Consider the following 72,089-nt stretch of genomic DNA (forward strand, 5'->3'; position numbering starts at 1 on the left):
AATGTCTGTGTCATATTGCAGTTGTATGCTACATAGCCATTTATATTTTTTGTTCTTGCCTGGTGTTTCTATATACCCAGGCTGTTCTTCATGGTTACATATAGGCAGGTTGATGGCCACAAAATCATGAGAAAAAGCTTTGCAAAAGGTTCCTTAAGAGCATGCTTTTGAACGTCATCCAAATATTAATTCTGTGCTTCTCACCATTTCATGAACAGAATTACTGAAGTGTAATACCAGTATAGACTGGAGAGAATGAGGCTATGAAACTTCAGGAGTAAGATGAACCTGAAGAATAGTTCAAAATCTCTAAGATTACTCTTTGTTATGAATTAGAAAATACTGGGAAAGTAAGCATTCTTTACTAATATTACAGAAAAAAATTCCAGATACATAAGCAGGATTATTTTAGAATCTTTCTTCCTACACACCCTGTCCCTCCTGCCTTATTATTTCCTATGAGATAACAACAGTTCTTAAGGCAAGAGCTAATACTTTCAAAGAAACCCATTGATATTCAGGAAAATGTTTCAGGAAATGCACTTGCATACATTGCAGACATTTTTCTCAGCTCAATGACTTAATATTTCTTTGTTTTTCTTGTGATTAAGAAAATTCCACATTAAGTCTTGGTGCTTCTTAGTTTAAAAACTTTCTTTTTTCAGTCTTTTTATATCATAATTAAAACTACTTTATAGAATGGGAACATAAAAATTTTTTTTTATTTTGCTGTCATTTTTGCAGTTCACGTTCAACCCTTAGAGGGTAATTTTTGAGGGCATTTTTAAAGTAAATGTATATTGCTAATGTCATTTTTTTGTAGTAGTAGTAGAAAAATCTCCTTGACATTTTTACTGCAAATGAGTAACCTACAGGCAAATATCATAGTCTTAATTTCCTGGTGTCAGGGCCCACCCCATCACTTCACTACCCTTCCCTCCCTCCCCTCCCTTCTCTGCCACAGTCACAGCCCATCGCAGGTGAGGGCAGGAGAGGGTTGGGGGAATGGTGCCTACTCCTACACCTTCTCCTCGCAGACAAACCCCTCAGGCACAAGCAGACAGCCCTGCACTCAAACAATGTTTAAAACACCTGGGTACAGCTGCAAGAACCCTTCAGTATTTTCTAGTTGACATTACTTCATAGTATTCCATACCTGTAGTGCTTTCCTTCTACGTTTTTCCACAGCAGTGGATGGAATTCTTACCATACTACCTGATGGGCACCTCCTAGGACAATGTAAAACTTACAAGCAGACAGACCATGATTATGAAAGAAAGTGAAACAAATGTGTTAGACAAAACATGATTGACAAACCAGCTTTGTTACTAGAAGGAAGCAGCAAATGGCTCATAGAGGTAGGTTCCTGTTTACAAAAAAAAAATATACACGGTGAGTTTGACAAAGAATAGGGCATTGTAACTGGTGAAAATATGATGTCATTAAGAAGTTAATGATATTAAGAAAAGTTTTATCATGATGGTTCATTAAAGGAAAAGCACAGAGTCATGTCTCTAAGTTACCCCTTCCCTTAGCTACCTCAGAGTTCAAGAAAGAAAATACAGTTACTCTCTTAACCTTTTGGAACTAAATGTTTCCTGCAAAGATTCACTAGATATTTGAATGAGGGAAACTCTGTCTGGGGAAAGAAATGTTTTACCAGAGTTTTCAGGGTGGTGATTGTAGAAAGAAATGTTCACTATATTGAGAAATTTGAAATCACTAGAAAAGAACTTATAAATATTATCAACACCTCAATGTGATAAGCACACAAGGAAGCATTGTTAGCCAGTCTGCTGGGAATGGAGTAGGACTGACAAGAAGGTGATTCGGGAGTTCACCATGTATGTAGTAGTCTCTTGCTATTTATTTCTTCTTTTGATCAATTCAATGCAACTCAATGGCTTCTTACTACTCTTTCTCTTCACTGCAGTCTCACAAAGAAAGACTAATCAGTCATACTGATTAATTTGCCTCTCATAATCTATGCTTATTTCATATCTAGTTGTGTTATAGGTGTTTGCAAGAATAACCTGTACATTAAAAAAACAGGATACAAGATTTAATGGGACCATTTTTTATTTTATATACCAAACATTAATTATTCTGTAATAATCTAATAGTAATATGTCATACATATTACTTTAAATGTCATACAGATCACTGAATGACCTGTTACAAAACTACCTGTGGTTCAGAGAAGAAAATTCTTTATGCTGCAAACCTGAAAATGAGTACCATTAGGGCTAGACTTTACTAGGATTATTAAAAGGTAACTGCAGTCCCACACAACTTATCACATAGGCCAAGAAATGGAAGATAAAGAGCAACTAGGAGTTTACATCTTGTGATGCTTCATGCCAGTGGCATACAGCACCTGATTTTGAATATCATTCTTTCAGTTCCTGAGAAAACTTGATAGATTCACTTCAGAGTAGATTTTAGGTTTGATTTCTGGCTGTATTGGTTATTGTCTTCCATAAGAAAGAATTTTCTTTAAACTCTTCAAAAGTTTCTCCCTGTGTATGTATATATGTATATTAGAACACAAAAGTTCACTCTGAATTTTAACTATAGTCCATTTGCTTTCATATACCCTCTGTCTCAAAATAAATACTTCAGATTGTGGAATGTCCCAAATTTATTCAAGGTTTGTCTTTTTTGAAGGATTGTTCCAAGTAAAATATAAGTTTAAGACCTGAGGCATGTAATTAAAAGTAACTTTCCAATCTCATCTGTAAGTATTTTCTACTTTAACACCCATCTTCAAATTCTGAAAGAGCTTAAATTCTGCTTGCAGTGATGCCTGCTGATTAATTACATATTGAAAATAAAAATACTTGCTTTTTCTTAATTCTCAATTTTCATTTTCACATAATGACACTTTGATCTTGTGTAATCAAACAGGGGGGGAAAGAAACTCTTCATTACCTTATTCCGCATTTCAATGATATGCTCATGTACTGTCCTTCTTTTTCTAAGATAAGAAATTGTCATCTTCTTTCACAGATTGATGATTTTTCCTGATATCCTGCTCAGTCTCATTTTCTTCTCTAAACTTCAGCAATTTTTATGGTAGATCAATCAGTAATATATATGACATTATAGAATAATATAATCTAGAGAAGATTTACCACTGATTTACTTAGTTTTTTATGCATGCTGCTTGATTTATTGCCTTCAAATATATTTGAAGAAATCTTCATTGAGTTGTGTACTGCGATACTAAGGTCAGTTTGTGAGTTTCTAAAGCTAATTTAGATCCTGAGATGACAGGACTACCCATAGCTTAGAAATTAATTTTGATAACAATGATTTTATCAATTAATTCCTCAGTCTATTTCTCCTAAATTCTTTTCTCTGGAATTATAACATCTATTTTATGTAATATTATTGCTTACAGATATAGATTTCTAACTGTTTCTTTCTAGTAAGAAAGAAAGACTAATACGTCAAGCAGGTCTAGCCTTTACTTCATATTGGAGTAGAGTGCCTTTTTTTGACTTATCACTTTATTTAAATGTTTTGTTCTTAATTTTGGTGCTGCTACACTACTGTTTTATTATGCTTTCTTTTCATTTTTTCAGTCATTTTATTGCACCCGCACAGTTAGTAGAATATTCATCCAGGGAAAGATATTCAGATTTTGATCACAGAATCACAGAATCACGAGGTTGGAAGTGAACTCTTGGATCATCGAGTCCAATCATTCCTAATTGCTGCTAAACCATGTCCCTGCGCACCTTGTCTACCCGAATTTTAAATACTTCCAGGGATGGGGACTCAACCACCTCCCTGGGCAGGCTGTCCACACCGTTTCTGATACAAACCAAGATGCCATTGGCCTTCTTGGCCACCTGGGCACACTGCTGGCTCACGTTCAGCTGGCTGTCAATCAACATCCCCAGGTCCTTCTCCTCCAGGCAGCTTTCTAGCCACTCTTACCCTAGTCTATAGCACTGTATAGGGTTGTTATGCTCCAAGTGCAGGACTTGGCATTTGGCTTGTTAAACCTCATGACATTGGTCTCAGCCCAGTGGGCCAGCCTGTTCAGATCCCTTTGCAGAGTCTTCTTACCCTCTGACAGATTGACACTTCCTCCCAGCTTAGTGTCTTCTGCAAACTTGCAAAGGGTGCACTCAATGCCTTCATCCAGGTGATTGATAAAGATGATAAAAATAAATGACAGAACAAGAGGGAATAGCCTCAAGCTGTGCCAGGGGGAGGTTCAGGCTTGATATCAGGAAAAAAATTTTCACTGGAAGAGGCTGCCCAGGGAGGTGGGTGAGTCACCTTCCCTGGAAGTGTTCAAAAGATGGGTGGATGAGGTGCTGAGGGGGAAGGTTTAGTGATTGATAGGAATGGTTGGACTCAATGATCCAGTGGGTCCTTTCCAACCTGGTGATTCTATGATTCTATGAGTCTATGTTGAACAAGGCTGGACCCAGCACTGAGCCCTGGGGAACACCATTTATGTCTGGCCTCCAGCTGGAGTTAACTCCAGTTACCACAACTCTTTGGGCTCGGTCATCCAGCTAGTTTCCCACCTAGGAGTCGGTGCACCTGTCCAGGCCAGAGGCGGCCAGTTTCCTCAGCAGAAGCTGTGAGAAACTGTGTCAAAGGCTTTACTGAAGTCCAAGAAGACTACATCTGCAGCCTTTCCCTCATCCAGTAAGTGAGCCACCTTGTCATAGAAGGTGATCAGGTTAGTTTGGCAAGACCTGCCTTTCATGAACCCATGTTGACTCGGCCTGATCACCCGGTTATCTTACCAGTTATCACTGTATAAGATCATAAGCATATAAGATCACCTCTTCCATGACCTTCTCTGGCACTGAGGTCAGACTGACAGGCCTGTAGTTTCCTGCTCTCCCTCTGATGCTTCTTATAAATGGGTATAACATCATCCAGCCTCCAGTCAAGTGGAACTTTCCCAGTCAGCCAAGACTGCTGGAAGATGATAGAAAGAGGTTTGGCAATCACGTCCGCCAGCTCCCTCAGTACCCTGGGGTGGATCCTATCTGGCCCCATGGACTTGTGAGCATCTAATTGGCCCAGCAAGTCTCTAACCACCTCCTTTTGGATCACGGGAGCTTTGTTCTGCTCCTCTAGCTCATGAGGATGTACATATAGGGAACAACTATCCTTACTATTAAAGACTGAAGCAAAGAAGGCATTAAGTACCTCAGCCTTGTCTTCATCCTTTGTCACAATTGTTCCCTTTGCATCCCATAAAGCATGAGTAACATTACTTGATGACTTAATCGAGGTCAAACCTTCTCATGAGATGTTTTAACTTCCATCCCCGAGTTCCTTTTTTTTTTTTTTTGCAGTTGAGCAATACTTTTAGTAAAAGGGTATAATGAAAGATTGTGAACAAACATAAAATGGAGTACACTCACAGTGGTAGCAGGATTATTGAAGTCATCTCTATCTTGTTGTTAAAAGACCATACTCATGAGATGCCATTGCCTAGTACATGCAACAGAAGAAGAAAATCATTAAAAGGCTGTGAGCTTGAAACCAAGAAACAGAAAATGTGAGATGTGAAAGAATAAGAAAACTGAAAATTATTTTTCATTTTGTAGGAGATTAATAGCTTTGTGCATCAAAATATGTCATAAAAAAAATCTTCTGGATTTAAAAGAAACAACAACAAACCCCAAAATGAAGCCAAAAGAAAAAAACTAGAAATAAAGACTTCATTATATTTTAATGGCAATTATTTTGTAATTATGTTTTATTTTGTAAATTAGAAAACAATTTCAGATAGAGAAAACAGAGATCTCTCAGGGCTGTTCTCAATTAATTCTCTGCGTAGCAGGTAATTGTGTTTGGTATTACACTGACCCAGGTGCAGGACCTTGCACTTCATCTCGTTGAACTTCATGAGGTTAGCATAGGCCCACCACTCATGTCTGTCAAGGTCCCTCTGGGTGACAACCTTTCCCTCTAGCATGTCAAACTCACTACAGTTTGATGACATTGTCAAACTTGCTGAGGGTGCACTCAATCCCACTGCCCATATCTGTGACAAAGGTATTAAGCAACACCAGTCCCAGTACTGACCCCTAAGGAATGTCAGCTGTTACTAGCTTGGACACTGAGCCATTGACTGCACAATGGTGCCATTGTCCAGCCAATTATTATCCACTGAGTGTTCTGTCTGTCAAATTCATATCTCTCCAACTGAGAGACAAGAATGTTTTGTTTTGCGTATTTCCACATAGATGATATCAATTACTCTTCCCTTTCACCAGTGCTGTACCCTGTCATAGAAGGCCACCAAAATTGTCAGGCCCAATTCGTCCTTAGTGAAACCATTGTCACCAATCACCTCCTTATTTTCCCTGTTCCTCATCAGAGTTTCCAGGAAGATATGCTCCATGATCTTTCCAGCCACAGAAGTGAGACTAACAGGCCTATAGCACCCTGGTATTCTTTATTCCTTTTTAACGATGAGAATTTTGCTTCCTCTTTTTTTTTTTGTCATTGGGAACTTCACTGGACTGCCATGACTTCCTCATGGATAGGGGCTTAGCAACTTCATCCATCTGTTACACTAGAGCCCATGGATGCATCTCATCAGGTCCCATGGGAGACTACAGGACCATGGGAAGAATATAGAGATTGCTGCCTGGTTGTGCAGGGATGGGGTCAGGAAGGCCAAGGCGCAGCTGGAGCTGAACTTGACAAGGGAAGCAAAGAATAACGAGAGATATTCTATAGCTATATCAACCAGAAAAGGAAGGTTAAAGAAATCGTACCCCCACTGATGAACGAAAAGGGTGACCTCATATCAACAGATGAGGAGAAGGCTGAAGTACTCAACAACATTTTTGCTTCAGTCTTCACTGAATACCACTCTCCTCAAGCCTCCTGGGTCATGGGACAACAGGATAGGGACTAAGGGGTTAAAGCCCCTTCCACTGTAGGGGAAAACCAGGTTCGTGACCACCTGAGGAATCTAAACTTACATAAGTCCTGATAAGACCTGATAAGATGCATTCCAGAGTCCTGAGGGAATTGGCTGATATGGTTGCCAACCAACTCTCCATGATATTTTAAAAGTCATGGCGACCAGGGGAAGTCCCTGATGACTAGAAGAAGGAAAACATTATGCCTATTTTCAGAAAGGATAGAGAGGATGACCCTGGGAACTACTAACCTGTCAGCCTCATCTCTGTGCCTGGGAAGATCATGGAACAAATCCTCCAACAAGCTATGCACATGGAGGACAGGAAGGTGATTCAAGACTGTCAGCATGGCTTCACAAAGGGCAAGTCCTGCCTGAACAACTTTGTGGCTTTCTATGATGGGGTAATCACATCAGTGAACACAGGAAAAGCAATGGATGTAATCTATCTGGATCTTGAGGTCCCTTCCAACTCAATCCATTCTATGATTCTATGACTCGTGCATCTTCAGGTTCCTTAGATGGTCTTGAACCTGATCGTTTCCTGCTGTGGGTGGTTCTTCATCCTCCCAGTCTCTGCCTGTGCCTTCTGTGACTTCAGTGATGTGGCTTGAGCACTTATCAGTGAAGAATGAGGCAAACCACTTCTTAGGTACCTCAGCCTTCTCCATTTCCTGGGCAACCAGGTTTCCCTTTTCCTTTTGGAGAGAACCCTCATTCCCCCTGTTCTTACTTTTATCACTAACATACCTATAGAATCTTCTCTTGATATCCTCAGCCAGATTTAATTATAGGTTTTAACTTTCCTAACCTGATCTTGTCTACGCAGACAGTTTCTCTGTATTCCTCCCAAGGTACCTATCCTTGCTTCAACCCTATGCAGATTTTCTTTTTGAATTTGAATTTGTCCAAGAGTTCCTTGTTCATCCATGCAGGTCTCCTGGTGTTTTTACCTGGCTTCCTCTTTGTTGGGATCCATCACTCCTAAGCTTGGAGGAGGTGATCCTTGCATATTATCCAGCTTTTTTGGCCTCCCTGCCCTCCAGGCATTTATCTCATGGCACCCTACTGAGCAGATCCTTTAAGAGGCTAAAGTCTGCTCTCCTGAAGTACAGGGAAGTGAGCTTGCTGCATGCCCTCCTCACTGTCCTAAGGATCTTGAATTCCAGCCGTTTCATGGTCACTGCAGCTAAGGCTTCCCTTAAGCTTTGCATACCCCACCACCCCTTCCTTAATGAGAACATGGTCCAGCATAGCAATGTTCAGCAATAAAAGCTCAGGAAAAGGAGAAGGAAGAAGGGCCATTCGTGGTTATGGAATTTGTCTTCCCAAGCAACTATTATGCATGCTGAGGCCCTGCTTCCCAGGACATGGCTGCATGTCTGCCTACCAAGTAGTGAAGCAGTGAATGAATTTGTTTTTTGACTTTTCCACAAGCAGCTTTTATTTTCCCTATTAAGCTGTCATTATCTTAGTTTATGAGTCTTCTGTCCTTCCTTCTGTTTTCTCCCCATCCCATGGGAGAGGTGAATGAGTGAGAGGCTGAGAGTTTGACCATTGGCTGGAACCAAGCCACAGTTATCTATTCTTACTGACAGATGGGCATTACTGAGCAACTGCAGCAAAGGTGAAAGATGAATACCAATTTATACTAATGTATGACTTCTGATCTCCTCTATTTTTATATCTCTCAAGTCTACAAAAAGTATACAAGTATTTTGCTTCCTGGGTATCTGTCTCCCTTAGCCATCTAAAATACACTGAGTAAGAGTATTTATAACCTGACTCCTCTCAGTTTGGGGAGTGGATTAGGAAGCTGTAATTAGACCTGAGTAGGAAGTGGAAAAAAAAATATCACAGATGCTTATGAGACAGCTGTGGATGGTATTTTAACCACCACATACTGATAGTTAGAACACTTTGTGAAAGACATAAAACTCTGATAATCTTCAGGAAGGTGAATCAGATTTTCAAGTCCTTTAGTAAATTCTAAGCATTAGTTATTTATATAATAATAACCCCAGACATCATTTAATGGTAAGTAATCTCCATCCATGAAAAATCTGATGACACAAGGCTGTCTGTGGATGAAGAATGCTTAATGTACAGAGTCCTAAAAAGATTAAGGCAGAGAAATACCTTATTTTCAGATTGCCTTTGAGCAGACCTTCCTGTTTAGAAAACTAAGATATATTTAAAATAGCTTGGAATGACAGTGTCACACACTTAAAGCCTTTTAAAATTAAACTCTCCCCCTCCTCAAGAGTTACCTGCCAACTAAACAAAGATTTTCAGTCTGTTGCTTTGTATCAGTTACCCAAATCCATTACTCTTCATTTTGGCATTAGCATCTTTTATTAGATGTATTACTTTCTCTGTAAACCATTAGCATTAAAACTTCCTGTAAATTAGGTCTTTAATTAACTCTAATGCTGATGTTTTAACAGCATCGTTTTGGTGAGTATTTCTGGTGAGGTTTTGATCCAGAATCTAATTTATCCTTCATGGATTTTCTTTTTTTTTTAAATTTCTTTGGTTCCTATTGATGTAATACAGCACTTGTACAGGTACAAAAGTAGGGAGAAAGGCCTATTCAGTCACTTTCAAAAAACCTGAGATCCAAATGAATTTTATTGAGTAAAATGCCTGACAATCTGTTAACTGAAGCAACAGCAATTATCAGCACAACTTAAAGCACATTTTTATGTGAGGTAGAATAAATGAATAATTATTGCTTATCTTTTTCCTTCATATAGATTTGTAGAGCTCCTCTAGTTCACATGGAAACTGTTCTATTCATGTAAAATAAACATACGTCTGTAGACACCCAGGAGGAATTCAGAAAGATTCTACTGCATCCTCTCACATCTTGTTTGAGGACTCTACATACTGTAAATAACTGTTTATTAATTCAGAATTTGATATTAAGAAAATCTACCTTAGCTTTATTGTATAGGTAGATGTCACGTGCGGGCAGCACGAATGGAGGCCTGGAAAACACTAATTTCTGAAAATCTCGTTCTCATTGTGATTTCTTGATCAGAAATGTTAACAGATTCCAAGATACTAACTCAGGCTTGATAGTTTGTCCTCAAGCCCTCTTAGCAAGCAGCAGTGGCAGGTTGACTAAACTGCTCATATTCTGCATTTCTGAACATATTCTTAATGCATTCTTCTGCAAATGATCTCACTGACACCTGGATGATCTTTTCCAGCTCTAACCTCTTTCCTGGAGTCTCACTGGAGTTTTATTTACTGTACAATAATCCTCACAAACACTGTCTATCTGTCTGCTCTTCATAGTATACTTATAAGGGACATATGAGAACCCAGTTGTGAAAGAATCTAACAAACTGAATGGATTTGTGAAACAAAGAGAGAACTGTGGAGTGAATTGACACATGGAAAGAATCAAATTAGGCTCCACCAGCTGCCATCTATGAAAACAATCTTGAACCACAGGTTGTAAAATCAGTAAAGAAAAGCAGAGCAAATAACAGCCATTGTGAGAGCAAAAGCTACTTGCTTTTGAATGAAGAAGTAAAGCACCTTTTCTGTCATTTGTGAAAAAAAAAAGTCTATTTAACAAAGCATACTTCATACCAGATTGGCTTTACACACAGAAAAATCAAGGTCACTTTTCAATTATTGGAAATGTGTTATGTTAGCATAACCTGGAGGAATCCTGTAATGAGGAACTTTCCCCATCTTTTTTCTGCAAAGTAAATACTTCTAGATTCATATCTGGTGAATTTTCACTTGGAATATTATATCAAAATCTTGCACCTTTTTACTGGGTAGATACTATCAAATTGAAAGGAACTCAAAGAAATGTAGTAAAAAATAAGAGAGCAGGGTGAATTGGTTTATACTTAAGGGGATATTATCTTTAACTTAAACAAGGAAATTTGGAGCCTTATGCATTTAGTTCCATCTTATTTTCTCCTCTCATGTCCTGCTGAGGAGAAAAGTGATAGAGTGGCCTGGTGGGTGCCTGGAATCCAGCCAAGGACGACAAGCCAACACAGTCTTTTTGGAGCCCAGTGTGGAGCATGAGACAATGGCGGTTTTGTATTGTGGGTTATAGTTATAGTGGTTATTAAGTGGCAACCTCCAGGGTAAAGTCACAAAGTTTGTTGGCTGCACTACTTATCTCTTTATTTTGTTGGCCTTGGGAGCATGTTTATGCAAACAATGTCTGTGTGATTCGACCTGCCTCTGATGGCTGTGTTGTACTGTGGAAGGGATGAGGGGATACATCTCCCTTTTTCTTCCAGGCATTGATGAAAGATTTGGAGAGGTCAGGAGTGGAAGTTTCAGGTACAATTTGGATCTCTTTGGTCATTGAACATAAACTTATTAGACAGTCAGGAATACCTATTCATATCCCTACTTAGGGAATTGTTTAGGGTTACTTTTGATCTATAACAAAGCACATGTTGAAATCTCAGATATTATTGCAAAACATAAAAATCACAAAGTTGGTCAAATAAGGAAAAATGTACTCACATAAAAATAGCAATACTTAAAAATAGAGGATACTTTTAAAAAAATATAAGTTCTAAAACATTATTTACACTTTTTTTTTTTCCTGTTGGCCAGTTAATTATGTATTATGGACAATTTTCAACAGAAAATGAGCACTGTTTTATAAAGAAATTTTTAATCAGTAGCATGTACAATCTAATGGTGTTTGTGAATGTCCTATGTGGCCCTTTTGATTCTAAATCACTAGAATAGAAACAGCCTGGCTCAGAGATTTGGAATGAGATTCAGGGAAAACACGTTTTCTTTTTCTGTCACTGAATAGATTAGCCTTAGTCAAATCAATTCTCTTCCCAGTGCTGCTATTTCTGTGTTAAATGCAGAAAAGGCAACAAGCTCATTGGTGTGATTTGAGCCACTAATGAAAGCCTGTAGCTATTATTCGGTGTTGTTGTCATAAGGAAGGTTTGCTGTAAGTGTGAGTTCTGTCCCTTTGGAATAACTTGGTTTGAATGTGGCCTAAAATACATGTTCTGAAAACAGATCATAAGAATTCACATTTTATTAAAATCAGCTTTCAGAAGAGAGGAATAAAATTATTATATATGATTATTACTATATATGTTCTTTTGAAGTACATGAATTGTAATGTGCATTTTACTGCGAGTAAAGAGAGAGCAGCAGATTGAGAAATTATTATTAATGGTTAAACTGTGTGTGCACCATGTAAATTTTTTTAAAGAAATCACTGGGTAAAGAAGGTTCTATTTCCTATTTAGGACATAAATAAGCACAAGCAGTTGCTTAAACATAAAGATGAATAAAGATAGGGCATATATATATACACTCTTCGAGCAGACTTGAGCTAAGATTTTGGCACAGCTTTATAGGAGAAAACTCAAAGGTTTTCATAGACTTCTTTCTCTGAATAACCTAGATAAAGCCATGGAAAAGTCTATTGGTTTCCATTGGTTACAGAGGGAGGTTATATTGCTAGATCAGAATAGATGCCTCGCTTCTAGGTAGCAAAAATTAGATAAACTACTTCATGTTCTCAAAGCGTATAAGAAATCTGGAGTTTCACCTGCTAGTACTCAAAGTGCAACTTGATGGGAAGAGAAAACAAGGAATGAGAAACTGTTTATACTTACCTGAGAAAGGTTTTACAGAAAGTCTGTAAACCTTCATCTGCATTACAAAACCGTAACTATTTTACAAACTGAAAGACTAGGATTGGTTGCATAGCAGTAAAATTATAGAACCTGAAGTGTGAGATAAATTGCCTGTTATCTAAACCTTTTTATCAGATTAAGCTGTGTTCTTATCTTTATGGAATGGCATTTCATTGTGCCATAGTTGGAGAATTAGCATCACATTTAAAGGCGTTGAGTGATTTTTCTTCAGTGAGAAATATGTCATCCTTACATTAAAATTTTGCCTGCTTGGTTCTAAAACAGTATTGAAAAGAAGTAGAAACCATCATTATACTGTCGTCACCACAGAACCTAACATTTTACTCCTGAGGATAAAGACCACAATTAAAAAGCCCCGTAGATGAGTGGATATGACCATGAGGTTCATTGAGCTTCTCCACATGGCTGCTATTTCATTACATAACTGAGAGTGGTATATTATCTTGGGCATTATTAAATCTGCTGGCTGTCCTTTGTTGTCTGATCTTATATATATAATTTCTATTAAAAAAGACAGACAAAGAGCATAAAAGCAAGTATTTTTGTGCAGAAATAGGAAAATGAGTGAAAGTTACTGAATATACAGGTTCAGAGGCATAGTCAGTGTTTTGGAGGTATAGGAACTCTTCTAAGGAAAAGGTAAGTGACTAAAGTACAGTACTAAGAAAAATGAGAAAACAAAATATGCATCATAATGATTTCAGAACTAAGTAAAACTTGAAAGCTTAACATCTGTGAATGACAGAACCCTGTATAAAATATTCCTGATTACTGAATGGCTATGATTTATCAGTATTATGCAGTCATGAGAACAGAAAGCATCTCTGCAGCCTGTGTTGCCCACCTCCAGCTTTGATGTCTGTGGGGACATTCCTAGTAAATATGGCGGTGATATTATCTTCTATTGAAAGTATCTTCTTGTTTTTCTCTTGTTACATAAATAAAAATATTTAAGTGTCGTTATGAATGGAGATCTGGTTTTCGGTCCTGGTTTATTCGAAAAAGTATTCAACATAGGACCTCTAACAAAGTAGGAGAGGAAAATTGCATTTAAAAAAATTACAGTCATTTCCACAGTGGGCAGTGGAAGGGGAGGAGAACACAAAACTTGTTCTTTTCTGGCAGATTTTCCTCTTTTCTAAAATTTCATTAATATATGGGATCATGAAATAAGTGAGGGTAAAGATAATAATTTGATGGGTGCCACTGATCTTTGTAAAGTTTTGTCTGAATATTCAGCATCAATCTAATTTCAGGGAAACTCAGTCTGCTCAAGTATAAAGAAATTTTCTGGAACAGTATTAGTAGTCCATGAGAAGGTTCTGAACACAAATAAAAATTATTTTGTCCATATAATATTTAGTACAGCTATTTGGCAAAGTATTAATTACGATGCATAACATGACAACATCAATAAATGACCTTCATAATACCACCTTGAGAATCAGAATTAATAATGTATATTATTTTAAGATAAGTAAACTGAAGCACTTATATATTTCTTAGGCACTATATCAGAGAAATCATGTTAGATCTCTTAGTATTCAGATTTAATCACTAAATTATTCTCCTACTGTTGTCTCAGAATGGCCTTACAGAGGGAGCACTGTAATCCTTTGTGGACTTTAAAAAGTCCTAGCAATGTTTTTATACTTTCATGTACAGATTCAATATAAGTGGGGACTTCCTAATGTCAAACATCTCTTCTTTACTTTGATATCTCTTGATAGTTATCTCCATGACTCTGAGGCACACATTTTGTCTGCAGTGAGTTAGAATAAGAAATTTGTTTAAGACATTGGACATCAAAATAGATTCAGATGTCTTTGGAAACCACTTTTTTTTTCCAGAATAGCAAACTGAATTAAAGGATAAGATATGGGAAAACGGATTCGGAATAGAGCTCTTTGAAAAAATATTTTGCTTTTGTACCTTGAAATATTTTTATTTAAAAATGTACTTAGTCAAGTTTCATTTCTTTCTTGATATTTTACAAATACATCTAGTCTGAATACATGTTTACGTACATTTTTGGTTCAATTTTTTACCATTTTTTTTTTCACTGAGGAGCTCCATTTTGCTTTTCAATCAACTCTGAGTTAGAGGAAGTACACACATTTGAGTTGAAATCATATATTTGGTCCTCATTGCAGTAACATTAGTGACTTTAGTGATTTTACAGTGGATTCAACATGCTCAGATTTCCTTAGTTCACATTTTCATATCTTAAAATAAAATGTACAAATTTAAACAAATTCTATATAGTTTATCCCATAGTTATTCCACCACAAAAAGCTTAATAAATTAAATTAGTTTCTCTGGCAAGTTTCAGAAGTAAATTTTTATAAATAGACAACAGCGAAAATTCAATGTTTTATACAGAAAGAACAGGTGGAGTAGTAGCTAAATAAGGGAAAATAATTATGTTTCAGTTTACCTTAATATTTGAAAACAACTTTTTATCTATTCATATTTAAATATTTGAAAGCACTTAAGTCTCTTGAAATATTAGATGTTTAAAATATGCAGAATTCAATAGTATTTTATTGTACTGTTGATAACATTTCAGGTCCAAAAGCTTTTCATTACCTAGAGTCGAGAACAATAAAATACTAAAAGAAGTACTAAATTGGAGAATACAAAGAATATAAAGAGCTGAACAACCAGACAAAAGAAAGAACACCCAGATTTAAAGCTAAAATTCCAGCTCTTTCCTGTTTTATTCAACTGACTTAGCATTGCCAAATCTCTCTTTGTGGGAATTCTTTTGAAGTATCTTAGAATTGCATTTTAAACCATTACAATAAATTTCTTTAAGACATGTAAAATCTTTCTTAGTGTCTTTAAACCTCACTCATGTAAATAACAAGATTTGAAGATCCCTGAAGGATCTGAAATGTTGCAGTACCTTCATCAGAGAAAGACTATAGAAGGTATAATAATGACTTAAATTTAACTAGTGTTTTCCATACAGAAAGATCCTTAAGTAACAGAACAGCATAGCAAGACAGCACAGTCTTACAGAACAGAAACTAATGATTGAATTTGTTCAGTTCTTATGAAGGCTTCTGAACTCATCTGTCTCATAGCTTCAATACAGATTCTCTAGTTTTTGAAATTCTACATGTGCCTGTGGGCATTTCTGTACTGCTAAATGCAGGATAGACATCATTCAAGAAGTTATGAAAGAACTGTAATTCTTGCCAGGTAATATAGAATCAAGTAAAATTATAATACAGGTACTTGGATGATTCTTTAGGCAGTACTAATTAGTACCACACTGAGAGAGCTGTGTAACTCTTAGTTTAGGCATTAACCTGTTTGACTCCAAGAAGTTTTTATCATGCTGCTTGGCTTATTCTAAAATTGTTAATGTTTCCAAATAAGTTTTAAAAATAGATTAACTGTGATTTGACATTTGAAGCAGGTGTAACTCCATTGGAAACAGCTGTTCCAGCATCTTTTATCTCATTCTATATTGTTTTGTAAAGTAATTTACACTTCACTGTAGACAGGCAGAAGACTATAAGGAAAGGCTAATTACCTCTTTTAAATCAATGTGCAAATTCCGTTTGTACAGAGTAACTACAAAAACAAATACACTGTAATAACATTCTTAGAAATTTCTGGAAAAATAACAGAGAATGGAAAAAGGCTTCACATTACCTAGCATTACCTGTCTAAAGAAAAACATCTCATTTAAGCTGTTTTGATTGTTTGTTTTCCTTTATAAGTTCTCGAGAGACATAAACACCTAAGCTGTGACATGGGTTACTATTTGTCCATACTTCTATGATTTGGGAGTTTAGTAAACTGCTTTATGCAAATTGCGTAATTTTTAGATAGCTAAAGTTAATGTGTAATGAGTTCCAGTTGTTACATGTTTTGGCTGATATTTTAATGATAACTGGCTGGTAACTGCAGTTAGATGTTTTAGATTTGGTGTAGCTAAGTATTTTGATGCAGCACTTTCAATATATGATGAAAGTTTATAAATAATTTGGGGAAAATCTTAAAATAAGTTGCCTTAAAATAAAGGAAACAGAGAAAGAGACTCCAAATTTATGCTAGGTACAGGAGAAAAAAGTGAACATCTTGCCTGAATGTTATACCTAGATGAAAATTCTCCATTGTTAGTCAGGAAAACAGAGTCTTAAAAACTAGAATAAGAACTTTCTAATTTATCTGGAACACTGTAAATGCTACTTTAATGGCTAAAAATTTTGAAATATAGATTTTTTTTTTCTCATTGATTGAACTAATTGGCTTGTGTCTGTTTTAAGTTTTACATGAAAATGTGAATGATTTATGATATTTTCAGTAATTTTTCATTCTTTAAGATTACTCAGTAGAGGTAGAAAATTTGTTTGATGTATTCATGAAACACTTTCAGGGATATGTGTTTTATGTCCAAGGGAAAAAACAACCCTAACTGAAGATGAACTTCCTGAGCACCTTAGACTTCTTAAGAGCCCTAGTCATATCATTTGGATTTATGCTTATTCTTGAAGTTCATTTGTGGGCTTTAAGGGTGCTTTAACTATAATTGTTAGTTACAGTAAGTTTTGTTAAATGGTAGACATTTTGTTTTATAATCACTAACTAAAAGTCTACTTTTTTTTCTATACCTTCACCTACATAAATCTTCATAAAACCATAGAATAGCACCATAAAATAGCTCCATAGAATAGCACCATAGTATAGCACCATAGAATAGTTTGGGTTGGAAGGGACCTTAAAGATCATCTAGTTCCAAACACCCTGCCAAGGGCAGGGACATCCCACTAGACCAGGCTGTCCAAGGCCCCATCCAACCTGGCCCTGAACACCTCTAGGGATGGGGCATCCACAATTCCCTTGGCAACCTGTTCCAGTGTCTCACCAATCTCATGGTAAAGAAATTCTTCCTAATGTCTAGTCTAAATCTGCCCCTCTCCAGTTTATACCCGTTCCCCCTCATCCTATCACCAGAAGCCTTTATGAATAGTCCCTCTACAGCTTTCTTGTAGGCCCCCTTTCAGGTACTGGAAGGTTGCTATAAGATCTCCTCAGAGTCTTCTTTTCTCCAGGCTGAAAAGTCCCAACTCTCTCAGCCTATCCTCACATGGGAGGTGCTCCAGCCCTCAAATCATCTTAGTAACCCTTCTCTGGACCTGTTTAAACAGCTCCAGATCCTTCTTATGTTGAGGATTCCAGAACTGGACACAATACTCCAGATGAGGTCTCACAAGAGAGGAATAGAGGGGCAGAATCACCTTCCTTGACCTGCTGGCCACACTTCTTTTGATGCATCCCAGTACATGGTTGTCCTTCTGGGCTGTGAGCGTGCATTGCCAGCTCATGTCAAGCTTCTCATCAACCAGCACCTCCAAGTCCCTCTCTGCAGGGCCGCTCTCTATCATGTCATCCCCCATCATGTAGCGAAATTGAAACACGCGCTGTAAGGTAACAGGAGAGACAGAGAGAAAAAGACAGAGAGAAGGTAAAAGGAAAGAAATCACCACATTGATGTGCAGCAGTAGTTCCTTGGGAACCCACGGTCACAGCAGCAGCTTCTTCCAAGCCACATGGTCCAGGCTGGCCCTATCGAAGTGATGGTCGAGAGAGAGCATAAAAGCATGGGAGTGAGAACCACCCTGTGGTTCCTTGTGAGTTCCTTCATAAGGCCCATTCAACCCCCATCAGTATGTGTTGCGGTATTCTTGCAGCATGTCTTCTGGTAGGGTCTGGCATGGGCAGTCCAGCAGGTGGAGGAAGGAAGAGGGAGAGGGGTGTGGGGGTGAGGCAGCATCCACCACTGCATCACCTCCCCCTGAAGCAGCCAGCTACAGACCTTGAGCTCAGCCAGTCGAGGGAGAACAGTGATTACTCCTGCATCTCTCCTCCACTGAACCCTGCCCCACAGACAATGCCCTCAGGTGATATCCCAAGATCCATCCTTGGGGAGGTCTGCTACTGCACCACCTCCACTATTCACTGTTGGCCACAAAACAAACACACAAATGGGCAGCCTTCAGACAAAATGTTTATGGCAAAGTTGGGTATTACATTCCACCCCATGACTTAAACATTTGTCACAGATCTCAAATCCAAAACTCAGGTCCATGCTGTCTATAGTGGTGACCCTTATAAGAAGGGAAGAGGATGAGGAGAATAAGGCTGAGGAAGAGAGAAGAAAGGGGTAGTCATGTCCCGGATCCATGAGCTATCAACTTGCCCAGTTGAAAGACAAGGAGTATTTCCCAGATCCACAAGCTGTCGACTAACACCCAGGCCTCTTTTGACTTCTCCAGTTGAAAGACAAGAGGAGTTCGGGATCAGGATATAGGGGATAGAGGAAGAAAGATAGGGAGGAAAAGACAACCAGGATGGCATGCGTGATTACCCAAGAGTTAGGACTAATCTAAAAATAGCTGAGTGAACCAGTATGAGTATAAATCTAATAATCAAAAAAATAACATTTCCACAAATAGGGTTGAAACTACAGTTCTTATCCTTGGTTTTCTATCCCTTAGATTACTAGCAATGATAAATAAACAACTCCAGTCTTAATGCATACCCCAAAAGCAATAATAATTTTGGAGCACTCAAAGGGGTGCCACTTATTTAACCAAAAATTTTAAGGTTCAATTTTGTAACTAGAATCCCACTGGCTCAGATAAATTTAGGGGACTTAAAACCAGTGTACTAGGAAACCTGAGGCACATATAGAGCCTCATAGTAATCTAGTTTCTCCGAAGGATGGAATTTTGGATCCCAAGGACAGAACTCACAAAACCGTGTGATGATGACAGCCTTAAGAGTATCCTTCACCACCACTTTCTTGCTCCCAGATGAGATTGATGGGCCTAGACCTTTCTTCCTGAGGAGCAGTAACAGCATTAACAGAGAATATTGAGAGAAATATGCGACTTCCTTATGAAAGGAAATTTTCAACTTAGGGAAACACAAAATCTGTAATACAAGTTTAGTGAAAGTAGCTGCATTAACCATATTAAAGCCAAAGACAAAATCAACAGTTATGGGAAAAGTTCTCAGCCCATATTCAGCGGTGGAAGTTTTAGCAAGGCACGTCAGTACATGTCCTTGGTCCATGTGGCTCCATGGTGAATCATAGAGTTTTTTCCTTATTAAAAAAAATAAAAAGGAAAAGAAAACTTTGTCCGAGACAGGACCGATTTTAAAAAGAAGAAACAATCCTTCATGTATTTATTTTATAGTCCTTTCCACGGGCATTGGTTGCTACTCACGCATACAGATTAAGTGGATTTTTTAGAGTAAGATGTGCCTCTCAAAATTTGGGAAGCTCACCAGGACAGGCTGTCCTGGGCAGTATCTAGATTTGCTGAGGGGAAAAGTAACCAACAAATCCCCCTGTTAGTTTACTGTGAGCCATCTAAAATAATCCCACTGGCTGCTTTATGGCTCGGTTAAAGGTAGCTTCACTAGTTTTTTCAGCCTGGGGAGGGGGGCGGGGGGGGGGGGGGGGGGAGGTAATCTTACTACAGGAGCTGAAGTAGCCGATTCTGTTCCCTTTGTTAAAGGGGCTGCAGGTATTTTCTTTTCTTGAGTTGGGGGACAGCTTTTGTCCAGGGGCTGTTGCTTTTTTGCCAGCCAGCGCAGGTCAGACAAGGGCAGGCCAGGCATTAAATATCTGGAAACCCCCTTTCTTCACTGACTCAACTTTGTGAAGCCTTAAGGAGTCAGGCACATCTCTTACGAAGAACCATTTTCTCTGAGTTTGCTAACATTACCACTGGGGAACACATCAACTGCAAGGAAACTGCCTTTTGTAAGCTTCCAGTGAGATGGCCAATCCCAGGAGTAGGGATTGTAATCGCATCATCCTGCTTCGAAAATCTATTTCCTCCAGCAAAGACTGTTTGAGTCACAAAGCATGGTGTTCCCTCATGCTCCTGCAACTGCGAGAGCTCCTGCAATTCAACCAGCTCCACTAGGGCACATGCATTTGCTTTCCTTACAGCACAGGTTTTAGGCTTCTCCCCCTTATCAATAATAATTAGGGTCTGGAGTTTGAAATCAGAATCTGCATCAAGAGAAGGATCAGGTTCTGCCACCCCCTCATTAATAATAATCAGGGGTTGGAGTTCGGGATCAGAATTGGGAGTAGGACCTGATTTCACCACCCCCTGCCCTGAAAAACAGTAACCCTCATGCTCCAACTTGGAAAAATACAGTTTCACAGCACCCCCACTGCCAGGTAGCACTGGCAATCCAATCACTTTTGTTTCACCCACAGCACCCAGCCACCCAGCAATGCACTCCCTCTGGTTTTGCATCCAGTGTCAAAACAATTCCTGGTCCATAGAGTCCCTCAACTTCTTGCTCAGAATATCTAATTCTATCCTCTCCCTCGTGTGTAACCTCTGTCTCCATCAGGGGTCAGGGCTTTGGGGCAGGATGAGACAGCGAATCAGGTTTCACTACCACCTCAGCTTCTTTTCTCATGCAAAAGTATCCTCTAAGTTACTTCTCAAAATCTCCTTTGATCATTTCATATCAATCAGTGCCACAAATAGGCAGCCTTCAGACAAAATGTTTAAGGCAAAAAAAGAGGCAAAGTCAAGCCTTACGGAAGCATGCAGATCTTCCACTAATACTCTTTATAATCGTTTTTGTTCTTGTAATCTGTAAGTTCCTATCTGGTTACTCAGTTAACTTTTGGGCTTCTGGCAGCAAAAAAGGCCTTTTGCAGCCCTACCTGGATGCAAGTCCTACTTCTTCAAATATGAATTGATTTAATTTTAAAGATCATATAGTTTAAATTCAAATATGTAATTTAGATCCATCTGTTACTCTAGAGGGGACAAAATAATTATAAATAATGTGATGATAGACTAATATTCTACTTAAATTTAATTCTTGCCTAGACATAATAAAAACATTCAATTAGTAGTAATCCTTACCTTTCCAATAATCCAAGTGAATGGACACTTTGGCAGTGAAGACAGCACAAATCTCGATAAGGAAAACAGGCAGAGGGTAAAAAGACATTCTACATCTCCTCTTGTAATTAGTAAATAATGTAGTTAAACTACTCTAGAACTAAATACAGTTTCCCTAAGGAAATTATACCAGAAATGTGGGAGACTGTGCTTGAAAGACTAACATTCCAAGAAATCTTCTTATATTAGTCTTAGTCCTTTCCTAACTCCTGTGATATTTATCTGAAGCAAGCATGTTTCAGTTTGTCTTTCTTAGTTTCTTGTTGAGCTTAAAGAGGAAGAATGCTAAGGAATTTTTCCTGCCTTAGAGTAAAAAAGATCCTCTTCTGCTGGACATCTTCTAAGTGAGGGAGAAGTACACTCCTAATGCAGAGTTTATAAAAAACGTACTCTTTATAGAGTACTTACCACTATATTTCAAAACTCATGGTTTTCTTGAATTTTGGTGTTCAGTTTTGATTTGCTGTCAGTAGTACCACTGCTTTTGAGTGGCTCAGTTTCTTAACCAGATCAGGATTCAAGAATCTGTCATCAGTTGCATATTTTAGTCACTAGCGTATTCCATTTTCTCCATTATTAGGTGACAGAGTGACAAAAATAAAAGGAGTTTGCTACAAAACACCTAGAAGCCAGACTTGATACGACTGTAACGGGAAAAGGTTCTTTTAACAGGATATTAGATTACATAGAGAATGTGATAAAGAATAATCCTGATTTTTTTATAGTGATCTTAAATACATAAGCAGTTAAAACCTTAATGGGAGTATTTGAGCAGTCTGGCCCTCAAATCTCACAAAAAGACTGTGTGAACAGTTCAGAAAATGCAAGTGACTTAAAAAAATTACTTCCTATGAAGAAAGAGCAAAAATATTAGAATATATTAAAATTTTTTTGTTAATGAAACAATTTTCTAAAGTAAGAAGGTAACACTGCCATTAAATTAATTTTGTTCAGAACTTAACATTACTGAGAAAAAACTTAATATTACAGAGAAAAACTGAAAAGTACATCTCCAGAATGCTTTATTTTATTGTACAAAGCAGAATCTACCCAAGAATGGAGGGTCCATGCAGACTCTGTTTAATTAACCAGTAGGCCTTGCTTACTCTTTGTGGAAGTTCCTTGTCCCGTGTTTGTATTATAGATGAATGAAATAAGTCTGGCATACCTTTTGTTGCAAAAGTTTTTTTTTGGAAGAAAAGCATCTTAAAAGGCAAAGTCAGAGGAGGTTTGCAGTATTTCTCTGAGATTGCAGAAGGTCTCCTTTTTCAATATTGAAATGAACGCATGGTCAAAGAGTAGTGATCAGAAGTTCAAAGTGTGCCTAGCAATCAGTTATGAAAGAAATTCCACAAAGGTCAATGCTGTTTCATATCTTCATTATTAAAGTGTATGTCAAAACACAGTGGAATTTCAGCGAGTTCACAGGTGGCACCCTAATTCAGAGAGAATGGTCAATATGTTGTGGAGGGCTGCTAATCTAAGGGAGCTCAAGAGACTGGAGAAATGCATTGAAAAAAATCTCATGAGATTTGACAAATTCAAAGAACTCCATGCAGTAGTAGAAGGTAGGGGCAAACTGACAGGAAGACAAATTTCCATAATGGACCCAAGTGTCCTGGTTGACAAGAAGCTGAATATGAGTCAGCAATGTGTAGGGATGAAAGTTAACCGTGTATGCGGTCATAGTAGCAAGAGATCAGCTAGCAGGTTGAGGTAAGTTATTATTCTTCTCTATTCAACACTTGTGAGACCACATCTGGAATATAGTGTCCACTTTTGGATCCTATAGTACATGATGGGAACCAACAGAGGGGAATGAGTCTTGCAGATATCCACCAGGATGATCAGGGGCCCGGAATATATGACTTATGAGGAAAGGCTGAGATAGCTGGGTGGCTTCAGGATGAAGTAGAGAACATTAAACAAGGATCAGTTACTTTTTGAGGACATTTCCAAGCTAAATTATTCCATAACTCTATGAAACAAATGAACAAGCAGAGCAACACTTCTTAGATTAGGTAAAATGCAGGAACAGCAAATGGATTTATGTCTCCTTAGCCCTAGCTGTACTGACAGGGCCATGTATACAAAATAAGAGCCTGTATTTCCAAGCAAAACAAGCAGATATACAATCTGCCATCTAGGTGAGGAGAAAGAAAAGGGATGAACTCTGCCAGATACAAGAAACCACAGAGACCTGGAGACTGCAAATAGTAAGGAGTACGTTGATATCCAGAAATCATGAAGGGTATCAGAGTAGTTTTTCATGTCATGGGTGCTTTTTTTTTACTGTACGCAAGCTTGTGAATGAAAACTCCCACAGGCAACTGATTTGGCCACCTGTAGGTGGCTAATCTTCAGATTAATCAGTGGTTAGATGTAGTGAAAAATCAGTAAGAAAAATGTACAAATATGGAAGATTTCTTCTTTACAATATCTGTCAAAAATATTTTGAAGGAAACTTCTCTATCAGCCTTAGTTGGAAGTATAATTAGGCAGCTTTGCAGAAAAAGCCTTTGATAGTTAGCAAAAATCAAAACATCTTGAAAGCATCTGTAAAATACCAGCTAATTTGCCTTTCAGTTATAACTATACTGAGAGGCATCATTGAGATCATTTGTGTTTTATCTGCAAAAAATCAAATCCCTAGAGTATTTTGTAAGCTTGTCTTCCCACCCCACCTATCTGCTATTATATACAGTGGCTCACAAGTAACAATCTGATTGCACTTTTGTATATTTCTTAGTATGAAAATATTCTTTACTTGTTTATTTTTGTTCCCATTGAGTACCCATCACTTCTGTAAGCAGTCAGGTCAGTAATGAACCAACTCTTACTTCTTTTTGAAATACCATTATGTTTGGGTTTTTTTCCCCTTTTGTTTAATTTACTGCAGGATTTTGATTAATGGAGTAAAAGTTGCTTTAAATTATGGTTCATACGGGTTTGTGCTGATAGCACTATAGGACATAACAAGAAATGCAGATACTAATAAGCTGATTGTTAGAGCTGGTAAGAATTCTGACCTTTATGAATTTATTTTCCATTGGAATTCTGTAGACATCTATGAGGGTCCAGTGCACTGAGGGCTAAATAAAAATGCTGGGGGGAGGGGAGACGGGAGGGGAAGAAAACAAAAAAAAATATAAAGAAAAACATGTATTTGTAAACTCAGGGTCAGTAGGGTGATGGTATTGCACCAGAAAGAAAACAGACAGGAATATGGAGCCATTCTTTTGGAGTAGATTTAACTTGCAAAGGCCACTATAAGATAAGAATAACACTCCCTATTACTCTCCATAATGATCCTAATACCTTAGAGAAAATGGATCCCTAAACAATTCTTGAAGTTATATAAAAATTGAAGAACCCTCCTGGAAATAAGACGCAGTGATTCCATAAACCATTTCAGCCCTTGGTGTGGCCAGGAGATGCAACTATTACACATCTGTATGTTTGTATATACAATTATATAGAACAAAGATGAATTAAAATTGCATACAAATAGAATTTTGTCTAGGACATGGTTGTTCATAAATGCTTCTATTTTATTTTAATTTCTATACATTTTATTCAGCTTTCTTTTCCTTTCCTTCTCTGTTTAATTCTAGAGCAAGTATGGTAGCTGCCTAGTTTATGAGCAGTGGTAGTGGCACCTGCAGGATGTAACACTGCAGAGAATGAATATTTGAGTCAGACAGTCTTATGATGTTTCTTCTGCTTTGCTGTGATTGCATTCAAAACTGATACTTGAGTTAGTAAAATACCGTCATTTTAGTTTCTTTAACACCTGTTAAAAGCAGAACAACATATGCCCTTGTGTATGCCTTGTTTTCTTCTGTATAGCTAATGATACATATGGGATGCATATATTCATAACTCAGCATAAGAAAGATGTAGTTCATGTTTACAAGCCCAAATCTAAGTATTGTTTTCTGAAGTGGAGGTACTTGTTACATTTATCTCTTTACATTTTGTGTTCTAGCACAAAACACAGAAAAGTCATTTAATGCCACATGGAAGGCTTTGTTTTTTTATTTTTACCTGAAATTTATATAGCTCAGGTATATATTGAATAAATAACCTGGGTTCTTCAGCAATAGTGAACTGATGACTAGGAAAAAATGGCAATGAAGGCACAATGGAAATTCCCTTTTATATGGCGTAGGGTGCTAGAATGCCACAGTAACATGAGGATTTCAGGGAAGAAAATTCAAGGGAATAAATTTATTTACAAAATCAAAACATAGGTATGAATAAAATTAGACACAATTCTTATTTCAGTGTTGATGTATTTTCCTGTTGAAGAAAAGAACAGAAGGGAAAAACATAGAAGCGGTGACTGACAAACTAAGGACTTAAGATTAAAGCTGAATTAGTTAACTACAGGAATTGTGCCTATCTCCCATTATAAATCCTCGAGACTACTAGTTATCTTTAAGCCAACATTTGAATTTGGATGATATTTACTTCATGATATTCAGATTCCATTTGAAATCACAACGTTAGCTAGAAGTGTAAACACAGTGAGAAAAGTTCTCAAGAAGTCTGCACTTACTAGAAATGCTCCATCAAAGTCATGCAGAAGACCAAACCCATTGAAGCTCCATGAAGCTTTCTGTTTCTGAGAAGTGTGTTGAACTGTCTTAGACTGGAAAAGCTGTATGGATTCTCAAAAGTGCATCTGAAGTTTTGGAAGGTGGAAGGAGCACAGCCGATACCATAGATACATATGCAGATTTGGCATCTTAAATATCAAAAGAAGTGATCTTGTGCCCAGAAGGTTCTCTTCCAGGCACTTGTAGGCAGTCAGTTACGGCCATCTCATACTGTCTATTCAGCTGTTTGGATTGTCCCACCTATTTGCAATTTATATGGTCAATGTCATATAGAGTGATAAAACCAGTGATATCTGATAATTTTTAATTGATTTCTTCAAGTATCTGTGTCCTCAATGTTTTTCAAATGTTATTAAAAATTATATTTTTTTTTAAAATGTGAAGCAGTTTTGCCTTCTCACTGTTACTCATTGCAGTCGTGGTCAGGTTTACTGTTATGAATAAAGACTAACATGGCACTAGTAACAAATAATACATAGAATCATAGAATCATAGAATAACCAGGTAGGAAGAGACCCGCCGTATCATGGAGTCCAACCATTCCTATCAAACCCTAAACCATGCCCCTTAGCACCTTGTCCACCCGTGCCTTAAACACCTCCAGGGAAGGTGACTCAACCAACAACCTGGGCAGCCATCAAACAGGGAAAATAAAAGTTTCAACAATGCTATAACTAGTCAGGTATAACTAGAATATTTCCAACAACCCTTCCCCACCTGGCATTTAAAATGTAAACATTTATCATAATACCCACAGTCATGCTTCATTTAAATGGGTAGTCCTACTCCTCCAAAAACTGGAATGAAGTCAGTTCCTCTGAAGGTGAACATAATGTCAAAAGTATTTTCAAAACTAATAATCCATTTATAAGGCAGGCATTTTTATTATCTAGATATTTGTAACAGGTGAATCTTTTACCTGTTCTTCTTTGAAGTGTTAATGAAGCTTTAGAAGAACCATGCATTGAACTGGCCTTAACCAAAATAAATGCAGAACAAATAAATGAGCTTATTTGGGGAAGTGTTCTTGTATTCCAAAATACAACATATCCAATATGACCTTTCTGAAAATTAAAACTGAACAACCCTAGCAGGGATCACTAACCTCACTTCATAAGTATTTCTCATTATATTTTTATTTTTACTTTTTTAAGTGGTAGAAAGGTTAATTCCAGATCCACTGGAATTTTTTTTCCAGTTCTTGCTTTTGTGTCTTTTAATGGAACTTACATTCCCTGATATACTTCTATTATTCTAATCAGGCTATTTGATTTTTTAAGCACTTTAAATATTTCACCAGGGGATAATGCTAGGTTCCTGTGACATATTATTTTTGTCACAAATATATTATTTATTTGCAACAGATTACACGTAAACTATACTAATTACATGTTTTGTTCCATTTGGGTTTTTTTTGCTGAGGAGTTACAGTCTAGTGGGAATCGCTATAAGACTAACAGAAGAAAGAGTTCTTGATCTTACCTATGTGACTGGGTCAATCTCTTCTTATGACACTGAATTTGCATGTGCTTTAGGTGATACTAATATATATTGGAGAGAGCGGTCATGAATGGAGTGCTGCATGTCACTCATAAGAGAGAACCAGCAATATGTTTGAAAGTAAATGAAACAGTGGTTTAAGAAGATTTAATGGCAAAGGTACACTTGATTATTAACTGCACAGAGGGCAGGGTCAGACAGGACTGTTAGGGTGACCCTTCCTAAGGTTCAGAAAGGACCCACTTTTTTCCTAAACTCTTTCTCAGATGGGAGTCTAGGTGCAGCTACATCCAGCCTTAGGCCCCAACTTGGTCAACTGTTTATATCTAAAGAATTATAAAGTTTAAGTGCACATATTCCCAATTGAATTCCTGAACATCTGACACTGCAAGGATTCTATCAGCCTCGAGAAGTTACCTTCAGAGGTGTCCCTGCAAACATATTACAGCTCTCTGCCCTGCAAGAGAGTTCACAAAGGGCTCTTGGGCTGATCACTTTTTATGGAGTAACAAGACTGACTCTTAGTTATACTTGCATACTGGCTGCAGATACCAGTTTCTTCCAAATGTGGCTGGCGTTGGATACCAAGCAGCACTGTGGCATGGCCAGGATGCATCACCATTGATTACTCCTCAGTTATTGTGTTGGTTTTTATCTTCCCTGAATTCACCTGGAGCTGGATACAGACATCAGACCAGACGCATCCATCATGACAGCCATTGGTGGTTGTTGCCTGAGCAGAGTTATAGGAAAAGACCAGGTCTGGGAGGTGGGAGGGAAGTACACTGTCAAAATAGTTCTACTACAAAACACTGAGAATTGGAACTGAGTAGACCTCTCTCCTATTGCCATGAATCAGAACTCACAATCACCGTCAATTCCTCTTTTCAAGGATAATAATTCTAGAATATTTTCTTTAGGTTTGAGGATGGAAACATGTGCCCTGTTATCATGATGTTTCACTTACATACTTTTTTTTTCTATGTTTGTGCTGTATCTGTGAAAATTATTTGTTTAGAGCATCTTATTTTCCATGTCCTTTACCCTGTACATCACTGAAAATTTTGATTTTGTTTATTCTCTTCTCCTCAAAAACAAAAAAGCAGCCCAGATAGCATTGAGAGCTTACCTTCAGGTGATCTTTGAGAACTGACATTTTTAGCACTGGCCTATAGTCCCAGTGAGTAAACCTTTGTCATACTTAACTTTTATAGTGTCACAAGATTTTAGTGTTTCAAACCTATAACAATTAAACTCCACTCAGAGTTAAAGCATTTATTCTTTTCCTTTATTTTTCACTAGTCCTTAGAAGTTGCTGCTCTTCTGTCCCTTCAAGGGGAATATTGAACTCCATTTTCTATTATTTTTTTCTTGACTCCAGGAAGGCTATCAGATTTGTTTTCACCACTAGAACCTATATTGTCTCTGAAGCCTGGATTCATACTTTAGGTGTAGTTGGGGTGGTCTCCATTCTGTTTCTTTCCACTGTGTTAAGAAAGGTATGCAGGTGAGAAACCAGTATGCAGTTGGAAAGCTGTTCAACAAAAAACAACCACAAAAAAAAATCCTGTTTTTAATTCATGCTGGTTTTAATATTCTGTGATTTAACTTTCAGATTGGTATGAAATCTGGACTCCAGACTCCCTCTTCTAAAAGACTCATTGAATATTTACGGAGATTTGACATTAACTATTGATGGTTCAGATGATCTCTAATGTTAATCTGATACTGGTAATACAAAACTGTATCTAGCCCACAGTAACTCAGTCTCTTATTGCCCACATTCCTGGTCACTTGGGAAGCTGAAGTAAATAGCAAGTTATAAAACAATCATACTTTCCTCAAGTTACTTACCTTCAGTCTATCAAAATATACATTCAACTGAATGAAGTTCTAGATAACTTTTCTCTAAGGAAGATAGTTTTAACTGTAATGAACCAGTTCTGTCCTAATTAACTTTAGAATGCAGAACTTTTAGAATAATTTAAATGTTAATATATTCTGAGACTCACACTCAATATTTTGAAATAATTTTCAACTGTCTGTTTTGAAGAAAGCCCAATATAAAGAGAGTAATTACTACTGAATGATTTATTAATTTGCAAAATGATTTCATGAGGAGTAAGGCTCTTTGGAGTTGCAAAAGCTCAATTTCAAAAGATTCTTTGAGATACAGAAATGAAGCAGAACAGCACTACAAAGGCAAATATAAAACTGTATCAACTAACTTCACAAAATTTGGCATATTTGGCATCATGCAGACAACAATAACCTGTGGTACATAATTAGTGAACTGCCCATACAAGTGAACTGCTGGAAGGTAATGGAAAATACCTCCTTTTTTTTTATCATTTTGGATATTTGTCTGCTATATCATAAAATAAATTATAATCTCAATAGCCACTATTCAAATGCACTGTATTCTCTGCTGGCAGCATTTTCTACAGAAAGATTCAACTGTTACTACAAAATGGACATGATTGTTATGCTTAACATTCTCTCAGGAACAGGGATATTTTGCTTATCTTAGTGTCTGCCTGTAAATGAAACCAATAGATTGAGACAGATATGAAAATGCTGTACAGTTAGAAATATACATACTAACTGGATAATTTGTTACATATGCATCTCCTTCAGCTGCAAAAAGACAACTGCAAAAAGACTGTCTAAGGCTTTGGTACGGGCAGAGTTGTCTGACATTTTATTGCCCTAGAGAATCTACTAGCCAACAACCTGTTTATTTTGTCTACACTTAGAGTAAAGGTGTGTAAATTGCACATGAATTGGTTCAGAGTTGAAACTGATTAGAAGTTTTTAGCTATCAGTAAAGGAAGATTTTGAAGTAGTCTTCCAACAAGGAAGCTAACTTAGATATGGATCTTGATTAGTTTGTGAAAAGGAAAACATGGTATGTGATTTCGAATTTTGAGAAAGATTTTGATTTAAACATTGCTATTAAAGTTTATATGTAAGGAGAGCACTGAATTTGTTTGAAAACCTTTGCATCATTAACAGGTTGTATCCATCTCTATGATTCAACAGGGCTTAAAACTGTAATATACAAAATTCTCCACTTAAAAGTAGCTAACTGCTGTAAAAATACAGGTTATGCTTATCAGAGCTGAAACAAATACGTTTGTGAATAGAAGAAGAATATTTTCATGTACTGTTTGGAGAAGTTTGGATCTGTGTTTGGATCTTTATTCAATGGTTTTACCCAAGTTCTGGAGATTAAAAATTTTTAGATCAGTTGAGATCTTTTCTCCTTTCCTCTGCTGACTGGATTTGATCATGTTTGTTTAAAGTTGCCTCATGGAGGCAATAATTTATGTCCTATTGTATAATGTGCAGATTATACAGCTGTACCCATCATGCTCTTCAAAATTGTATGGTGCTTTTTTTCTGCTATGTATTCAACTCAAAAGTGCCGGCTGAAGAACTGACTAATGGCCTTATTAACTGACAGGAAAGGAAGATCTGAGCTTCAACACACAAAGGAAAACCTTACAATGAATCACAGTGGTCAATAAATACTCTCAGTAATTAAAATGCCATTATTTTTTAGGATTAAGCAGAACCATTGTCTGTTCTGCCAGAAGTTTAAGTATTAACTTCCAAAAAAACCTCATGAAACTACTTTAATATAAAATGGAAATCTTATCCTGCAAAATCCCTGCATTTTAATGAGATTCAGATCAAAATCTGGATTTATTTGTTATATTACTGTAAAAAAAAAAATAAGTCGTTTTGTACATGTGAAAGTTCTACAGCTTTTTCAAAAAAAATTATTGATGACCAATATCATACTTCCCACACAATTGCAGAAATGACTGTAGTCTAATTCTAAACTGATATACTTACCATATGTGCCTACACAAGGATCCACCAGATTTACGGTGAAGAATGAAGATATTTTCACAGATAGATTATTACAATAATGACCCATTCCTAAAGCTATTTGGACAATAGTCAGGTGTACTATCTCATACAATAAGCATAATCAGCCACCACATGAAATATAATTACACCTATGAGCAATGCACCTTATTTTAAAAAAGATATCTCAGGCAGGATTGATCAAATGAATCTTGAAAATGCCTGTTCAAAAGGAACCAAGAAAGACTACATTAGATTCTGAAATTAGCATTGCAGGTGAAGTTATTTTGCATTAATCCCATTCTCCATGTTTAATTTATAAATTAATTTTATTAGTTATTTTCAGCTCTTACATCTAATTATTTTTGATCAAAATACATTGTTCTTGTCTTCTGCCTGAATTAGTGGGGTTTGTTCTGCATTCCTGTAAAAAAATTCACATATTATCTTTCCTATAGCAGAATCTAGAGGGCTGTTATTTTCCCATATTACCTATCCTTTTTTAAAGTTTGGAAGAAGTGTTGAATTTCAGTGTTTATTAAAAATGGGTCAGAGATTTATTCAGCTTGGTATTGGTTTTTTAGACTCTTTTCAAAGTCTTCATTACACACCTTTCAGTAGGATGCCAGTATCTGGCCTTCCAGATGTAATTAAAAGAAAACCTTAAAAGAAATAGAAGTGCTTTAGTCTGGGTATATGTTTGATACTTGGAGACCTTCATGAGTATTTGTTTAGATCAGAACAGTTCATTTGATCTCTTATGAATTGCCAGTCCTGGTGTTTAATTGTCCCTAATTCCTAGAAAATTTTGCATTGTAGTAGTATATTATCAGGTCTACTTGCTATCCAATACATTGATAAATTTGTTATAAGGAAGTAAAAATGACTTATTAAAAGTCAGTTAACTTCAGATTTTGAACAATTAGAAATTCTATCTGATAAAGAAAAAAAATTAAAACCACGATATGTTCCAATCTGATAAGAAAGTTTTCAGAATTCAAGGCCTGGCATTTGTGTCTAATCTTTATTAAGAATAGAAGCTATTGCAGATTTTGGCTATGGCTCTGAGATTTCACAGAATACAACTATATGACATTTGCCTTCCTCTTACTTTATTGTGAGCTTTTCTGTGTTCTGTTCTCCTTCCTTTTTCAGAAATGTAGAAAAGGCTTCCCTCAAGAATGAAAACAGCTTTAACAATGCTAATTTCATGGAAACTAAATAATTGGATTTCTATCTTCAGGATATTTTCCTTCTCGAAAGCATTTCAATGAATGCTGTGAAATCTTAATTTTTCAGTAAACCTGAAAGACTTTTATGAAGACAAAACTTGACGTTTGAAAAGCATTTTGGCAATCACTTCAAAAATAAATGATCTTTTAATTCTGAAAAGTCTGGTAATGGTTTAGTTTCTCAAAGCACAAGTAATAACTGTAAAATAAGGAAGGAACATTGTGCTCTGAAACATGAGAAAATTCTTAGGTAAGTCCCATTTCCTTCTTACAAATGAGAAAAAGTTTGTAAAACCAAAAAATAAAGTAATCCCTGTAAACAAAGAGTTTATAGGAAAAAAACATTAGAGCTTGGATGGTACAAAGGAGAGCTAGCTGCAACTGAACTAATAATAAGAGGTAAGAAAATGTCGTCTTTGAAAACTCCTTAGCATATCATTAGACAATTTATCATATAAAGAATTTCTTTTAATAATTAATTCTTCCTCAAAATTCTAAAATCTTAGCCAAGAGCTTGGAAGTCTTAATTATCAGTGTTATTAATAACACATATAAGTTATCTATTCCAGTTTGGAATTTTTATCTATTTCGTTGTTGTTTGTGCTTTTAGGAGGATTTTAAAATGTCTTTCTATTCAAATTTCTTCCCTTATTTGTTTTCTGACACTTCTAACTTCCTAAGAGTTCTCCTTACAACAACAGCAGGTGGTGCCTACACAAAACAAGGAAAAATAATATAAACAATATTGCATTTTATTTATAATGCATTCTTTTTGCAAAATATTTTAAGTTGCTTTACAGTGAGAAGAAGGCATCTCCTAAAGTAAGACACAGGAACTTCTCACCATCAAAAGATGAAGAAGAAAAAAAAAAGGATTAATAGCTAAAACGAAAAAGTGACAATAACAGTGACTTTGATAGTACTGATGATACTAGAATTAATGAATAGGGAAATGTAAAGGTGAAGTGAATGTCACAATGAAAAAAGACAATGACATGGGAAAAGGAAATGGAAATTCGAAAAAAAATAGTAAAGGAATTATGAGATGGAGCCAGGAAATAATTAATGGGTTTAGAAAGATGAGTGAAATGAAGTGTTTCACTAAAGAGAATTATCCACTTCTCCACTTGCCCCAAAATAAAAACACCAACAAAAACAATTAGAAAAATGTTATTGAATACATATCACAGGGGAATGTAGAGATGTATGAAGGAGAAATCACTTAAATGATTCAAGCCATTCAATTGCTGAGTCAGTGCTCTAACATAAGAAAACAATAAGGTTTTGTAAAGGATCACAAGAAGATAGTTAAAGGGAAGCCGTAAGGTTTACTTAAACAAAAGATCAACTCTTTCAAACCAGTTCAGAGACAATCAGGTAAAGAAGATAGGAAATAGAAATAATATAGATATAATATAATAGATATAATATAATAGGACATAGCATATTGGACCAAAAGTAGGGTAGAAAAAGTGACCTTGGGAACTACTAACCTGTCAGCCTCACCTCTGTACCTGGGAAGATCATGGAACAAATCCTCCTAGAAGATATGCTAAAACATATGGAGGACAGGGAGGTAATTCAAGACAGCCAGCATGGCTTCACCAAGGGCAAGTCCTGCCTGACCAACTTCGTGGCTTTCTATGATGGGGTAACCACATCGGTGGACACAAGAAAAGCAATGGATGTAATCCATCTGGACTTCTGTAGAGCCTTTGACATGGCTCCCACAACATCCTTCTCTCTAAATTGGAGAGCTATGGATACACTGTATTTGCTTAGACCCCACAATCACCATAATTTTGCCCTATTTGATTTCTATCAGGTATGAGTTAATGTGAGGAAGAGTAACCTTAAAGCAAGAAAAACTATTTCCACATGACTGCCATATCAAAGGAAATAAGGAAAGACTAAAGGAAGGATGGAAGTAAGGAAGAAAAAAGGAAGGAAGAGAGGGATGTTGGGAATATAATATTTTTTGTAAAAAAAATTAATAAAACATTACTCAATGTAAATGTTGAAGTAAAACTTTCATTATAGGTCTTTTAAGTATTTAAGTCCTTTTATGTTTTTAAATAATTGAATTTTTATTTCTACCATATCCATTCTGTTAAATGCTAGTATGTAGATCCTTGATTGGAGTTCTTCTTTCTGCTAAATGTAAATATATTTCTCCCAGTTCAGGTCTTTGGTTTGCCTTCAGTATACCCAGCAATAGTTTTTCTTCAGTATAGTTTTGGGTGGGGTTTTTTGAGATTTTTTTCATTCTTGTTTTTTCATTCTTACTAGGTTTTGCTATCTAACTTACCAGATATTGCTGGGTTATTCCATGTCCCATTGAAAATTTACTTTCATACTGTAAGACTTTGATAGTCTTTGAATTGGCTATCAAATGTCAATTTGCACTCTCAGAGAAAAGGTTGCTATTATTATTGTTATTTAATTTCTCAGAGGTGGTGAGAAATCAAAAAAATATTAGAAGCATGTGTGAAATATTTTCAATATTTTTTTAGTACTTATAAGCCCAGGAAGTAGTAAGAAAAATTAGGCCAAAATGAAGGGAAAGTCTGTTTTCCAGTGGTAATGTATTTTTAAAGTTAGACAAAAATAATTTGACGGAAATTCTTCGTAGGATTCATTATGGTTTATTTTGACCTTGATGTCAATTTGGACTTCATATTCCACTAGTATTCTATATTTCCTTTTGTATATGTTTCAAGGGATATTCCCAATGTTTTGAAATTATTGTGAATAATCCATTTATTAGTATTTATTTGTGTGTTTATTACATTTTTCAGGCCATTTAATGAACGGTATTTTGCAGTTCATTTCTCTAGCAGTTTCGGAATAAATTACAACATCATTAAAGCTGGAATGGCAGAATGCACAATTAATGACTTGCAAAAGTATGCTAGTAAAACCATACTGGAAACGTTGTGAAAATAATAAAATTGCAATGTATTTAGAACTGGAGTTATTATTCTTGGAGAAAACCTATGTCAGTCTTAGTGGTTGTGATGAGTTAATGCAGTTGATGTACCATTTAAGGGCAGCACCAAACTTTCTACAGTGAAGGATTTCTTATTACAGGAATGTATCCAAATCTGGGGTGAAAAATGGCAAATCTGTAACCACCCAAAAACATTTCGCAGCCTTTCATCTAGAAGACTAAATTACCACATACTGTATACTAACCCAGGTGCATTGTTAAGACAATGCATTGCATAACAAATTTTTAAACCCGTGGAATAACTGGCAGAAAAGAAGAAAAGTGTCTTTATGTTCATTCAGCATGTTATTGACAAAGAACTACTTGAAAATGAATCTGAACAAAAGAAAGAACGAGAGGAAGAGGAAGAGGAAGAGGAAGAAAAATAATAAACAGGAAAGAGGGCAGCCAGGAAGCTCAATCTGGACATTTTCAAGAAAATGTTTAATGCTTGAATAAATTAATTCATTTACTATTATTATTATTTATTTCTGTACTAAAAAAAAAAATAAACCACATCAGAAACTGAACTTTTCCATAGTAGATCTATGGAGGTCACAAGATAAATTAGAGTGTTTCAATATAGAATCATAGAATCACCAGGTTGGAAGAGACCCACCGGATCATCATGTCCAACCATTCCTATCAAACACTAAACCATGCCCCTTAGCACCTCATCCACCCATGCCTTAAACACCTCCAGGGAAGGTGACTCAACCACCTCCCTGGGCAGCCTGTTCCAGTGCCCAATGACCCTTTCTGTGAAAATTTTTTCCTAATGTCCATCCTAAATCTCCCCTGGCGGACATTGAGGCCATTCCCTCTTGTCCTATCCCCTGTCACTTGGGAGAAGAGGCCAGCTCCCTCCGCTCTACAACCTCCTTTCAGGTAGTTATAGAGAGCAATGAGGTCTCCCCTCAGCCTCCTCTTCTCCAGGCTAAACAACCCCAGCTCTCTCAGCCATTCCTCATAAGGCCTGTTCTCCAGCCCCTTCACCAGCTTCGTTGCTCTTCTCTGGACTCGCTCATCCTTCTTGTGGTGAGGGGCCCAGAACTGAACACAGGATTCAAGGAGCAATCTCACCAGTGCCGAGTACAGAGGGAGGATAACCTCCCTGGACCTGCTGGTCACGCCGTTTCTGATACAAGCCAAGATGCCATTGGCCTTCTTGGCCACCTGGGCACGCTGCTGGCGCATGTTCAGTCGGTTGTCAACCAACACCCCCAGGTCCCTCTCCTCCAGGCAGCTTTCTAGACAGGCTTCTACTAGTCTGTAGCACTGCATAGGGTTGTTGTGCCCCAAGTGCAGGACCCGGCATTTGGCCTTGTTAAACCTCATGCTATTGGACTCAGCCCAGCAGTCCAGCCTGTTCAGATCCCTTTGCAGAGCCTCCCGACCCTCCAGCAGATCAACACTTCCACCCAGCTTAGTGTCGTCCGCAAACTTGCTAAGGGTGCACTCGATGCCTTCATCCAGGTCATTGATAAAGACATTGAACAGGACTGGACCCAGCACTGAGCCCTGGGGAACCCCACTTGTCACTGGCCTCCAGCTGGATTTCACACCATTTCCCACCACTCTCTGGGCCCGGCCATCCAACCAGTTTTCCACCCAGGGGAGTGTGCGCCTGTCCAGGCCAGGGGCTGACAGTTTCTCAAGCAGAATGCTGTTTCATTCCAGCTGTACGTTATTTTGAGATGAAAGATGGGCAATGGCAAAGAGCGTTTTACCTTCATTCAAGAATAAGCATAGATTGTTTATGTAACTATTAGCAACACACATTTATAAATGATGACAAATCATTCCCCCAATCCCCCACTGTTAGTTGGGAATGGTGACCTCATATCAACAGACAAGGAGAAGGCTGAGGTACTCAACAAATTTTTTGCCTCAGTTTTCAGCAATAACTGCTCTCCTCAACCCTCCTGGGTCATGAGACAACAACATGGTAACCAGGGAGGTAAACACCCTCAAACTGTAGAGGAAGATCAGTTCCATGACCACCTGCGGAACCTGAACATATGTAAGTCTACGGGACCTGATGAGATGTATCCCAGATTCCTGAGGGAGTTGGCTGATATGGTTGCCAAACCGCTCTCTATGATATTTGAAAAGTCATGGCAGTCAGGAGAAGCCCCTGGTGACTCGAAGAAGAGTAATATTGTCCCAATTTTTAAAAAGGTTGGAAAAGATGACTCTGGGAACTACTGACCTGTCAGCCTCACTTCTGGCAATGCACGCTCACAGCCCAGAAGGCCAACCATATATTGGGATGCATCAAAAGAAGTGTGGCCACCAGGTCCAGGGAGGTTATTCTGCCCCTTTATTCCTCTCTTCTGAGACCTCATCTGGAGTATTGTGTCCAGTTCTGGAATCCTCAACATATGAAGGATATGTAACTGTTTAAACAGGTCCAAAGAAGGATTACTAAGATGATTTGGGGGCTGGAGCACCTCCCATGTGAGGATAGGCTGAGAGAGCTGGGACTTTTCAGTCTGGAGAAGAGAAGGCTCTGAGGAGATCTTATAGCAACCTTCCAGTACCTGAAGGGGGGCTACAAGAAAGCTGGGGAGGGACTATTTACAAAGGCTTATAGCAACAGGACTAGGAGCAATGCAAATAAACTGGAGAGGGGAAGATTCAGACTAGATATAAGGAAGAATTTCTTCACTATATGAGTGGTGAGGCACTGGAACAGTTTGCCCAGGGAAATTGTGGGTTCCCTATCCCTCGAGGTGTTCAAGGCCAGACTGGATGGGGCCTTGGGCAGTCTGATCTAGTGGCATGTCCCCGCCCATGGCAGGGGTGTTGGAACTAGATGATCTTTAAGGTCCCTTCCAACCCAAAATATTCTATGATTCTATGTTTTTATGATTCTATGATTAGCTTTTATGAAAATAACAGAGGAATAAAAAATGGTCTCAGAATCCATGCATGTCTGTAGTTTCCTGGCTATAGCTGGGAATAAGAGGTAACTTGAGGGTATCCCGAGCTTTACATGAATTGACAATGGATCACAATTATATTTTAATTTGAGACATCATTTGGAATTCTCTCAGTCAGATTTTATAACTTCCAATGTATTTACTCATGTTCAAAACACTGTGCAATAAAAAAAAATGGGCCCTGATAACAGTTTTGGAAGTTGATGTTAGAAGGATGATCTAGATTATCTTATACAAATAGGAAAGCAAATAAATAAAAGGAACAAAGACAGTTAAAATCTTCACAACTGCTTCTGCTGCTAGGTATGCTTGTATTTCCTCTCAAGACGTTGGCTTTAGTTATGTTCCGTGCAATGAGCATTACTGTGCAATGAGTTTCTAGCTACTATAGCCGCACAACATTTGGAAAGCACTAACAGAGTACAAGGGAGAAGTAAGTAACCAGCTACCAGCCTAGTGTTTTTATAATGATTAAATGTTCTGCATTGGAAGCAAATTTAAATATAGTAACTGGGCTAAGAAGCATAGTCTTCATCAACTTGTATGAAACAGTCTCCAAGTTAGAGCAGAAAGCAAGACCCATAAACATTTAATGTGAACTAGAAAAGACAAAGTTTCTTACAGTCTTGTAACATGGGCGTGCAGACCACATTAAAATGGGTAATTTCTAAGTGCAGCCATTGCCAGAATAACTACCTATAATACTAATCCAGCAGCTTCCTCTGTGGCTTTTCATTTTGTTTTGCAAGATATGTAGATCACCCATGTAGATCCACATGTATCATAGAAAGCTTTTCAATAATATGTGTGTATTCCAACACACTGAGGAAGAGTACTTAGAAAGAGAAGATACAAATGTATGTGATTTATAGGTCCTACACAGTGCAATTCAATCTGTTTTCATGGAGGAGAGGGAAAATAAATAAAAAACCTTCTGGCTATGAGAAGAAAAAAGAAAGCTTGAGTGAAGAATGAAGAAAGCATTCTTGGATAAGTTTGAAATTTTCAGTAACAGTTTATTTTCTAATGCCAAATCTTGCCATGTTTTAATGTACACTAATTTTTAATGAATCATGTGCTTCTTTTGACTCATTAATGTTGTGTCATTAGCTGAATGGAGCAGCTAGATGACAGAGAACTCTGCCTCAGAGATTTTTACCCCTCCTCTCCTTCTCTTCCTTGCAGAACAAGCTACATTTTTCTTCTGTGGTCTCTGGAAGACAGAAAGGTCATTGCTGCTATGTCACTAGCTTTTGACAGGAGTTCAGAACCCTTAGGCAATGAAGTTATCCATACTTTACCTGGAGTAGTACAGTATTTGCAGCCATTTTAAGGTCACCTTGAACAATGCCAGGTCTGTGTCACAAAAAAACTGAGATCGAAAAAGTGAATATATTTTTGATAATGTAAAGAAACATTATTCCATAAAATGACCTACTTGTCAAAAAGCCCTCATAAGCATAAAAATCTTTTATAAAATTATTATTGTTATTACTAGTAGTAGTGGTGGTGGTGGTGTCATTGTTGTGATTGTTAATGGAAAATTTGCCTAGGGATATGATTTGGTAATGGACAGGTATGGTTGGACTTTATGATCTCGAAAGTCTTTTCCAACCTAGTGATTCTATGATTCTATGCTGTGGAAATTTTTTTGATTTTGTTAACTTAAAAATATTTATTTATTCATTTTCTGGAATGGATGATGTGGCTTTAGAGGCAGATTCATGGAGGGTACATATATTTGCTATTCACAAAGCATTATTGATGGATGCTTTTCTTTAGCAACCAGCCTAGCATGCAATATGACATGGTAGTTAGGACATTTGATGGAACATTTGAAACTCTTCAATGGATTGAGAACACATCTCTGAAGTGGCACTTCATACCTCAATTTGTTCTGATCTCACTGAAGCGTAGACACATCTGTGAACTGTCCAGCTTAAGACAGAACCTTTTACAGTCAGTCTTCCTTCAGCTGTTCCATTTCATAATCATAAACACTTAACAGAGCAAGAAGGTTACCCTGTCCCTAGACAAATGTCCATATTCTTTCCTCAAGTGATCTGATGCACTAGAATTATTTTCACTAACACAGTGAACAGTACAGTAAACTGTAAAATATAGCTTTGAACAAAGCGTTTTACTATAACAGCTTCCTGTTAATTCCCCTGGGCAATCTGGGAATATATTAGGAGTTGCATGGCATATGAATAGCTATTATTTGATCATTAGTTTGAGCATTATGGTCTTTTTTTTTCTCCCTTTTTCTTCTGAAAAATAGCATGCTCTGTGAGAGTGGATGTGATGTGGTAGGTATTTGCTCATTAGGAAGTGGTCTGGAATCTCTTCAAACCACTGTTTCCCTGGCATGTTTTCAGAACAACAGTTTTTATTTCCAAACTTTATAGGCAAGTTTTAAATAAGTAAACCAGAGAAAGACTTATACATTAATGATTCTTTGAGAAAAACAGTCCCTATATAAATATGTTTGTGCCAAGGAACAGCACTCAGTCAGAAGGAACTAGCACTCAGTCAGAAGTTCTATATATCACAAGATGAGAGAAACGAGTTTTATAAAAGTGAAGACTATAGGATTCTTTAGGACTATTTGTAAGACTCCAATTGAGAGGATATTGACCCTGGCACTTACCAATGCAATTTGAGGCATACTGTTTCTGATAAACACAGAACTTTGTTTTTCTAAATCTAAAAATCATGTACTAAACCATCTCGTTACCATTTGAAATTCTTTAAGCAGCTGCATGATGGCCTTTTTTTTCATCCCAGTTTTATCAACTTATGATTCAAAATGTGCCAAATGGCAATTCCTTGCTTTTGAAGAACAATTCTGCTCTAAGTTCTCTTTGAAAGAGTAGTATGGTAAGGGCAAATAATGTCTTATGGAAAAGTATGGATAGTATTTTACTTCTAATCATTTCTTTATCAAATTGCTTCCTTGTTTAATGTGCTCTAAAGTTTATCACACAAAATTGGACTATTTTATAGCAAGTTTTTGAAGACTTATTTGTTTGCGTGACCATGAGACTGGGTAGTAAGGGAGTAATTTCTCAAAATAATTAAATAATTCCATAAAATATGAAAGCAATATTACCTCGGTGAAGCTGACTGAATAAGACACTTGTAGTGGAAGAATGCCTTATGATCTCTCTATATTTTATATTAAATTTACCTTTATGACAACTATGCAAATCTATATTGAGGAAATTATGTAGAATCCTGCATGAGTTATTCCTTTTGTGAACCTACCAGTACTAACTTTAACAGATGAAAAAGCTGTCAAGAAGTATTTTAAAATCTACAAACTTAAGTGGTTAGAAATCACTGTTGTTTCATTGGCAGTTTTAACACAGAAATTGAATGTCCCTCAACAGATACTGTCAAGCTCAATTTGTCGAGTAGATGAGGCAAAGGATGGGCTATATTAGGAAAACTCACTCACACATACACTCATATGCACACACACATACTGTCTGCTGAGACTGTTCTATTTTCCACCCAGTGAAGGTACAGTTTATCCTAGGGAAAGTAATACTCCCTCTAACATGTCTCAATGTTAGTTTCCGCAGCAGTGGCTTGCCTTCAACATGTGATGCTTCCACCTGCACTCCGCTTCTACATATAGCTGAACATCAGCACAATGATACTCCTCCATTCTATACTGCTGTCTGACCAGCCCGATGTTGGAATGGGCTGTCAGTCACATCTGCACACAATGATATATTGGTACATATTTCCAGTAGTTTCAGGTATTATTCATGTCATCGTTAATTATACCCAGTTCTTATTTGCATTTTCTTATTTGCCACAGCTGATCATTCTCAGCACCCATTTGTACTGATCTCAAGCTCTTGGTCAAAGCAAAACAATGACACAGGGTGTGTTGTTGGTGCTACTGCATTTATATCACAGGATGATAGAATAATAGAATGGTTTGGGTTGGAAGGGACCTTAAAGATCATCTGGTTCCAACCTTCCTATTAGAGGCAGAGGCAACTACCACTAGATCAGGTTTCTCAAAGCCCCATCCAATCTGGCCTTGAACACCTCTAGGGATAGGGCTTCTGCATTTCCTCTGGGCAACATGTTCCAGTGTATCTATCCATCCTATAATAATATTTCTAGCAGCAATTTATGGGGACTTTTTGTAAGGTGTGGCTTGGAAAGATGAGAAAGTCCTTTCAACTCAAAATTGTGGAACTAATTTTTCTCTCTGACCATACCTGAGAACTGTTAGAAAGAAAGACTTCTTTAGCTACTCGGTTTTGAAAGTAAACTACTTGAGCTTTAGCAAGCAGTTTGTATGGCAGACTATAGAGACGGTTCAGTACAAATTTTTCCATTGTAGAATGGATAAATAAGAGAGATTACAAATTAGATGCAGGGACTCAAGTTGACAGTGTGGACAAGGATGATCTGAGGCAAATTGCTTGTATAAAGTAAAAACACATTAAAGCACCTAGATGTAAAGATTTAGGGCCAGAAAATTCAATTGAAGACAATAATGCATTCAGTTGTAATTTGGAAGATGCAGTAGAGGAGTAAAGAATGGAACTGACCATAAAACTAATGATTTGTAGGTACTCCTTAAAAAGAATATGGAGAAAGATACTTTGTATCCAAAAATAAATATGTATGAAAAAGGAGATTTCTGAGAACAATATGAAGGTAGAAAAAGCAGACAAATGAAAAATAATAAAATAAATAATGAAACATCTTCTATGAGTGGATCTATAGCCCAAGCAAAGCAGATCATTTGCAAGGGGAGAAAAATCAGAATCACTTAATGACAAAAAAAGATCTTAAGGGGGATGATCAGAAAACCATAACAACTGAGAAGAGCTTACAGTAACAGAGGAGTTGTTGGTAAGAAAATAGCCGAATGGAAGAAAGAACATACTTCTATGAGCAAATTGAAAAGAATCTTCACAGTATCTTTCATTGACTTTTTATTCATTCTGAGACAAAAAATGCTCACAAACAGAATATGATCTGGTATACCTGTATGATAAACCCAGAATGGCTATGCTGGTTTGGGGATATTGCTCAGAGAGGTGCAGCTTCAGAAAGGTTATGATTTTTTATGTAAAGCCTATATACTTTAATGGTATTATCTTTTGACTGGGCAAATAACAAATTCAATACTCCTCCTCATTAAGGTAGCCAAAGTGAGTTTAAACTCTACACCTGTTAGTTTCAACATTATTAGAAATCTTGGGGTTTTACTGAAGTAATAATTAAGATTATAGAAGCCATGGAAAATGGACAATTTTTTCACAGGTTTCACTGAAGACTCTTAGAATTTTTTTTTATTTCTAAAATGGCAATGCAAAAGTTTTAGTTTACTTTGACTTAAGTAAAGTTGTGAACTTTACGTCCCATTAAAAGTTGTTGTGGATATGATGCAGCTTAATGCTGGACTTACAAAGTGGGCAAGAACTTGGCTACAGGAAGATATCAACCAGTCATATGGAAGAGTCAATTATCTGGATGGAGATAAACCTCCAGAAATATAGGAATCTGTTTTGGGACCAGTGAAGTACAGAAAAGTCTTAGATATATATTTATTGAATTTGTAAATGACCACACAGGAAGATATTATCAATATGAAGAAAGATTGAAATGTATTCTTTTTGCCATTGGCAACTCAAGTAATGGAAATTTAGTGAGATTTAATAAAACATAACTTAAGAACAAAAATAAATATTTTTTTAAACTGAGAACCTACCAAGTTGCAAATGTTTACTGTGCTGAAGTACTAAAAAGGGATCATGAAAGTCTGGATGTTTTTTAACCATGTTTTTTAAGGACAGCCAGGTTAATACTGATTTTATTTTACAAGGCACTGATTAAGACCTTGTTCAGAATACAGTATGCAATTTTTGTCACCTATTTTCCAGAAAGTTGAACAAAATAAAAGAACAAATGTAGAAAATAACTATTATGGTGATTAGGGGACTGCAATATTTATCTGAGCAAGAGAGATTTAGTATTTGGCTTATTCAGCTTAAGCTAGAAGAAAATAAGAAGGAATTTGATGCAGACTAATGCATTCAGGGATTGATGTAAAGGAAGAAAAAGAACTGTTGAAACCTAAGAGAAAGCATGGATACCTGATCAAATAGAAGTATATGAGAGGGTCAGGAATAAATCTAGAAATGGAAATTAGAGGATGTATAACCAGGTGGAACTGAAGATGTCTTTCAAATTTGTCAGCAGAGGCAAGGGTTTTTAAGATTCAGGTATTTTGGGAGAAAATTTTATAACTACATTTTAGTTCATTGTCACTTAATATGCAATATTAGTGGTAGCGTCAGCTGTTTTGGAGGTTCGTGTTAAAGATACAAAAGGAGACTGGATCACTATTGTACTTTGTCCTGTATTAATCTCATACAAAGACAATATTTCATTCTTGTTTTAAAAAAATCTCTGCTACTGATGGATGTGGGAATGGTAGTCTTGAGAAATTTGCTGTTTATTTGTGATAGAGCACAACTATTACACTTGGTCTTTCATGTTTGCTAGATTTACTTATTTTAGTGAGCTTACTGGGAACTGTTAATGATAATGAGGCTAGGTGGGCCTCTGAGAACCTAATGAGGTTTAACAAGGCCAAGTGCAAGGTCCTACACCTGAGTCAGGGCAATCCCAAGTTTCAGTACACAATAGGGGATGAAGAGATAGAGAGCTGCCCTGCAGAGAAGGATTTGGGGGTGCTGGCCAATGAGGAGCTCAACATGAGCTGGCAGTGTGTACTCACATCCCAGAAGGCCAACCATATCCTGGGCTGCATCAAAAGAACCATGGCCAGCAGGACGAAGGAGGTGATTCTACCCCTCTATTCCTCTCTTGTGAGACCTCATCTGGAGTATTGCACTGTTGGAACGGGTCCAGAGAAGGGCTGCAAAGATGATCAGAGGGCTGGAGCACCTTCCATATGAGGACAGGCTGAGAGAGTTGGAGTTGTTCAGCCTGGAGAAGAGAGGGCTCAGAGGAGATCTTATAGCGGCCTTCCAGTACCTGAAAGGGGCCTACAGGAGAGCTAGAGAGGGACAGTTTCATAAAGGCTTGTGGTGATAGTACGAGGGAGAACAAGTATAAACTGGAGAGGGGCAGATTTAGGCTTAATGTAAGGAGGGATTTCTTCACGATGAGAGTGGTGAGACACTGGCACAGGTTGCCAAAGGAAGCTGTGGATACCCCATCCCTGGAGATGTTCAAGGCCAGGTTGGCTGGGGCCCTGGGCAGCCTGGTCTGGTGGGAGGTGTCCTAGCCCACTGCAGGAGGTCTGGAACTAGATGATCTTTAAGGTCTCTTCCAACCCTAACTGTTCAATGATTCTATGATTCTATAAGCATATCATGAGGATGCAGATATTCTTTGGCAGCTTACAACCACCAGAAGGCTTGGGAGATCTGGAATGAAACAAAAGAAATAGTTGATGCCATCCAAACATATTTCCTATCATCTTTCCCAATTTTAACTTTCTTTCCAGAAACTGATGCTATGCAAAACTCACAGTCCTCAAGTATTGATTTATTAAAATTTAGCCTTTTGGCCTGTACCTATTTCAAGATTTCCCACAAAATTGTCATTAGAAATGTCATTAGAAATTTTACATCAAATAATTTTCTACAATAAGATTTTTTCTGTGATTATTCCTGCTATATGATTAATTTCAAATATTCATTTTCTTCTGTAAAAGTTTCAAAACTATTGTATGAAGCACTGTGATGTGATGAAAAGTTTGAAATTGGAAGACTTAATATTGAAATACTGGTGGTGAAGACCTGTATTAGTAAAGCTAATAAATTGGTTACCAAATACCTTGCTGTTGCTTTAAATGAGAAACATCTTAAGTATTTTCCTGAAAAGTTAATGTCACAGGACTTTTCACATGTTAGGAGACAAGTAGGAGCATGGGAAAGTACCTTACTGAAACAGAGTCTTAAAATGTAGATTTTATGACTTATAAAAATAATTCCAATTATAAAAAAAAATTATATACTTAGGACATGCATTTAATTCATTCAAAAATACAGAGGATAGAGACAGAGGAATAATATTTTTTTCAAAAGCAATAAGCATGTTTTAGAACTTATAATATTTAAGTAATTTTAAATTTAAGGTATTTTAAATCTGGGACATTTTTAAAAAGCATAATAATCCATACTTGTGTACCATAGAATAGTTTGTGTTTATGTGTTGAGGAGAATGGTGACAGGAATATGTTGCCCCATATCTGCTCTTAATTATTAAACAGGAAAAATCTAAATAATGTCTCAGAAAACATATTATACCACCAAATTTGAAGTTGTTTCTCAGTCCAAACTTTCTTCTCTTAGCCTTCTGTATTCTCCCAATGGTTGAAATGATAAAGCAGAGAGGAAATTCAAGACCTAGTCTTTGATTGCTTTATTATAAAATTTCTTTTCATCTGTGTGTTAAGTTGTTCATGGATGAGCTGTTTCCCATATTGTTGTGTCCCATATTCCTTTTACTCTTTACTCTCTTAGTCGAACTATAGACATACAAGTACCTTCTCTAGTGAAATTCTGATTAGCTATAGCCCTATTTCTACTCCAGATAGAATACTATTTTAAAAAATAGCTTAGACTTTATTTAATAGTTGTTTTGCTGTATTAGTTTTGTTTTGGTTGTGCTCTAACCTCCTATATCATCTACTACACGTATTGAGGGGAAAGGCAAAATAAACACTAGCCTTTCTCAGTCATAGAGATATCAATGCTGGAGATATCTGAAATGTTCATATATCAGAAAAATGTATTTTATGTGAATTTGGATTTTTTTGTGGTTTGAAGAATCCTCTGGCATATCAGCCATTCCTCCTAGTTTTCTAACATCTGCAAACTTGCCCTGTAGTCCATCCAGATCATTAATGAAGATGTTAAATAGTATTGGCTTCAGTATTGATGCCTGGGATACATCACTAGTGACTATCTTCCAACTGGAATTTGTGCCACTGATCATAATATTCTGTTCTGACTGTTTAGTCAGTTTCCAGTCCACTTTGCTGTCCACTTACCTAACCAACTGCTTGTCAGCTTGCCTAGAAGCATGTTATGGGAAACAATATCAAAGCATTACTTATGTCAAAGTGTCACAGTTTAGCCCTGGCCTGACTCAATTTGGCAGCTAAATCCAAGTAGCTGGGGTCTCAATTCCTTTACCTCCACACCCAGGGAATGAAAAATGAGAGCAAAAAGACTTGTAGGTTGAAAATTACAACTAAAACAGGTTTAATGAAATAATAATAATAACAATAACAATAACAACAACAATAATGATAATAATAATATACAAATGACTATATGTCACCACAAATGCTACAGAGGAGGTGCAAGGATGGATTCAGTGGCTGGAGGGAGCTGGACTCAGGAGCTGGATTCAGGAATGCATGGATTAAGGACGAGAGGCAAACAGACAGATGAGGTCCTCACTGGATGTTGTCCATCAAAGGAAAGCGTGATACCATCCTGATCCCTAAGTTTTAGAGAGACTATGATATTTATGAGATGGAATACTCTGCTCCTACATTTGGGGTCACCTGTCTTCTCTGAAGTTAGACAAGATTTAGCTGAAGTTAGAAAACTGATTCTCCTTTAGCTTAAATCAGATCAAAAGGTAAGCTATTTAGTGAAGAATATAATATAAAAACTATATATGTGATTTCCTGGAGAGAGCTAGGTATGCTTTTCTATAAGGAGAGACAACATTTGAACCTTCCCACTCATCAAGAATACCGTTCTGTTCATCTGTCAACATCATACTCCTGTGGTTTGTCCTATAAATCTATTATTTGGCTGATCTGAGTAACCAATTTGTTCATCAAGGTACATGAAATATTCTGGACTGGGAGAGAAATGGTAATATTAAACTGAATTGCACCCTTAGCAAGTTTGCGGACGACACTAAGCTGGGTGGAAGTGTCGATCTGCTGGAGGGTAGGGAGGCTCTGCAAAGGGATCTGAACAGGCTGGACCGCTGGGCAGAGTCCAATGGCATGAGGTTTAACAAGGCCAAATGCCAGGTCCTGCATTTCGGGCACAACAACCCTATGCAGTGCTACAGACTAGGAGAAGTCTGTCTAGAAAGCTGCCTGCAGGAGAGGGACCTGGGTGTGTTGGTTGACAACCGACTGAATATGAGCCAGCAGTGTGCCCAGGTGGCCAAGAAGGCCAATGGCATCTTGGCTTGTATCAGAAACGGCGTGACCAGCAGGTCCAGGGAGGTTATCCTCCCTCCGTACTCGGCACTGGTGAGACCGCTCCTCGAATCCTGTGTTCAGTTCTGGGCCCCTCACCATAAGAAGGATGTTGAGGCTCTGGAGCGAGTCCAGAGAAGAGCAATGAAGTTGGTGAGGGGGCTGGAGAGCAGGTCTTACGAGGAGAGGCTGAGAGAGCTGGGGTTGTTTAGCCTGGAGAAGAGGAGGCTGAGGGGAGACCTCATTGCTCTCTACAACTACCTGAAAGGAGGTTGTAGAGAGGAGGGTGCTGGCCTCTTCTCCCAAGTGACAGGGGACAGGACAAGAGGGAATGGCCTCAAGCTCCGCCAGGGGAGGTTTAGGCTAGACGTTAGGAAAAAATTCTTTACAGAAAGTGTCATTGGGCACTGGAACAGGCTGCACAGGGAGGTGGTTGAGTCACCTTCCCTGGAGGTGTTTAAGGCACGGGTGGACGAGGTGCTGAGGGATATGGTTTAGTGTTTGATGGGAACGGTTGGACTTGATGATCCGGTGGGTCTCTTCCAACCTGGTTATTCTGTGATTCTGTGATTCTGTGAATTAATAACACGTGCTACTAATACACCTCTAATAATTGCAGCAGGTCTGAGCCATTACAGTTAGTTTCATATAGTTAAGTTCAGTCACAGGCAGAGTCTGTGACATTAGGTATGTTAACAGTGCTCTGACATGCACCTCCTTGCCTTTCAGAATAATCATGCTTGACACAGTATCCATTCAGTTCTCTGCCTTTTATTTTATGTTGACGTGCCTTGAACACACTAAGCACGGAATATTGTTAATTGAGTTTTTCTGATCCCGTAGTGTCACACCTTTGTTTAGCATTATGCAGCAGGAATTTTAAGTTCAGAGTTATGACAGTTAATGACAGAGATAGTGGTTTGATCACAGCTATGCAAAATAGAATTAAACAAACTCTTTTGGGTACTGATAACATTTCTGTGGCAGTACAGAACTCAAATTGGGCTGCTAAAGCCAATCAGGACCTTTGGAAAGTACTTAAACAATTAGTTTATGGGGAAATCTTTGCTTCACTGACTGCAAAAAGGTGGCATCCAGCTGATCAGTTTAACTCAGTGAAATTTTACAAATTTACAGTGAAATACTGACATAGGCCTGGACATGAAAACAAGTAGTTAGCTAAACCCTTTTACATGCCAGTCTGTTTCTGTGAAGTGATGGAGAGGACATGATGTGGAATGGTTTTTCTGAGCCTAGATGAATGGCAGCAAGCACTTGTTACTAACAATGACCACCTGGCAAAAGTTATGAAATGTATCCACTCATAGAGACAGACACAAAGTAATTCCTTAGTTTGGAAGAGCTATGGTACTTGGTGCTCTCCTTTTCATCTGTAAGTGTACTAGGCATTATAACACATTACATATTTCTGTATACATGTGAGATGTAATAACTAGCATGCCTACAATGCAGTTGATCCCACAATAAGGGTGGATTAGGGTGTGGTTGAAGAAAGGGATGGGGGGGCACACATTTCCCTTTGCTGCGTGGTAGTACTTCTCTCTTCTTCCTATGTATCTCATGACTCCCACTAAGTACCTCTTGCTGACTTCCCAGCATTTATACTTGGCTTATGAGGCCCTAAAATTTGACAGTGGAGGTGTCTCTCTGTAAAAGAAGAGGCTTCCATAACTGTGAGATAGAAATATGTCATAGTGACTTAAAATATTTTTCACTAATAACGTGTGACACTGAAAAGACCTGCATTTCATGGTTTATGGTGTGTAAGGATTTAGAGATGCCTTTTTACCTACTCTGGTAACTGGTCCAAAGTTTCCTCTTACAGGAATGTCATTAAGCAAAATTATCTTGATACGACAGTAATATCCTTAAACAGCAGATCTAACGGTCAGTACTCAAAACCAGAAACATTAACCAGCTAATGATACATTAATATTGATCCACATCCCACAGCCAAAACTAAAGTTGCTTGTACCATCAGTGTTAGACAACTAATATAAATAAAGTCAAATATTTTCCTGCTGGGTTTCTGAGTTAAGAATACATATTTTGGCAAAAGAACAATAAAGTCATGGACATTTAGACAATATACAGAACCTAAAAAATCCCCAACGTTATCCAGGAGTCCACATGAAGCACTCCAGATATTCCAGATTTACCAGTACTTGAGATATGCCAAATGGCATCTGTAACTTTTGTCTCCTTTCTTTTTTTTTTTTCAGCCTTTTATTATCCTGTTGCAGATTTTGTTCATGTTTCCCTTCTCCATACTAGTTATTTTGATTATTCTATCCCACTGGTATCTCTGATCATCTAATCTCTAAGGCAGGGCTCCATTCCTCCTAGCTGGTGTTAGCAATATCAGGTTGTGTGCAGCAGATTCAATTACTTTAAAGTTTTCTCCAGGGAGGAGAGGACTATTACATTGCAGTCCTTAAAATTCAAGATACATATGTCACCTGAAAAGTCCAGAATTGATTGTTGCAAACCCTCAACTCTGACATTTCCAGTCATAATTTAGCAGTTTTCAAAAAAACTTCAATCACATACCATTATTGTTTTCATGGTGAGAGCAAGAAGAAATGGAAGGGTGACATCCCTCGGAATGAGTTCATTTCTGATGTCTATTGCTTTAGAAAGGAGACAATATCACAAAAATGCAAGAAGATGAGTGCTTTTTTCTTAGGGTTTTCTTATTAATATTTGAATTCTTTCTGAGCAGCTAGTCGATCATTTAAATTTATGAAACATTTAGATTTTCTAGTTTGTGCTGCTATATATGTAAAGGTGCAGAATATCACAATTAGTTTTGTATTAAGACAAATAATTTCTTTTTCTGTAATATAGATCTTCCAGTAGGGAAATTTTGCTGTAATGTTTTTTTTAATCCTTCCTTCCTACCCATCTCTCTCCCTCTCAATTTCTTCATTTCTTATCCCAGCCTCTCCCTCTTCCTCTCCTTTTCTTTCCCATGAAGAAACCAGATGGGGAAGTGGTGACTCAGAACCTTTTTAGAAATCCAATCTTTGCCTCTGCTAAGGGTCCCTATTGAGTTTTTGTTGAATTCCCTTATTTGTCTTGTTCCTTATGAAATCACTGACTATGTTTCTGTGAATAATGTATAAATAACTGAATTCTTTAAAGCCACGCTTTCTTGGTGAATAAGCTCATTTCTCCCCTTGAATCTCAAGTGCAGGGAGTTTCCTTCAAATGAGAACATTCCTTCTTTTTTTCTTAAATGTACCTTCAAAATGAAATAAAGAATAAGTGTTTTTCAGCTGACCTCACAAACTGATACCCATAAAATTCTAAATGCATGGTCAAAATGAAGTCAAGTCAACCCTCCCCTAGGTACACATTACCATTATTCCATCTCCTCTCTGTTACTATTACTCATAATTATTTTGTCTTATAATGTGCTAATCCAGGATCTTGCTCAGAGCTGTTATGCAGTACTGTAACTCATAAGAAAATTATTCTAGAAGCATAATACCAAAAAACCTGGAGAATAGTTTCTGTTTCAAATGCATGGAGGATTAGGAAGCACAGTGGGTAGCTACACTGGGAGGCAATTGCTTTGAAATATATTAAGCTTCCTATTCTTTAGAAACCTGGCCCCAAGAATGATAGAATGCTTTGGTATTCAGCATATTTTCCTCTTTGTCTCTTTGCATAGCTGAGACCAGCTTGAAGTTTTTTTCTTGTTCAGCTGTCCACTGGATTACTTTATTACTCTCCGTATTGCTCCATTAAATCTATCGACAGGAGTTCTGAAGTTTAAGTAAGATTCTAACTTACATTAAAGGAGCAGAAGGAGATATAAACCAGGAAACATAGGAACATAATGAAGGAAAATTATATTTCCATGGTACGTATGAAAAGAAGCAGATCCTGTATTGGGCAATCTAGGAAATATCAAATATCTGGGATACACTTACCATATCACACACAGAAATTCAGGGTATTGGCTGACAACATGCAAAACCGTGGAGATACACATGGTGACATGATAGGGAATGAAACTTTTTTATCTGGCTGAAAACATCCCAGAAAAAACATGGTTTATTGATGTCACATTTCCAGCTCTATTTCTTGTTATTCAAGCTATTTTTTTCTATCAGGAGCAGCACTGTACTGTACACAAATTTCACTGCAAAGATGTATCGTACTTAAAAGGGACCTGAGCCAACCTGAATTATCTGAATTGACTGACAGCTATCCAGGTCCCTCTTGTATGGGTATGGTCACCGAGAGAACTGTATGTCTATAAATTATGTGCTTGCAGCATGAAAAGCACAAAACCTAAGTTCCTGTTTAACATCTGATCAGGTTTTTAGATAAATTACTCTCATTTAGAACTTATTAATTATTAAAGTATTTGGCAATTGTGATTCTCAAACGGAAATAACATGAAGAATGAAAACAAAGTGCTTGAAATGCACAGTAATATAAATATCTGTCTTGAAGGACAGGCTGAAGAAGTTCAGGATGTTCAGCCTGGAGAATAATGCAGAGAACCTCTGTGCAAAACATTATTAATTTCATTCATGCCATGATAAACTAAAGAATTTACAATGAAGTTTAGATCTAAACCTGTACTAAAACCCATGCTTATTATTTGCAAGTGATGCACAATATAGTACTTGACCATCAGGTAGTAATCCTTAAAAAGCCTGAAAAATATTGGGGGTTTTAATATTAAAATGTTGCTTGTTAAAGGAAAGCAAAGTTTGATCTGCTAAACAAACCGATTAAACACTCTATTTCTTTTTTAACTCACATATACAGACATACTACAAACGCATTTCCTTTAGAAAATTCACTTACTCCTCAGCTCATTCCACAAATAATCATGATTTTTCTGTAGCGTGTTCAGAAGCGCAGTTTTACACTCTAGCTCTGCTGCCAAATAGAAGGAGAAGGGAAGGAGGATTTTCAAGAAGACAGAGGGGGATGGGGATTTTAGGCTTAAAGAGTCCACCCTACAGCTATGCATCATCTTTTATCTGTGACTTCTCTTCCTGTATATGAGCTCAGCATCAGTTCTGTTTCCTTCACTCAGCATCCTAGATTTTATAAATAGCTAGCCGTTCAGGGAAACCTTCTACAGCTTCTGGCTGTGGACCTGTTTCATGACATGCTTCCAGACAACCTCTTCTCTGGTGGCAGAAACACATACCTGGGCAGCAAACCCCACTGAAGTGGTCAAATGCCTCCCTCTGTGCCTGCTCACAGGTGGCAAATAGGAGACAGGATGCTGGTGTTGTACTGCCCAGCTGGAAAGAAGAGAGAGAAGTGGCCAGAGTGAACCAGTTGTTGACTGCAGTCTTCCTCCAGCTTTCTGGATTAACAGCAACATCCTTCCTGATCCATTATGCCCTTCCTTCTTCCTAACAGCAGCATCTCTGATGAGGCTGGTTTTGTGGACTGGAAAGACTGTTGATCCAAGGCTGGATTGTGCTGTGAAAAACATCACAGTTTCTCTGTGTTTGTTTCTCTAGGCAAATGGAAATATCAAAATTAGAACTCAGTTCCTCTCCACTGTGCTGCATGAGTAGTGTGGAAGGATCTTAATTCTTGGGCTCCAGTATCCATAGAGAATAAATCAGTAAATAGAGATGACTATAGAGATGGATTTGTGCTAACATGTACAGAAGAAACTTTACAATGAAGTGAGGAGATAAAAAAGAAAAGGGCAAATAAACAAGCCAAGTAAGCCAAAATAGATTTAGTTGTGGGGCAAAATGATTTGTTACAGAGAGATGGGGCTACCACATAAGCTAAAAATAGTGGAGCTAGTGCAAGAAATTCAAGCTGAGGTGACCACCATATCAACCATTCAATGACAAGCATCAGGAAGATCCTGAGAGATCTTATCTCAAACACAAGTAGAATCTGAAGCAGATAGTATAATACAGTTTAATTTGAAACATTGTTGGAGCTGTATTTCACTTTTTGTGTTGTACGGTTAAAAAAATCTATGTTAACAAAAGCAAAGCTTCCACAATTGTTAATGACTTAATATCGTTTTGGACAGACTAGAGAGAAAACACTGGGAGAAAATATTTTAACAAAAATTAAAAACACTGGAAAAGAAACATTTTTCAGAAATATAATTAAAGTATAGAGTTAGCAGATGAGATGGCTCAATGCTTCCTTCTGGGAAGGATACTGAAAAAGGTACAGAAAACATTGGAAGTGCTAATATTTATGATGAAGGGGAGAGAGTAGACTAAGTTTCCTTAATCTGGTACTCTGCACATGTGCTTACTGTCTCATAAATAACAACTTCTTAGCTTTCTGATCATACTCTACCAATTCTATATTTTGTCAGCAAAACTCCTGATTTTAAAAATAATCCCTTAGCCATCTGCTTACCCATATGTGCTACACATCACTAAAGTTTCCATGCAGATTTTATAGACAATACTACAAACCTTGAGTGTGTTTTTGACCATAATTAGGATTTTACTGCCATATAAAATTGATCACAGGTAAACTGTTTCATTTTGGTGGGTTATTTTGATTATAATCAGCCTTTTTGCTGGGAAGTGATTTTATAGGCAATAAATTCATGTTATAAAGAGTTTCCTTCCCTTTTTTTAATGGCAAGTATGTTAGTTTAAAGGTCACCATTGTCAGTGTAATGAAACAGATCTCAGGCTGGCAAATGTAAAACATCCTTCGAAGCATCCATCGAAGTTTACACTTCTTTCGGAAACATTATGTTAGCTGGTTCATGGTTTCCACTATTTATGGTGTCATTGTGGTCATCTATTGCAAGGGGTTGTAACAGGAAAGGAAGGAAATGTCTGAGAACACTTGTGATCAAGCTTTCACATTGCTTAGCAGCATCAGGTTTTCTCTTTGCTTTTCAATCATCAGCAGAAAGTCAGTTTTCAAGTAATGTTACTTCTGTCCTTTCTGACTGGTGAAAACAGTGAACTACATCCAACTGTCTCATACCTCTTATTGGTTCATGGCAGAAGTGCACGAGGAAAGCTGGTTGCAGAATATGCTCCCACGTGCCCAGTGTAATCTGTGGGGTTATTTAAAAATGTTCTGTCTCTCTAAACTGGAATTTAAACACTCACAGAAAAGGAAAAACAAACCGAAATAAACTTGTCTCTGCATATCTAGAGGAAAGACAAAGTCTCTAAAATACAAGTTTAACTTGTGCACTACAGCATATGTCTTACTCTTAAATAAGAATCCATCAAAAGCAGTTTCAATATGGTTCATTTATCATATTCATCTCAGAAAGAAATGAAGTTGATTTTCTCTTTGATGTCACTGGTATATGTGAAGGTGGATAGGATACACATTTAAATAGGAAACCTCTAATGCAATATCCAAAACACTCCAGTTAAGTTCAACTCAGCTCCAGTAAGGTGTCAAGTGTCATGAGAACTCAACAAGTTTATTAAACTGAGGAACCTAGATATTCTGAAAGATATAATTTTATGCAATATTGTGACAGTGCTTCAAACATCTCAGTCCTTTTTTCCAGTGAGGACAAAATATGTTTGCTTTGATATGCTTGCTCTTTAGATTTTCCAGTTTCAGTGAAATAGTTGTACATCTAACCCCATCAAAGAATTAATGCAGGGTAAGTTATACTCCATAGGCTCAAAATCATTTGTGATTGTTCAGTGTGAACTTCTCTTCATTGAAACTTCAGTTTCACCAGGGGAATAGGCTTGTTTTTTCAAAACATAACGAGCACTGTCCTTTAAAATGAATGAAACTAGAGAATGATCGATGAACTGTTTTAAGCAACTATCTAATCACCAGAGCCAGATTAATTTAATGGGATTTTTTTTGCTGGAGTACATATCTACACATGATATGATCAACACTTCGACAAGTTTAGGAATAGTCTGAAGTAAACATATGCCACAGATCTTGATGGAGATGTATGAGGGAACCCTAGATGAAATCTCTGAGTTGGATCCTATGCAAAGGATACTCCTGGAGGAAAATTTTCTCTTTCATGTCAACTTAAGAACTGAGCATGAAGTGTAAGTGCTTCCACACTTAATGAGAATTCAAGTTTTGATATGTCATGGCCCATTCAGCTCTACTGTCTACTTACCATAATAAACCACAGCAATGCAACGTATAGCCATGCCACAAAAATACATTTGGACCTCAACTCCAGAACACATTGAAGATGAACCAAAACTTTTCATAATTTCTTTTTAATTAAAACAAATGTATGCTGACACATTGTTGTTACATGGGATAGGCTAAGGCAATATCTCATGAAAACCAGCACAATTGTCTATGAAGAGATCTGATAAATGAGTTTTATCTAATATATTAGAATTTCTCCTTATGTGCTCCTCAGTTTCTTTGGGATTTATTTTCAGTTTAGGGATGGCTTTGTTGTTTCAAACACTTCATAGGGGATGGCTTTCTTTGTTGTTTTAAGTATTTCATAAAGTTTTGCAAAAAATGAAACTTTTCCAGTAACCAATACTCATTAGTTGTAACCCATTGTGTGTGATTTTTTTGTTTGGATTTTTTGGGGGGCTGGGGATCAGAGGAGGTAGCAATAAGCCAGATACAAGTGATCTATGTCTAACAGCATTTACGCAGCTGCATGTGTAGTGTTATGAATAATGAAGAATGCCTAATGATTCATTAACTCTGTGATCTGACTCAGATTTCCACAGCCTTGATGCCTTTATGCAAAGGGTTAATTCTTTACACTGTGTAGTTCAACTCGTCTCCGTGTTATTTTTTTAAACAAGCAGTTTGTCATCTGTTTATATAATATGGAAATGCATTTTAATTGCCTCACATAAATTTACAACAGAGTACTTTACTCTCTTTATTTTTTTTAGCTTTAACAGCAGTGATCAAACTTACATTGCAAGATTTTTTCATTAAAATTTCTTTTAGCCTACAGTATACTGGGCTGGCTGGCACCCTTCCAGTAAGCAGAAAGGGAGCGGAAAAGACTCGCTGTCAGTGCTTGACAAGCTTGGTCTATTGATTATTCTTGTTTAATCGAGGGTAGTGTTACTTTAATAGTACTATACAATATGTCAGACTTCTTCATAAATTTTTTATTCAATTGGAAGTTTAAAAACCTTGATAATCCTGTTTTAATTCACAGTCTGTGGGAAAGCTGAGGATTTTTTTAGACTAAGGAGACCTTTTTTCCTCTTTTGTTTTTTTTTTTTTTTGTTCTTAGTTTTCTGCCTTCAACACAGCAGTTGAAATTGAAAGCAGGGAATTATTCAGAGCCTCAGAAGATGTAGGACAAGGATCAGTGACCTGAGGCTAAGGAAGGAAATGTTTAGGGTAGATATTAAGAAAACATTTTGAACTGTACAGGGCAAGTGGCTAAACTCCTGAGGGAGGCTATGAGAGCTACATCAGTACAGCTATTGGGGTCAGCTAGATTTGAAGATGACAAACCATTCTTGAGTGATAATGAAGCTATGAGTGCTGACTCTCTTTCTCACTCAAGACTATCTTTGGGTGCTGCAATAGTAAGTATTGCACACTTAAGATATCCAGCTGGGAGCTCTGTGCTTGCTAGTTTTTGAAGGCTGCATGAATAATCACAAAAAGTTTGCTCAAGATGGCAAATAAGAGCAAGAACCTAACTGGGGTGCCAAGAATATCTCATCTCATAGCTGTTAGGGTTGATCTTGGTGTGTGATGTCGACAAGATGAGAGCTGTAAATTACTCTTATGATAGCTTTTTCCATATGTTTGGTGTCTTTTAATACATTGAAGATTTATGTTTTGCTCTGTGAAGATAAAGTTATCACAAACAGTTTTGAAACAGTATTGAAGAAAGAAGAGACTAGTAAGATTTTTTTTCTAGTACAGAAAAATAGACATGTTTCAATGTTTTCTAAAAAGAGCCAGAAAGTGTATCAATCAAATCCTCTCTAGAGGCTTTTTCTCTGCTTGTATTTTATAAGAAAGAATACATTAACTGCTGTGTGTTTTGTAATATACATTGTCCACAAGCTTTCTATTTCAAAGGTTAGTTCAGGGTTGTTTCAATGATTTTATTGATCACTGACTTACTAGATGTTCATGAACTTTGCTCCAGAATAAGTGCTGGAGATGGTATTTACAGAAAAGATTTGACTTGCTTTCTTCGTGTTTTCTTGACTTTCAAGACACCTGTTACAGATTCCATTTGTGGAATGGAACATATCAATAATTCAGAGTCTTTACACCAGATTTTGTGGTTCATCTGCCATATGGAGGAAAGTTAAATGAAGAGGTTAAGGCAGAAACATTTGTATAATTTTCATGTATTTCATAGCTAAACCGACTTTCATACTGTGAGGTTGATGTATTAATCATCTAGTACTACGCCTGCTGTAGAAACACTGAACCAAGTAAACTTCAAGGGGGAGAACAGATTTAGCATGTGCTGATTTTTAATTGGTATGGTGTCATTTCTTGATTTTTGTAGGTCTACCTATTTATAGATGAATCTAATTGCACACCATGGGAATATTTCATGACAAACAGTTTCAGGATATTTCAATGGGATGCTTACGGATTTTTTTTTTTGTAAAAGGGAAGAAGAGAACAAATATACTAGAACATTGTTACAGTACAGTGTTTAAATAAAAAGCAGCAATGAATAATACCCCAATCATTGGACGCTGCAGCAATTAGAAAGCTGTGTTCCAGAATTGAGACACAGGTTGACCTACAAGATCTTAACAATCTCTCTAAACAATCTGCCTCCAATCCTCTCTTTGAATGTCAAAGAAAAAAATTTAAGGAACAAATTAAGGTCACAAAATATGTGCTTTAGCTTGAGTATAAACTAGTCACTTGGATATTATTGAATTAATGTGGACAAGGAGAGGGGTGCTAAAACGGTATGGCTTAAGCATGTTCTCAGACACTAAACAGGGGTTTGAAGAGAAACTAAAGGCAGATCAAAGCTGGCTTCATGGGAAGAGTCCATAAAGAATTTTCCTCTCTAGTTAAACTTGTGTAGTCATATGAAATTACTTGTGTGTTTTTTGTTGGTCTTGTTGGGGTTTTTAAACTTGTTTTGAACAGTGTTAAACAAAAAAAAGCAAACCACAAAAAACTAATGTCTTTCCTTATTTGTTGTACCCAGCCAATACAAAGAAATGAAGTAGAAAAAAAGGACAAAATATATACACACGTTGCACATCTGTGTTCAATGGCTTTCCTCACAGAACTTAAAATTCCCTAATTATAAGATAGTAGTGTATTCTAGAATAATATTTTCATGCTCTGGCTAGAAAAACTGTCACTTTATCAGCACCAATAAGCTGCCAGTCACAGTTTTCACTCTTACATTCATGTTACCTGTCATTATCCTTTGTGCTTCAAAGAGAAGAAGGAAGGCAAGTTGTTCAAGCAATTAAATATCTATGAATTATTTCTCTTAATCTTCTGGGACACATTAAGACAAAGTTATGCTATAAGTGAGAAGAGATTTCTGAACATTCTATTGGAATTCTTTTTTTTTTTCTATTCTATTCTTCTTCTGGTAAATACTAGACATATAAGATGAATGGACTTTGTATGTTGTTTTAGGTCACATTAAAATATTATTAGAATCATAGAATAACCAGGTTGGAAGAGACCCACCGGATCATCGAGTGCAACCATTCCTATCAAACACTAAACCATGCCCCTTAGCACCTCATCCACCCGTCCCTTAAACACCTCCAGGGAAGGTGAATCAACCACCTCCCTGGGCAGCCTGTTCCAGTGACCAGTGACCCTTTCAGTGAAAAATTTTTTCCTAATGTCCAGCCTAAATCTCCCCTGCTGGAGCTTGAGGCCATTCCCTCTTGTCCTGTCCCCTGTCACTTGGGAGAAGAGGCCAGCTCCCTCCTCTCCACAACTTCCTTTTAGGTAGTTATAGACAGCAATGAGGTCTCCCCTCAGCCTCCTCTTCTCCAGGCTAAACAACCCCAGCTCTCTCAGCCGCTCCTCGTAAGACCTGCTCTCCAGTCCTCTCACCAGCTTCGTTGCTCTTCTCTGGACTCATTCCAGAGCCTCAACATCCTTCTTGTGGTGAGGGGCCCAGAACTGAACACAGGATTCGAGGAGCAATCTCACCAGTGCCGAGTACAGAGGGAGAATAACCTCCCTGGACCTGCTGGTCACGCAATTTCTGATACAAGCCAAGATGCCATTGGCCTTCTTGGCCACCTGGGCACACTGCTGGCTCATGTTCATTCGGCTGTCAACCAACACCCCCAGGTCCCTCTCCTCCAGACATCTTTCTAGACAGACTTCTAGTCTGTAGCACTGCATAGGGTTGTTGTGTCCCAAGTGCAGGACCTGGCATTTGACCTTGTTAAACCTCATGCCATTGGACTCTGCCCAGCAGTCCAGCCTGTTCAGATCCCTTTGCAGAGCCTCCCTACCCTCCAGCAGATCGACACTTCCACCCAGCTTAGTGTCGTCCGCAAACTTGCTAAGGGTGCACTCAATGCCTTCATCCAGGTCATTGATAAAGACATTGAACAGGGCTGGACCCAGAAGTGAGCCCTGGGGAACCCCACTTGTCACTGGCCTCCAGCTGGATTTCACACCATTTCCCACCACTCTCTGGGCCTGGCCATCCAACCAGTTTTCCACCCACGAGAGTGTGCGCCTGTCCAGGCCAGAGGCTGACAGTTTCTCAAGCAGAATGCTGTGAGAAACTGTGTCAAAGGCTTTACTGAAGTCCAGGAAGACCACATCCACAGCCTTTCCCTCATCCAGCAGCCGAGTCACTTTGTCATAGAAGGCAATCAGGTTAGTTTGGCAAGACCTGCCTTTTGTGAACCCATGTTGACTGGGCCTGATCACCCGGTTCTCTTGCATGTGCTTCATGATAGCACTCAAGATCACCTGCTCCATGACTTTCCCTGGCACTGAGGTCAGACTGACAGGCCTCTAGTTTCCTGGATCCTCCCTGCGACCCTTCTTGTAGATGGGCACAACATCAGCCAGCCTCCAGTCCAGTGGGACTTCCCCAGTCTTCCAGGACTGTTGGAAGACGATGGAAAGGGGTTTGGCCAGCACATCTGCCAGCTCCTTCAATACCCTAGAGTGACTCCCATCCGGCCCCATAGACTTGTGGATGTCTAGTCAGGCTAGCAAGGCTCTGACCACCTCCTCTTGGATCACGGGAGCCTCATTTTGCTCCTCTAGCTCCTGGGTTTGTACACAGACGGAACGACTTTCTTTACAATTAAAGACTGAGGCAAAGAAGGCATTAAGTACCTCAGCCTTTTCCTCATCCCCTGTCACTGTTGTTCCTTCTGCATCCAATAGGGAATATATGGTCTCCCTAGTGCTCCTTTTATTATTTATATATTTATAGAAGGATTTTTTGTTGTCTTTCACAGACTTTGCCAATCTGATTTCTAGCTGAGCCTTAGCCCTTCTGATTTTTTCTTTACACAGTCTCACTTCCCTCCTGTAGTTCTCCCAAGAGGCCTGTCCCCTCTTCCAGAGCCCATAAACATTTTTCTTCTTGATATCACTCAAGATCTCTCTGTTCAACCAAGCTGGCTTTCTCCCCTGCCGGCTTTTTTTCTGGAACACAGGGATGGCTTTCTCCTGAGCTGCTAGGATTTCCTTTTTGAAGAGCTCCCAGCCCTCACGGGCTCCCTTGCCCTTAAGTACTGTCTCCCATGAGACTTTGCCAACCAGCCTTCTGAAGAGATCCAAGTCTGCCCTCTGGAAATTTAATGCTACTGTCCTACTAACAACCCTGTTCACTTCACCTAGAACAGAAAACCCTATCATCTCATGATCACTTAGTCCTAGGTGTCCACCTACTGCCACATCCCCCACAAGGCTTTATCCGTTCACAAACAGCAGGTCCAGGAGGGCACCTTCCCTTGTTGGTTCATTCACCAGCTGTGCAAGGAAGTTGTCTTCCACACACTCCAGGAACCTCCTAGACTGTTTCCTTTCTGCTGTATTGTACTTCCAGTAGATATCAGGAAGATTGAAGTCTCCCACAAGAATGAGGGGCATTGATCTAGAGATTAACCCCAGCTGTTTATAGAAGAGCTCATCAGCTGCTTATAGAAGAGCTCATCTTGTGCCAGCCCTGGATGTTTATATATTTTCATTACTCACAGTGCACGGAGAAATGCTTCCTTGAAATTCATCCCTGCTTTTCACTGGAGAAACCTCCTCTGGGTTCGGATCTTAATTATAAAGTGGAAGGAATTAATGAACAGAGGGTGAAATTCAAGAACAAAATCAGTAACTCAGGCTTTCCTCAGATACTATTTTGGTATGAATTTTGGAAGCAGAACTCAGTATTTTCCTAGTATCATCTCTTATAATTTATGACTTCTTAAGAAAACTAAAATTTAGAGAGCATTGATGTTGGTATTATGATCTAATGCAGGAAGTTTATGTCTAGCCATAGTTTTTTAATTTTTCTTTGTTACTGTTTTGTTTGAATTTTTAATATAGTCAATGTACTGAAGAAGCAATAATTGATAGAGATTGAGGTACACAAATAAAGTGGAAATGTCTTTCCAAATCTGTTTTCTGTAATTCAAGACAACTGTGGGAGATAGGATGAGAGTAAACATCATACTGGCTTAAAAGAAGTGGCTTTCTGACTAGGAATCACTGAAAGTCTTGCTTTTAATGGGTTTACAGCAATATCTTTTTATTAAGGAAATTTTGACCTGTAGTCTCTAACAGTTTTAGACATTGAGTCTCTTTGCTAGATCTTTACATCATGAAAGTATCATGTTACAAATTTGACACAACAAATAAAAATCTGAAGCAACTGTAGTTGCTTCTGTAAACCAATGTACATGGAATCCTAAAGGTAGTTCTGGATCTCGATCACACTTTCAGTCATGCAAGGTGCTGAATGACAGCTGTTTCTGACTCTCAGTTAGCTTGTTTGGTTAAACAAGAATAAAGGCATTTGAACCAAATATAGAGCCGTTACAACCCATCAGCACATTGCACTATAGGACTACATACAGGACTGATGAAACATTCAGTTTAGAACTGACCTAAGGAGGTTTCTACCTCACCTTCCTGCTCAAAGCAGGGTCAGCTATGAGGTCAGACCAGGGTGCTCAGGGCTTTTTCCAGTGAGGTCTTGAAAAACTCCGAAGACTGAAACTGCACCGCCTCTCTAAGCAACCTGAATAAAAACATACTAATTATAGGGAAAGCCATAGACAAATAAGATGATGTTTGAATTTATATGAGAACATATTATTTACCTTTTACTTTCACAGAAACTCATAAAGACCTTTTCTTTTTTTCTTGTTATTCACTAATTCATTCTTGGACTATGCCTTGAAAACAACAGGTGATGAAAGGATCAGTGTCCAGCATTTGTGAATACTTTTTACTCCATGAGAACTTTAACTTATATCACTAGCCGGGGGAATGGTACTGGAATTCTACATGATTTTTAGGTAGGCAGGCAGCAGCAGCAGATGGAAGATACATTTAATGCTTTGTATATACTTGCCAGTGCGTGATCAAAACACCTGGGTTTGGAAAGCTCTTAGTTTAAACACAGTGCTTTGGAATAGATTCAAATGTTTTACACCATGCATGCATGGCTTTCAAATTAGAGACCAGAAAAAATTCTGAAGGTTTACAGTTACTCTGGTAAACATCTGAAATTTATAACAGCTGATCAATGAATCTTGAACCAAGACTTCTAGATTGAACAAAACGTTAGGAAATCCTCCTCATGGTTTTGTCCCTCACTCTCAGTAACTGGTCTTTTTTACCTCTGTGTTCTACTGTTGACTTTAGCGCAGAAGCTTAATAACACTGTTTATGATAACATTACTCTGGTTAGAAGTTAGAGAACATCCACAATTAAAATTAAAATTTATCCTGCACTGCACAGCAATACTGCCAGTTTTGGAAAGTGAGAGTGTCCTGCCCCTTTGTATTCATCACTAGCGTATTACAAATTAAAGTGAGACATAGGAGTCAAGGTAAGCCTTCAGTGATTCCCGCACTTACATCTTTAGTCAGAAGTTTCTAAAATAATTGTGCTTAAAGAAGTCTTCTTAAAGAGTAGTCTTAAAGAATATTTTTGCCTGTACAAAGTCATGATATCACTTTTTTTCAAATGATGGCCACAGTGAGAAAATCCAAATTCAATACATCCTTATTTAGTTATTCTCAAATCCTTAATTTAATTTGAAAACCTTGATATTACAGTCTCTGCAAGTGTAAATTTGAGATCCAAGGGACAGTGGACAGGACAAGAGGAAATGGCCTCAAGCTCCGCCAGGGGAGGTTCAGGCTTGACATGAGGAAAAAATTTTTCACAGAAAGGGTCATTGGGCTGCCCAGGGAGGTGGTTGATTCACCTTCCCTGGAGGTGTTTAAGGGATGGGTGGACGAGGTGCTAAGGGGCATGGTTTAGTGTTTGATAGGAATGGTTGGACTTGATGATCTGGTGGGTCTCTTCCAACCTGGTGATTCTATGATTCTATGAACTGTGTGAAAATGAACCATTGCTGATTTATTCCAAGTAAGGTTTTATGCCCTTCATGAATTTAGTAAGAAATTCAGGATAAAAGGCAAACCAATCAATAAAATCAATTCACAACTCAGTTCTATTTCCTCTGATATGTAATATTCTCCATGTATTGTTTATTACTTCGTCAGTGTCCTGATGTTTTCTTCCATTTTTCCTGTTCTTTCTGTACTTTCTTCAGTCTTTATTCTCTGTACTATGCATTGCCTGATGAAGAACATCTCTTCCTCCACAGCTCTCTACTTCACTATTTGTATTCTCTAGCCTTTCACATCTTTATTTTTTATTATTTTTTTAATTAATATAACCCTTCAACATGATTCTACCTCAACCATTTTCAGACCTATTAAGCTCACTGAGGGGACTGTGGTCAAAGTAAATGACAGAAGATGTGGAAATGTGTTTATTATTTCTTCTTTTACTTTTTACTCCCATGCCTTGTGCCTCTGTCCTCTGCCACTCAGCCTGCTGACTTTCTCACTGGTTTCATCTGAATTCAATTTGAATTCTTCCATAGCTAAAAGTAGCATCAAATGCTCTGCATCACTTAATACCCGTTATGATGCAGGACAGTTCAACTGAAAACATATCAGTGGAAAGAAAAACAAATGGAATTGATTTGTTCACAAGGTAGTGAGTTTCACTCGTTTTTCTTTCCTTGCCTCTAAAGAGAATATTGTATCCTTTAAGGTATTCCTTGAAAGCAAGCAATAGCTACGCTGGTAAGTCAGGTCTTCAAAGCCAGAGAAGCCACCAAACATGGTCTGATATTGAAATAAACTATCATGGTAAGGCTAGTGTGCAGTGGACTCTTGTACACCTAGTCTCCATTTCTATTTTTTGCACACTCCAGCAGTTTTTTAGTTCCTTCAGCTTGATCCTGCCCTGAAATCAGATGGATCTTTGAAGATCCAGGAGTACAAAAATATCTGTGAAAATCTCAGTCTGGTATATCACTACAGAAGTATTAAACTTTGCTAAATTATCCTCTCTGCTCTGAAATATTTATAAGACATAATAATTTAGAGGTATCAAACTGATACATTCATAGAATTATAGAATGAATATATATTGAATATATTGTCAGAGGATATATGAACAGGGTAAGAAATGATTTAGCCTTTTATCCAAACAAAGGTTTACAAAGTCCAAATAAAAATTTACCAAGTATGGAATGGGTCTTTCTTTGATATCCTACTCCATCCTAGCTCACCAGAACATAGTAAAACATCAATTTTATGTAATTAAATTTTACAAGCTTTTATTCCTCCAAGAGGACAGTTATGAGGATATTCAATTATGCAATTTTCTCATCTTCTTTCTAATAGCTGTTTGGATTTGAGGATACCATGTTGTGATTTTGCTTTTAAAAATTCTACAATGTACTATGGGAGAACTCAGTACGGTGAAATGACTCAGGAAAGATTTTGACTTGAACCCTGGAAACTTCTCGCTGAAGAAGTTGTGGAACACAAACAAAAACTTTGTTATGGATCATTTTACCTGATGTTAATCCTCAAATGTCACTTCTTTCTGCTTCTGTTCAAGAAAACAAGGAATATATAACAGTGAAGTTAGACCAGACTTTCTCCAGTGAAGATCTCCAGGGAAACAGACAGAGAGAGAGGGATTATGTGTGAAAGCAGACTCGTTTTGGGACTAATGTGCTGCTTTTATCATGGTTCATTATGATAGAATTGTTGTTCATAATGCTTGTTCTACCCTATCAACTTTAATGCATCTATTTTCAGAATTTCATGTCAATGAATATCCTCACAGACTATGCACTTTGTGAAACAACCATAAGGAGAAATTTTAATTGAAACATTGCAGTCTTCTTACATTTCTCTGTGAAAAGGTTAGTCTCTAAAGAACATATAAAGCAGAAAGGACATTTTTCTCCCATGCACACAATAAAACTTAGGTGATTTAATTACACTATATCCAGTAGTCTCATTTTCTAACAAAAGTACATCATAGGGTTTGATTAATGCTAGACAAACAGGTAAAAATTCAGAGGCCTTGATTAAAGAGATACTGGAATATTTGAAAACTCCTGAGTTCAAAACTGGTCTGGAAATCTCAAAGGACTGCCCTTTTTGCAAGCTTTTGCGTATATTTAATTCTTCCCTTGTTTGATTTTTTTAATTATGTTACATAGCATAAGGAAGTTCCATAGTGCTGCTGTACACAAGAAAGGAAAGTAAAGCATTAATAAACTCCTTATTCTTTCTGTTGTAATGCCATTTTATTCAGTTGTCCTTACTGTGTATGAACTGTAGCAACAGCTAATGGAAACTGGGAATCCAGAAAAATACTACAGAAATTATCTGGAGCAGACTGAATCAGCAAATATCTAAAAAAAATTAATGCTGACATTGAATGTTTTATTTAACAGTAGAATTCAGAATAGTTAAAGATTATTCAGTTGAGAAATGTGCTAAATTAAATCTTCATCAACACGAAGTGCTTGCTAGAACAGATTGAGACACAGAATTTCACCTGCAAAAATGTAATTACTTTGTTAGGATAGCTTAATTTCTAATTAGTCAAATCTGCTAGAACAATTAGTGAAGACTGTAGTTTTTTTGATGAAAGGAACTACATCTAGATGTGTCAGGTTTTCTCAATTCACTATTAAGCAATAAAGTCAGATGTTATATTTTATTCTTAATCAGATAATTTTGCCCTGGATAGCTGTGAACGCTTTCCTGCAAGAGATCAGAAAAATTGGGAGATATTTGATTTGCAGTTGAAGTTTTAAGATAAAGAAGAAAAAGAAAAAAAAACAAACAACCTCACAGACCAAAATATAGAACTATATCCAAAGCTAGTATTTGTAATAAATACAAAGAATGTATTTAACCAGAGATTTCTGTCTTGAAACTCAAATCACCTGGCAGGCTTGGCCATCAGTACACTTGGCCTTTAATACTCTTCATGATGTGGTGCCCATCTACAAGAAGGGTCGCAGGGAGGATCCAGGGAACTAGAGGCCTGTCAGTCTGACCTCAGTGCAGGGGAAAGTCATGGAACAGGTGACCTTGAGTGCTATCATGAAGCACATGCAAGAGAACCAGGTAAGGAGGCCCAGTCAACATGGGTACATGAAAGGCAGGTCTTGCCAAACCAACCTGATTGCCTTCTATGACAAAGTGACTCGCCTACTGGACAAGGGAAAGGCTGTGGATGTATCTTCTTGGACTTCAGTAAATCCTTTGACACAGTTTCTCACAGCATTCTGCTTGGGAAACTGTCAGCCTCTGGCCTGGACAGGCACACACTCTCCTGGGTAGAAAACTGGTTGGCTGGCCAGGCCCAGAGAGTGGTGGTAAATGGTGTGAAATCCAGCTGAAGGCCTGTGACAAGTGGGGTTCCCCAGGGCTCAGTGCTGGGTCCAGTCCTGTTCAATGTCTTTATCAATGACCTGGATGAAGGCATGGAGCACACCCTTAGCAAGTTTGTGGACGACACTAAGCTGGGTGGAAGTGTTGATCTGCTGGAGGGTAGGGAGGCTCTGCAAAGGGATCTGAACAGGCTGGACCGCTGGGCTGAGTCCAATGGCATGAGGTTTAACAAGGTCAAATGCCGGGTCCTGCACTTGGGACACAACAACCCTATGCAGTGCTACAGACTAGGAGAAGTCCGTCTAGAAAGCTGACTGGAAGAGAAGGACCTGGGGGTGTTGGTTGACAGCAATTGAACATGAGCCAGCAGTGTGCCCAGGTGGCCAAGAAGGCCAATGGCATCTTGGCTTGTATCAGAAATTGCGTGACCAGCAGGTCCAGGGAGGTTATTCTCCCTCTGTACTCAGACTGGTGAGATTGCTCCTCGAATACTGTGTTCAGTTCTGGGCCCCTCACCACAAGAAGGATGTTGAGGCTCTGGAGCGAGTCCAGAGAAGAGCAATGAAGTTAGTGAGGGGGCTGGAGAGCAGGTCTTACGAGGAGAGGCTGAGAGAGCTGGGGTTGTTTAGCCTGGAGAAGAGGAGGCTGAGGGGAGACCTCATTGCTCCCTATAACTACCTGAAAGGAGGTTGTAGAGAGGAGGGTGCTGGCCTCTTCTCCCAAGTGACAAGGGACAGGACAAGAGGGAATGGCCTCAAGCTCCGCCAGGGGAGGTTCAGGCTTGACATGAGGAAAAAATTTTTCACTGAAAGGGTCATTGGGCACTGGAACAGGCTGCCCAGGGAGGTGGTTGATTCGCCTTCCCTGGAGGTGTTTAAGGGACGGGTGGATGAGGTGCTCAGGGACGTGGTTTAGTGATTAATGGGAATTGTTGGACTTGATGATCCAGTGGGTCCTTTCCAACCTAGTGATTCTGTGTAAGAAGTAAAGGCTTAGAATCTTGCTTTCTCCTGATTATTTATAATCAAGTACTTTGTAATTTACAATTTCCTTCCTGTAAACCTAATAGTTTTCAGGGGGGGGGGCGTGTGTTTTTTCCGTCCATTAAGATATGTGTTTAAATATTCATATAGAAAATTACCATAGCATAGAAACCGACCTCAATCATGTGTATATAATTTTTTTAAAAAAAATTAGCCAGAAAATCCTGTGAACTAGTTTTCTACTCCAACATTGAATCGGAACACTGTGTCATTTTGCTTGTTCTTTTACTAGTTGTTTCCCCCAACACTTAAATTATCTACTTCTCCTGCTTAATATTCAATAAAATATTTGCCTAACAAAGACATAATTCACTAGTTTGAACAGAAATAAAAATCAGACATTGCTTCAGATAGCTGTTTACAAACACATTTTCATTATAAAACATATACATAACATGGATGCCTTCCCCAGTAATTTTAATCGCATAATTAGTGATTATTAATTTAGAATTTCCTTTCTTTATACCTTCTAATGTGGAGTTAAATTTATAGATATAATTGAATATTTGTGTGTGTGTATATATATATATGTAGATGAGATAATGTGTAACAAAAGAGGAAAGAGTAGAGAAAAATATTAGCTTTGTCTGAATTATGGTGCACTTCAGGGCTGAAATCAGATGCTTAGTGATTTTTAAACAAGTATTTCAGAGTTTAATGCACATTCACACTTCAATCACCTCAAAAGAGCTCAGCTAACTCTCTCATGGAGGCTGACAAGTTATGGTCTCAGTTTTTCAAGAGACAGCAGTGGTTTTGGGCTCTCCTTACCCCAAGAAAACCCATACCAATCAAGGTCTGTGATTTTCTGAAGTGTATTATTAATATAAAGCTCCACTTTGCTGAGCAAGATGTTCACAGACAGATCTGGCTCAAGTTCAATAAACCAAGAATGATGAAGCTTGTTTTCCCAACCTGTAGAAAACTGTATCATTCTCTGTATGAAATGTTATGTTAAGAAGTTTGAGAAGTTGGCTGTGGTCCAGATTAAACATCCCCTGATGACCTTCTTTTTGGCATCTGCACTATACTATACAAAATCCAAGAGTAAGACTGAAAAAAACCGGAGGAAGTCATGATGCTTTAGAGATCTGACAAAGCCTGATAAAACCCAAGACCTGCCTGTTTTTCTGCATGGAATATTAGTCAGAAAGTCCAACCATGGAGAAATCTGAAACGTTGCTCCCGAAGGTGACTGGACCTGGCTGGCTTCCTGAGTCTACATTGGAAATAACTGTGTAGTAAAAGCCTGTTTAAGATTTTTCTTTCTGGCCTTTATATGATTATATATTTAGAACTCTATTAACACAGACACTAATTCACTGGGAATGAAATAATCCCATTTCACACTTTGAATTTATGGTTGGTGCCACAGATTGTTAGCTTAGTTGCAGAATTTTGTGGAACAGACTGTCATTTAAACATTTATTTCTGGTGATGCTGTTGGGGATTGGTAGAAAGTGTTTGAGAAGGTTAATCCTATATATTTTGTAATAAAAGAATTCATATGAATTTCTGACATGTCCAGCTTGCTTTCTTGAAACATTTTGTTGTCCAGTCTCTGTCAGATCAGATATGGTAGTTCTCTGTGAAAACTGAATATAGCCTTCACTACAAATATAAAGTCTCCATATAATAATTCATTATTATTAGAGGATACCTTCTTATTGTGAAAAGGAACTACGAAGAAAATGAAATACAAGTTATTAACAAATTATTTTAATGCTAGTGAATTTTAGTATATTTTGTATATAATATTTGTATACTTTTTGTATATTTCATATATCTCTGTTCATGAATTTTTGAGTTTCCAGACATGCATGACTCCCATTTGATAGTATTGTCAGTGATAAAGCACTTTAATGTCATGTTTAATTCTCCTTTTTTTCTATATCTGAGCCTTAAGTTTTTCAAATAATGTTTTGTAGAATGAACCTACTGCTTGAAATCTGTGCTTTCCCATCTCCTCACTCATTAAGCTGATAAACAGTTTAGCTGATAAACAGTTTAGCTGATAAACCAAACAGACACATTTTAGAAGCGAAAATTCACTAGAACCGTAGCAACAGTGATGACTGTGATCAAGTAGTCTTGTATCAGTACAATGTCAAGAAAGAGAAGCAGTTCATTCACCAAAGTGAACCACAAAAGTGTGAAAACATCCTTTTGCTAGATTACTAGTTCATCCA

Source organism: Phaenicophaeus curvirostris, chromosome 5, assembly GCF_032191515.1.
Source record: "Phaenicophaeus curvirostris isolate KB17595 chromosome 5, BPBGC_Pcur_1.0, whole genome shotgun sequence".
In the NCBI taxonomy this organism is placed as follows: domain Eukaryota; kingdom Metazoa; phylum Chordata; class Aves; order Cuculiformes; family Cuculidae; genus Phaenicophaeus; species Phaenicophaeus curvirostris.